General features: G+C 37.5%; 3 protein-coding genes across 24 annotated transcripts; all 3 read right to left on the reverse strand.

The window, feature by feature from the left end:
• Nucleotides 1–598: 598 nt before the first annotated feature.
• Nucleotides 599–3,068, reverse strand: LOC128745675 (uncharacterized). The gene is made up of 6 exons (XM_053842754.1): nt 2,640–3,068; nt 2,412–2,586; nt 2,201–2,359; nt 1,278–1,507; nt 1,045–1,216; nt 599–982 (listed from the first exon to the last, which is right to left on the reverse strand). The coding sequence occupies exons 1-6, from the start codon at nt 2,742–2,744 to the stop codon at nt 867–869; spliced, it is 957 nt and encodes a 318-aa protein (XP_053698729.1). The 5' UTR covers nt 2,745–3,068; the 3' UTR covers nt 599–866.
• Nucleotides 3,069–3,725: 657 nt separating this feature from the next.
• Nucleotides 3,726–4,538, reverse strand: LOC128744393 (uncharacterized). The gene is made up of 3 exons (XM_053841381.1): nt 4,267–4,538; nt 3,937–4,114; nt 3,726–3,879 (listed from the first exon to the last, which is right to left on the reverse strand). Exons 1-3 carry the CDS (start codon nt 4,510–4,512, stop codon nt 3,740–3,742), a joined length of 564 nt encoding a protein of 187 aa, XP_053697356.1. The 5' UTR covers nt 4,513–4,538; the 3' UTR covers nt 3,726–3,739.
• A 322-nt stretch (nt 4,539–4,860) lies between these two features.
• On the reverse strand, nt 4,861–57,650 carry LOC128744302 (modifier of mdg4-like). Of its 22 annotated transcripts, XM_053841181.1 has the most exons (7): nt 57,534–57,650; nt 56,669–56,902; nt 56,427–56,569; nt 55,584–56,367; nt 6,343–6,620; nt 5,089–5,257; nt 4,861–5,024 (listed from the first exon to the last, which is right to left on the reverse strand). In XM_053841181.1, exons 2-7 carry the CDS (start codon nt 56,880–56,882, stop codon nt 4,888–4,890), a joined length of 1,725 nt encoding a protein of 574 aa, XP_053697156.1. In that variant the 5' UTR covers nt 56,883–56,902; nt 57,534–57,650; the 3' UTR covers nt 4,861–4,887. The 22 variants fall into 22 exon arrangements, with proteins under 22 accessions (XP_053697156.1, XP_053697236.1, XP_053697209.1 ...); XM_053841287.1 differs by lacking the exons at nt 4,861–5,024; nt 5,089–5,257; nt 6,343–6,620 and adding exons at nt 11,320–11,664; nt 11,729–11,861; XM_053841361.1 differs by lacking the exons at nt 4,861–5,024; nt 5,089–5,257; nt 6,343–6,620 and adding exons at nt 13,119–13,268; nt 13,328–13,466.
• Nucleotides 57,651–72,089: the final 14,439 nt, after the last annotated feature.

Raw genomic sequence — 72,089 nt, forward strand, 5'->3', positions numbered from 1 at the left:
TTACTGACCAAGCATACAATCCGTGAAAATTACGTAATCTCGCATAGCTTTTTTCTTTTTCGCTCTGTTGGTCATTCCGAAATAATTGTAGTTTTGTAAGGCTTCGTCGGCAAACAGATCGCGGTAGACACTGCACACATCCAAATTTCGAGAACTACGTTCACGTAGAAGTGCTGTCTGTTGAAATATTGTAATTAAAAAGGAGAATCATTTTAAAAATGTTGTGAATTTCAATAAAGTTGTATTGTTTTACTGTCACTGGTACTCACATATTGGCTACGAATATCTGGACTTTGACGAACAGCTTCCTCTAGCGCTTCAACAGCCTGCTCGGTTGCCAACGGAAACCTGAAACCGGTTATTGTCGGAACGATTGTTCCATTGTCACCTTCCAGCAGAATTAAACGCTTGCTTAATTGTGCAAGCTTCCGCCGAGCACTTGCGCGTTCTTGCTTGCCCAATGGTTCACGAGAGGTGCGTTTTACTATGCTCAATTTATTGGATAACTTTTCGATATCTGAAATATGGAGATAGTTGGTTGAGAATTTGAATATATTTCTGAAGAATATAAATATGAAACGTAAATATAATTGTAGTTCTGTAGTTAAATTTCAGTTTGATTATAAGATAAATACTACGCATAGAATTTGGTTGTTCCATAACAATTGTCAACGCACATAACACTGACATCTGCGCCAAGCAGATCATTTGATTTATTTTTGTCTAGTAATTTTCTTATTCGTTTTAATGACAATGAATTGTCGAGAAGTACGACACAGCTTTTTTTCCACAGTGTCATTTTAAGTTGCAATACATTCCGTCAGTGTTTAATTGTTGTCAGAACAACAAGCCTATGTCCCAAGAATCTATTGTTTGCGTTTGCTTCTGAAACGTGCACCGCGTTTCCGATTGTTGACCAAGGTAATTGCGCTGCAAATATGTTGTCGGATATCATCGGCACTTTCAGTGTCACCCCAAGCATCTATGAACCACAAGTCACCATTAGTATATTTGTACTAGATTAATTATAAACTAAAAACTTACCCGATACACACTGGGCAAATATCCAGTAGTCTTTCATGGCTATCTTTTTAGAACCAGCAAAGTTACACCGTCCACTGTAGTTATAATCGTGCAAAGCTTTGTCGGCAAACAATTTAAGAAAAGCAAAAGAAGGTTTTTCTGTCTGTTGACGTTGCTTCCTGAGTAGATTTACCTATAGAAGGCATATGAATACGGTCTGTTACGTATAACATTTGAAAATAAACTGTGCTTACGTATTGTTCTCTCACAGTTGGATCCGATCGCACTGCTTTTTCCAATCGTTCAACCATCTCTCGGGATTTTATGGGGAACGTGATACCAGTTTGTACTTTGTACTGAGGGAAATCCTCTTCATCGTCACTGTCGCTGTCTATATTAGTTACACAATCTGTTCTGTCGTTCAGTGTGTCAATCGTGGAAATTTCCCATTTTTGAAGAATCGTTTTATTTATAAAAATGACATCTGGAAATAAAACAAACACTCGTTAAATATATATCCTAATAATACAATAGCGTACACATATGATTCGATTCAACTGAGTTGTTTGAAATTGTAGCCTTTATTACAATCCTTAACATTCAAAGTTATTTTTCATCATTGCACAAATTCATTTTTTAGTTATTAAATGACGTCTCCAAACATGCTGCTGTATACTTGTTTTATTCCTTCTTCCAAGCGCTGTTCGTCAGGTAAGCGTTCTCGTAATACCAAGTTTAAATAACAGGCCATTCTTCTTTTTATCATTTGTATCTGAATATTATACATAACATACATTATCAATAACAAGTTTAAAATGACCGATATTTTTCTTACATATTGTGTTTAGTGCTACTTCTAATCTTTCCACTTCGTCATCGGTTTTAAGGAGAAAAGTAAACACTAAAAGTTGCTTTCATTTCTGATGTATGAGTCACTGATTTTGGCACGATGCGTCATTTGCATAGTGAAAAATTTATCTAATTCGAATAATTCCGTTTTTAGTTTGTTAAGTTTTACTGTGTGCAGTAATATACCTAGAAGAAGACGTATTCGTAAAAAATCTATATTTCGTACCATTATCAAGTATAAAAAGAGATTTTTTCATAGTGTAATTCGAATTAAACTTCAACCATCTATATTTTGAATTAAAAACAAATTAAACACTAAACGGCTATAAATTCTTCTTTCGTTCATTCATTAACATTAGCTGGATTTGTTCAGATCGTTTTCGACGGTTAAGACTTGATATTTGACGTCGTTTGGAAAGCTGAGCAACTATTGTTTGCAGGTGGTTTATTAGTCTGACCTGAGTAAGTCCATGTGATCTCCATGCATCTAGAAAAATGTAAAATATTTCGTTTGTCCAGATTCAACTTATTTTACTTACCTAGCATGCAACTAATGAAAATGATATATTCTGCAATATTCTTTTTGTTTCGTACAATACTCTCATCGTACAGTCCCGGCATCCAATAATTGTACATTGCAATATCTGTGAATAAGCTACTGAATACATCATCTACGGACAAATGATAAGGCTTCACCAATTGCAAATAAGTGACCTTAAACAGAAAAAAGTTAATGGCGCTGGAAAACTTAATCTAATTGTTCGCACATATTGCCTACGAATTATTGCATTTTCTCGAACTGTTTTTTCGAGCCGTTCTACATCCTCTTCACAAAACAAAGGGAAGCTGAACCCAGATACTTTACAACACATAGTATTTGATACGCTAGAGTTCAGCTTGGTTTCTACTGTACTCAGGATCAAGTTACCTGTCGAATAATAAAAACATTTGTATAAATAATATTAAACCTGTTATCTACAAAAACACATTGTTCACAACAAATAAAACAGCTTCAGATACACCATTATGTAATCTTATTAAATGATGTTAGTCATTTGACGCAACTTTACTAACGCCTGAATGTCTATCGAATATAAATATTTTCTTTTGTTCTCAGTTAGGTTGTTTAACATTCACTTTTCTTCATTCTGCCTAACGCGCTTTCGTTTATTGTAGTTATTTGAACGCCGACGACCGGAAATTTTGGCAACAACACGAGTTAAAACTGTGCATAACTGTTCTACTGACGTTATTCCATGATGCTTCCAACCATCTGTAACAGAAACAAAAATTCAAATTTCTTTTTTTTTTTTTGTTGTGGACTATACCCACCAAGCATACAACTGGTGAAAATTTCCATTGATTTCATAGTCCTCCGGGGAAACCTGGAATTTTTGCAGCCATTCCAAGCATACAGCGCCATCGCATCGTCGGTAAAGAATCTTCCAAAACATTCCACAATATCCATGTGGGGGGGCTTTCGCATCTTCAGATATTTTACGAATTGTTCTCGGATATTCGCGTCCGTTCGAATCACACTTTCTAAACGTTCTATATCGTCGCTGGTCTCAAGTGGAAATGAAAATCCCTCCACTTCCGCCGATAACATGGGTGGCAGGTTTGATTGTATTTTTAATGAAGTATAACACTTCATAAAATTCTGCTTTGAATCGCTTTGTTTCAGTTCCTCGGACATTAACGATGTATCTAAAAACTCTGAAAAAAACAAAACAGAGACTGTATAGGTATTTTCCTAACTAAGATTTCAAAAGCAAGTATGTATCTTAGCAATTTTCTTCACTTTATTTGAAAAAAAAACTTGAAATTCAAGAAAATGTAACAAAATAGTCCGATTTGTAAACGCAAATCACTCCCGAAGTTCTATAAAACGACATTTTTTCTTTAAAGACTGGTTTTTGGTGTACCGTCGTCGACATATGTGGTACACAGTTTTCTTCAGTTGTTCCACCAGCTGAGCCTTGTCAATTCCATGACTTTTCCAAGCTTCTGTAAAAAAAAAATAATTTAAAGAACTGTTCAAGTGCTGTATACTACTTCAAGTACCCATCATACAAGCGTAGAATATATCATATTTTTGCATAGCTTTTTTAGGTGCTCGTGGGAATTCAGCCTTCTCCAAACCGTGCCAGTTGTAGTTCGTCATCGCTTTATCCGTGAAGAATTTATTGAACGCGTGCACAATGGTTAAACGTAACGGTTTCATTATTTGGAGGTATTGAATCTGTCGAAAAAGAATTACATGTCATACTTGATTTGTACAAACGCTGTTTAAATTTTTATCACTTTTTGTTATAAACTACTAAATCAGTTTTTATTGATACGCAAATGAAAAATAAAACAATTGTAATGTACAATGAAATCTGTTTTACTCACATACTGCTTCCGAATAGATGAGTCAGACTTCACTGTCGTTTCCAACCGTTCAATATCTTCTTCGCAAGCGATAGGAAATTCAAAACCTATTACGAGAGGGGTTGCTTCATAAGATGTCGCTTTTGATAATGTGCGAAATTCATCATCCAGTATTCGTAGTTCTTTACGAAGCATTCGCACCTTACACAGTTCTTCATCTTCTGCAGTTTCCGATTTCTCCTGAATTCGCTTTGACAGTTGCCGCATCTCGATCTCCACATTTACCAGCGTTAACTGTCTCTCCTCTCCTGTTTGACACATGATTCAAAATCATCAGAGCACACGTAATCAACAAAATACAAAAAGCAGTAAATAAGTTTACACAATAGCGTTATACATAATTTATTCTCAGCTTCTTCGTCATAAACCCTTATAATTATTACCAGATTCATTTGTATTTGCCTATGAGAATTAAGCTTTTGTTCTTAACCCATTATGACCCGTGGTACATTAAAATTACGTATTAAAATGTATACGCTAGATACGCTAGGACATAATGGGTTAAAATTAAAATATAATATAAAAAAAACTACATTTTAGTTCCGGTTTCGTTGGAAATTTTGAAAGATATTTCTGCAGGATTCACGGGCTTACTATTCGCTTGATCGATTTTTTCGCTCGGAACGCTCGTTGGCGCATTCGATTTCGGCTCTGTTTTATAGCTGTAACCAGCTGATTACCAAGTTCGGTCATATCGAGGCCTTCAGATTCGAATGCTTCTAAAAGACGCAAGACGTGTATTTGAAATAAAATGGATAGATCTACAACAAAAGTCAAAATTACCTATAAAGCATGATGAAAAGATCGAGTATCCTTTCATCGGTAGTTTGTTTTTCCCAGATGCGTACGATCCGTGGTAGTTATATGAAGTTAACGCTTCATCAGAAAACACGATTGGCAGAAATTGGACCAAGGTCATTGATTTAGGTTTTTTGCGCATCAAAAATTCCACCTGTAACACAACGTGTTTTTTGATATGCTTTTCTAATAACAAACATCTTTAATCTAAATATATAGACATAGGTATGTAATATGTAGGGTAAGGTGGGGCAAGACGGGTCACGGGGCAAGATAGGTCAATTGCATTAACATGAAAGTTTCAGCTTAATCCAAGCCAACGATTTTTTCATTTAGTACCTAAAGTAACGCTCTTTCATAATCATCATAATTCGTAACTTATCTTTTACCCGCTTTCGATAGAAAAATTTGAATGTAAAATCGCTGCATTTCTTACGCGATACATGAAACGATACAAAACGAAGCAGATCCAATGATTGCTCTTATCATTTGTAAAATCACATAGGATAACAATATGTGTTATATACTACAAAAGTTTCAAATAAACATGTATATTGTTCTACCAGCTCAAGAGGGGCAAGATGGGTCACATTGAAAAAAACTTGCGTGGCACCCTATGTTTGTCCATATATCTGTATTTTTGAGTTTCTTTATTGTTGTAAATGACGATTTTTAGCTGGCCTGGCGCATATTTTATCCACAAAACAGTTAATCCGGGAAAAGATTGGTTTTTCAACATTTCACTTTTTGTCTGATATAATTTTTATTTTGTTTCGTTTTGTTTACTTTTGTTGCCAATTTTGAAATATATAAGTCGTTTTTCTGCAGCACCAACGAATAATTTTTGTTTCTGTAAAGAATTCATAAAGGTTTTCGATAAAAAAAATTCGCTTTTTGTTATGTGACCTGTTTTGCCCCGCATTTTGACCCATCTTGCCCCGTACTTTTTGAGAGCTTAAAATAACATATCTTTTAAATGTATTCACAAAAAATAAATGATCCTCGAAAAATCGGACTTGTTGATTTTTTCGGAAGAGATTATTAGTGACTCCATCTAAATAAATGATAAGTGGGTTAAAATTGATTACGTAGAAAAACGCATCGGGTACTTTCCTTAGGTGACCCGTCTTGCTCCACCTGACCCTACTGATGTCACTTCAAACTAAAGGGTAATGCACAGCATAATATAATTTATCCTATGAAATAAATATGTAGGTATAAACTCATTTGGTTACTTACATATTGCTCATGAACGTCCGGATTGTTCTGTACCTCTTGCTCCAGTCGTTCTATTTCCTCCTTCTCGTTAAGTGGAAATCGGAATCCTTCGACACTGAATGATTCCTGTTTTGGCGGAGAACTAGCCAGTCTCGACGGCAATGATCCGGTTAGTTCGTTTAAATCACGCTGCAGGTTTTCAATTTTCGGACTTACAGGATTTCCTTCGTGCAGATCAAACGCACCGGAGACCTTTTTTAGGTAGTATATACGCTTTTGCAGCTTCAATATTTTGGTCACTGTAACAAAAATATAATGTTAGATTTCTGCGCTTTATGATCAATTTTTTGTAAGTTTAGAAATGAGACAATTATTGTACGTTGTACATTTTTATTGTGACATATTGCAAAATTTGCCCGCAATGTGAAGATTTTTATCTTTAGAGTTAGATCTAAAGATGTCTTTTTTCAACATTGTGCTGAAATCTTTATCCGTAAAATCAATCAGCATTCCAATTGATTTTTTGTCCCTAGGAGGATGATTATGAAGCGAATTCAAGACTATACACGTCTTATCTTTATTCAACCGAATCCTAGCACGACACTTGAGAGTATTTTTCCTGTCGCATACCCATTTAGTAGATTTGTCAGTTGTATAGGATCGGTTGTAGAAATTTCCATCGTAATACAACTTCAATGAATTGCGATTTCCAATCTTGAAAAGAGCCTTTCCTGCAAAAATATAAAATTATGTTAGTCATATATTTCACGTTTCCGGCAGGCGTGATCCATTTAATGAATCCATTAAACCGTGTTAATTGAAATTCTAATTGCAAACTTTTGCTGATATATTTATTACTCTGATAATAACTTCACTACATTGTGAGATTGATCAAAACAGGTTTCACACGTCCATTGACCGCCAGGACATGCCGAGCAATAGGTGACTATTTTGCTAAGTCGTTTCTTATACTCTATATCCTGAATGGTACGAATACAATTGACACAAAAGCCCTTCACACGGGCCCTTTTCAACACCATTAGTGCGTGCCCGTTGGATAGTTGTTTTACAATTAATTCCACCGATACAGGCGTTTTGTTGTGGGTTATTACTTTCGATGCATCAGATTTGACTACGGTTATATAATTCGGTTTAGTATCCAAATCTTCCGAAAGAAACTGGGACTTGCTATGCCGCTTGAGCTTAATTTTTTTCAAAATAATTGGAACCGGTTCCATATTTTGATAGAAGCCTGAAATGAATAATACATATTATTATTAATTCTACATATATAAGCATCATTAAATAGAAAGTAAACAAAGTTTTAGATTTGTTAGTTGTTTATTACATTGCAAGAAAATATTTGAGGAAGTCCTTGTTATCTCCTCTGTATAAGGTGAACTAAAATCTCCACTTGTGATCCAATTTTTTTTTAAATCTTTTCCAATTTAGCCTACAAATAAAGTAACGGGTAAATATATATGGTCAAATTAATCAGCACATAAGACTATTCATACATCCCAGACCGGTAGTAGCACGGACGAAATAGTATCATTTCTTCCGTTCGGCTCGTGATTGTGCTCCAACGACATTATAAAAAGATCCTTCCGAACAGTTTTTAAAGTGGCTTTGCACTTGTGTTTTCGATATCCGGTGCACCGCCAGTAAACAACGTTATCGACGCCAACAGCGAACGTCTTCGAGAATGCATAGTTATCAAATACTAAATTTCCTCGTCGATTGTAGCAGTAAGGGCGTGTTGTCATGTGCTGCTCCGCTTTTTTATAATTTCGTTTTTGAGATATCACTTTTAGCACCACGGTAGTTTCTGTATAAAAGAAAAAACTAAAATTATAAGTACATTCTTCCAAAGGATCGATCTCCTGATGCAAATTTAACATGATAAAACGCCATATTTTTAAATCTGTTTTTATTTTTTCTAGTTTAAGTCCAAAACTTAATGACTCCTTGCGATTTTTCCCTCTTCCGTTCTTCCATAAGCTGTTTTAAAACCCCTTTTTTGCGACGCTCTCGTATCAGTTCGTGATTGTGATCACCTTCGACTACTTCTATTTGCTCCTGACAAGTTCGCACGCGAGATCGACATCCTAAAGATTTGAATTGTACGCAACGCCAGTAAACCTTATCTGTCTTGCAACTGTGTCTTGTATAAGGAAACCCATTAACAAGCAACTGCAGAGAGCCTTTAGTGCTCACACCGTACTGCGTCGTCGCATAGTTCAAACCTGAAATTTGAAACGGTTTTAAAGGAATATATGGAAGAATTGACTTGGTAAAAATTTTGTGATTCAAAAGAAAAATACTAGTTTGATAGCAAAATATTTATTTGTTTTTTTGCCTGGGGCGACCGATTTGTCGATTTTCAGCCTTACGTTGTTGCAGTAGTGTTCTAAGAACTCCACTTTTACGTCGATCCATATACTTGGGATGGTTATGCTCAACATCAAAAACACGTACTTGAGATTTGTCTTTGTTGGATTTTGCACGAGCTTTGCACCTAGGATAATATATTAATAAAGTAAATAAATCAAGAAAAAGTATAATGCTCACCCTAAAGGCTTGTAATGTACGCAACGATAATCGATCATATCATTCTTGATCCTATCGTTCGTGTATCTGTAACCATCAACGCACAGCTGTAAATTTCCGCGGGCCGTTACGACAAACTCAATTCGATGGTTACCTGTCGGAAAAACAAAGAAAAATTTTATCACGTGTTTGTAGACTGAATTTGAAGCAGAAAAAGTATATTTAACACTAGAATTTAGTTTATTGCTAGTTTATTTCTTCACAATCATCTGGAATTTGCAACAGTATTTCGTCATTTGTGCTCAACGGTGATTCAAAAATCCCCTTCGTAATACGTCGCGTCTTTCGCCTAATCGATGGAACATGATTGTGCTCGGAGCGTACAATTTCATATACTGGTTCACTGTGTAGATGTCGTTCAATCATTCGCGCTTTACACCTGAAAAATAAAAAAAACATGCATTTTAAAACCAACAATATTTTTTTTCTTTTTTTTTTACAATGGTCTTAGCCGTCTCAGTGACAACACAAATAAAAAAACAATATTTTTTATCTCCCACAGGCGGTAAATGATTTTTTATGATAAAATAATATGAAAGTAACAGAATTGAGCTAGGTAGCACAGTTTTTGTACCATAGCTAATTTGAGGCAAACCGAACCGAAAACTAAAAATGTTCAATAACTCTGTAACGAGTGAGATTTGACCATCCGGGGCCGCCCGGATCTAGCACGGTCCTTGGCCGAGCCCGTCTCCCGGTACCGACGGATGGTGTTATATATGAAATTCCGCTTCACCCCGTGGAATTTCAACCGCCGAAATATGTCGCAGGGTCGCTCACCTCTCGCAAACAACTTTACTACGACGTTGCGGTACTCCTTCATCGAGCGCGGTAAACAAATAACAAATGATATCAAGTCGACACCTTGCGCGTCGGTTAGCCTAGATATAAGGCTAAAGCTGACACCAATACAAATACACAAAATGCACATGATGCGCACTTACACAACGATGAAAAGTTGTATTCGAACTTATTGAACACCCTGTATATGCACAAATGTGTTTATGTGTGTACCGACTCTTATTGTTAATTCAATCAAGTTTTGAAGCAGAATTATTTTATAGTAAACATGTGATTCAATGCTCTTTGTAGCTGTGTAAATAAATATCTTAAATGACTCATATAATATTATAACAGAGGTATCTTTCACCATCAGGTGAATTAAATCGGGCTTTTATCTTCTAATTTGAAAATTGAGGTCAGAGGCCAATAGATTTTTGATAGCCAATAGCTTCTAACTTTTGAGTGACTGTTCGTTCTCATTTAGTACTACACTCAACGAGAAAAAATGGGAGAAATTCCATTCAGCAGTCTTAACTTTAGAAATGTATTCACTGCATTCTTCTTGCCAATCTGAACACAGGGAATGTATTTTTATGAACAAAATTTTTATTTCAAACAAAAAAACTGCTTTTGAAATTTGCACAATCGATTAAGACCAATTTCACCTTAAACCGGTCTGAAAAGAATTACATGGAATTTTTTTTCTCGTTGTTTCTTGAGTTCTAGTAAGATGTTCGATAATAATTTATATTTAGTTACTATAGATTGTTCAAACAATTGTTTGATTTGTGCCATACGCCTATTTTATATCAATTAATGCCTAGCATCAAAATCTGTTTAGACCTTTACCTTTAGAATCTATCAGTTATTCGTGTTGCTTGCTGCGAGCCACTCTCATAAAGTTAACAAAAACGTTATATAAGAAATTGAGTAAGTAAAAAAGATTGATGTTTAATAGATGAGAAAATTATTACTCTACACTTACTTGAGCAATTTTGCATGGCAGCAGCGCCAACTGCTAGAGCCTTTTCGCTCTTTCTCCATCTCGAAAGTATAGCCTCCGTAGCAAACCTGCCGCCTTCCTCGCCGACTTATCGAATATGTCACCACACCTGATTGAAGAAACGAAAATGTTGGTTAAGGCTCAGCACGAATTCAAATACAAAATAACGAAAAATAAACTAAAAGGCCTTTTTGTATCTCTCTCTGTTTAGGTACTAGAAGTAGCGCTAAGTTTTATTTAAAGGAGCTTTTCTTTCTACGCTCGGCGATTAGTGGGTGATTATGTGAATATTTTATAACTATCTTCTTTTGGCCGCTGCGATCACGGACGGCGTTAGCACGGGCTTTGCAGCTGCAATGGATAGTAATCTTAGAGTCATTTTAAACTGATTAAATACACGCTTACCTTAGTGCACGATATTGAGAACATTTCCATGAGGTAACACTGTTACGTACTTTATCCCTGGTGAATGTGAACCCGTTCAATAATAGCAATGGGGTTCCTCTGCTGCTGATCGTATACAAAACCTGAGGTTCGTTTCCATTTTCTTTGTATTTGGAATAAAGGTGACAAAAAGATGACACACAGTAACAGTGATTAGTGCCAGCAGTAACTATACAAACACAAAGCGAAGCCTTAAATATGCGAACTGAAAATAAAAACTCTAGTACTACAGTTAGACTATTTGTTGAAGATTGTTTAAAATTATTTATTCTATCCATTATCAGTGGACATCGATCCTTTATTTACGATACTAAATTAGAAGTCAGCGACGATCTATTGCAAGTCGCAGTCTGCGTTCGTTTCGTTCTTTTCTTCGCTGATCAAGTTGCTCTCTAAGGCTAGTGTTTCTACGGCATGTGGTTATTCCTTCGTGAGCATGTTCACCTTGCGCAAAAATTATTTTTCTTAAATTGTATCGTTCAGTTGTAACTCTGGCGTTGCAGCTATCACGAGATGAAAATAAACAATTTATTTAGGCATACCATTAATGTAACAACAGAAGCTTACTCAAGAGTGTCCGAAAGCGAACATATCCAGTCCGTCGTATCGCTTTTCTCTAGCTCCTTGATAAAAACGTACCCATTAAAAGATAGTTTCATCTGCCCCTCGTCTCCGAGCACAAAAAACGACCTGGGAAGATCTGAAATTGTAACATAGCAATAAAACAATGTTAAAACACTTCAATGCATGTAATAATAATTAATCCAGAGTCCACAAACATTATTTTTTCATAATTAAATTTGATTCAACTTCGGGTTTTCAGTAACAAAATTATAATCGATTATACTCATTACTTTACTATGTATAACACAATACAATGTAAAAGAAAACGATAGTTCAGGGGTCTCTTCTTAATCATCGCATTAATTTTTGTTTTCACTTTCATTTTTTCAGGTATTCTACTAAGCCGCTCAGATAAACAATGGTCTTCTAATGTATTTTAAAAGTGTTCCGTTCACCGTTTTCTTCACATTAATCCATTAATCTAATATAGTAGTTGTCATTTTGCGATGCATACGCTCTTGTCGTCGGGTTTCCATCAGAATTTTTCGTTGTCCCAACTTTCTTCTCTCCGTAATAATGGAATGATTATGGAATCCTCTAACGCTTACTTTACTCTCATTGGTATACGTTGTAGCTCCAGCTTTACAACCTAAAGGTTTTGCCTGACAGCATTGCCATATCGTGTACCGATCACGCAATACCTTTCGTGTAAAACTGAATCCACGGATGAAGAGCTTCCTCGATTTACCACGGATAAGGAATTGGATGTCTGATTCTTGATCGATCACTGCGAAAGAAAAAATACATGAAATTAACCTGTTCATTACCTTCCAAGCAGCAACAAGTTCAGTAGAATACAAAACAAATCAAATATTCCAAATATCATTTATTTAGCCGATGAATGATTGTCGAATTATTTTTTGCTGTGCTCTTTCCCTGTCCCGTTCTTCTAGTAATTTTTTTCGCACACCAGCTTTCCGACGTTCCTTGATTATCTCATGGTTGTGTTCGCCACGTAAAGTGAATTTGCCTTGGTTTTCTCCTCGGTAAGTAGTAATTCGAGCTGAACATCTAAAATAACAATCTCACTATATCAGTGCACACATGTTACATTATGTATAACTACTTCAATGGTTTTGCCTGGCAGCAAGCCCAGAAGATCATATGTCTACGGGTGTTCTGCTTAGTGAACGGAAATCCGTTCACCATCAGCTGAATTGTTCCACGGGCCGTCATGAAGTACGATATGTCATCCACAATTTCTATACCTGTAGGGAGCAATTCCAGCATACATTAGATTCTTTCGATCATATAGAAAATATTTCACGAGTAACCAATTTAATGACTTTTTAACAATCAATTTATTTTCAAGACAAATTCGTCTTGTTGCATTATAAAATAGTAGATAAGCATTTTGTGTTATTGTTTACTCAATAATTTGCAAAACTTGCGGCGTTCGGTGACCACATTGTGGTTATGGTTCCCACGGCTTATTACAGGTCCCTCGGTAGGAGGTCGGGGCATTGTTACGCGTACTTTGCAACTGAAAATAAACACAAAATATAGCGTTGGGGTAGGTCAAGATAAAACTAAAATGCTTACCCCAGCGGCTTTTTTTTATTGCAGCACCAAAACAAATATCGTCGCGAAACTTTATTTCTTGTGAAGCAGTGATTCCGTATCAGCATACTTTGTTCACCACTAGAGTTCAATATAAATGATATTTCCTCAGGGCTGACAACTGAAATTGAATTTTCTTATTATTAACGAAATACTTGATAGCGAACCAGTAAAACTAGAAGCTGTTGAACTATTGAAAGCTTTTATTTGCCCTATCCGGGGATTCATTTGATGTTTATTCGATTTACCCAGATATTAATGATTAAAATCAGATTAAAATGTAAGTGTTTCTTGAGACTGCCTGAAAAAATATGATTCTCGTGGGAATGATTGTTAACCAGTTTTTCGATACAAAGCTTTGTTCCATAATGACAGCTAGCTGCAATCAAAAATAAGCACTATTAAATCAATTAAACTTTTGTGTAAACGTAACATTCATTCACCTCACTCAAAACGTTGCGGATTTTGTAAGGCCAACGTGATAGCTTTCCTGGTGGCGCGCTTTTCATAGAAAAATAATCTTTCGCTTTTCGTTCCAGCCTACCATAGTAGCGTATGCAAGGGAAAGTAGGTAGATAATTATGATTTTTGACCAACAATACTATGCTACGTACTAAGCATCTTCAAATAAATAGATATAAAGAAGGTTTAGCATAACGTGCAAAACATTTCCGCAGGTTAGTTGCAACACTTTTGCATTTCAATTTGTTCCTTTTTCAAAATACCCACTGGGTTCGTTAGAATAGAATAAACGAAATTTATGTTAAAACTTTCTGTGCGACGACACAATGTGCTGAATATACAACGCTAGTCAATTACAGAAATTAAATTGAATAATCTTTTCACTGTCTCTTTCATATTACTGAATGATTTAATTACCTTTACCCTTAGGACGAAATCTACTTCATTCTACGCTCTCGTCTAGTCTGCTCCATGAGTATTGCACGAGCCCCTGCTCTTCTACGCTCGGTGATCAATCCGTGGCTATGGTTACCCCGAAGCGTAAGCTTGGCCGGTTGACCTTTTCGCAGTGTAACGGTAATAGCTCGCGCGGAACAACTGGAAACATATACAACCAATCAAAAAAGCTAGCTTTTTGCATTCTACTTTTGGATTACTTACTTCAATACCTTTGACTGGTTACAAGCCCAAAAATTTGAATTTCCTCGTGTCTTATCCTTGGTGTACAGAAACCCATTCACCGAGAGCTGCAAGCTACCACGTTTCGTTAGTACAAAGGAAACGTCCTTCGTGTCTGAAATAGTAATATGATGTTCTTTTAGAAATTTACGCATTCACATTTTGTTTTAAATAGAAAATATCTATTACTAGCTTATTTGAAATGGTAAATCGAATTGAGCACTTAGGTGTATTATTAATCGTAAATTAGACGGAAAACAGTTATTTATCGGACGTGAACATTCATGTTTTCATTATTTTCTGCATGGTTCTACTGCGACGTGAATTCTCCTTCCACGAATGGCCGCCACGAAGAGATCGCTTAGACTTCTAAGGTCCGCTTAATGTGACTGACAGTAAACTTGCGAAACAAATTATAGTTGGTGTATAATTTTAATTTTAATTATATTTATAAAAATTTACTATCACTACATAGCCCTATGATCATTCGTTCCTCAATTTGCGATTTCGTAAACATATGTCCATTCATTTGTGACTGCAGTTGGTCGCAACTTGTTGTAAAACCAATGGTATCAGAAAAGATTTAGTCGATATAGGTAAAAAACAAATTACAATAGATTAACTTTCAAAACAGAAATAAAACCTAAGGAATATCTACGGAATAATAATCTATTAAATATTTCGTTTTCTAGGTCGACCACCTTTTCTTGGTGGTTCTGCTAAGAGTGCAGAGTTCGTAATGCTTTGTTGTTTGAGAACTTTACATTCACCGCGCTGCCTACGATTTATCACTACATCGTGATTGTGGCAACCGCGTATAGAGATCAGCTTTCCGCTGTGACGTTGGCTAGTTGCTCGCACCTTGCATCTGTAAACCACGCACTGTCAGGTAAGTCATACATTTTTTGTCAAAAAAGATAGGTACTTACTTCAAGATCCACGCTTGATTGCAAATCCACCGTATAGTTCTTGGTCTGACTTTTTCCCGGGAAAAGGTGTAGCCGTCAATCATCAGTTGGATTTTACCCCTACTGCTCAATATTGCATGAACCTGCGATTCGCCAAATCGGCAATCTGCAAAGTTTTTTTAATCCGTTATTTTTATACAACTGTATTCGCTTGTTCTATCATTCTAGAGGTACAAATTATGGATGATCGTTTTTATCAATAATTTTATTAGATTTTTGCCATAACGTGATCTTGTGCTAAAACAGCACGCTGCATTCGTTCAGCCTGTCTAATCGCAAGCAACTGGCGCAACTCTCCGTTCTTGCGCCTTTCTTTAATAAGCGGATGATTATGATCACCACTAATTGCAACAACTTTTCCTCCGCAGTGACGATCAGTGGTTGCTCGTGCCATACAGCTGAAAATATTTTTTAACGTCGTGAATTAATACGCCCAAATAAGCTAACGTGCTTACTTCAACGCTTTGGATTGAACACATCGCCAACGAATCGTTCGATGTCGTACTCTCTGTCGACAAAAGCAATTCCCATTAATCATCAGCTGAGGAGTTCCTTTTCTGCTCACAACATAGTGTACATTCAATTGATAAAACTCTAAAAAATATAACGTAAAATATATGAATAATATCGTCAACAATAGGAAATGTTGTATTTTCCGAACAAAGTCTCTCACTAAAATAATGCAAAATATATTTTATTTCATGTTCTTCTTTGTCGAATAAATAGTTTTATCATTGATTCGCTGCAAGTAACCCCTTTTGCGTCGCTCCATCGAAAGTGGATGATTGTGTATGTTGTTATATCTCTTGACTATACCATCTAAACTGCTATTGGTCACTGCACGTGCTTTACAACCCAAGGCCTTATTTTGCAGACACGTCCAATGAACGGTGTTTGGAAGTATTTTCATCCTGGTAAACCGGAATCCGTTCATCTCTAGTTGTAGCGAACCTTTACGGCCTTTATGAAAGCTGATTATGACGGGTTGCTCAGCACCTGAAATAAAAATAACATGTTAGAAATGAGAGATATTTTGTCTTGCCCCCAGAACTAAAAAAGAATTATAAGTTTGCCATTTTCATTGAGACTTTATTAAAAACGTTTATTAAAATGAATTTCACGTGCAGTGTTTCATCAAATCTGCTCTCTGTTGCTTCAATCGTTGCAGGTCTCCTGCTTTCCGACGTGCTATGTATGGTGGATGATTGTGATAATTGTTATAATATTGCACGAATCCTGCAGCATTGTTATCAGTTGTGGCACGTGCCTTGCATAGCAATGCCTTTGTTTGCAAACACTCCCAACGGATTGTTGATTTGCATATCTTCTGTCGTGTAAACTTATAGCCGTCGATCTCAAGCTGTGGTGTACCCTTGCGACTTATGCTGTAGTGAATGGTCGCCGCATGATCTACAAGAGCAAACGAAGAATATCACTAAGTGTCCTGAGAGTAACCTGTCCGAACGACGAAGTACAGTCAACCACGTATGCATTTACATAATTTAGTTTTATTGTTACTCAATGTATTTTGAAAATAGATGATACTCGGTCTCGTAACTTTCCCCTCGGTTGTAAAGTCGTAATGGACGCTTTTGTTGCACGTGACCACTAGCCGAGCTCCTTTGTTCCAGAATTGCTTTCAACGTACCACGTTTTCGTCGTTCTAAGATACCATGGTTATGATTGGCACAGACTACCACCAGCGAGTTTGTGCAACGGCGCTGACGATGTCGGGCTGGGCATCTGTGAATAACGAAGTTAGTTACTCGAGCGAATATAACTCCTGTTAAAATTGTTACCTAAGAGCTCGGAACTGCGTACATCGCCAATAAATGGTATCATCATTCACACAATGCCTTGTGTACGTAAACCCATCTATACACAATTGAGGGGATCCTTTCAGGCTCATGACGTATTGAGCATTCGAGAACTTAGAAGCTGTAGAAGAAATCAAACATTAGCAGCATTCTATTTGGGTTGTCTTATATGAGTATGCAAGTTCAAGATGCGATATGATGTAGTTGAAGGACAATTTATTCGTTGAGCATTGTATTACAACCATTGAAACTGGAATTAGTACTGAACTGTTTTGAATATGTGCACTCCAGAAGTCTAAGTCTTCAGCGTCATTTTTCCCAGCACATTTTCCTCAAACCTAGATAACTCACGGTGCTTGTGCTCATCGGAAACCACATAAACTTTGCGATTATAGGCAACTATTCGAGCTGAACATTGGTGTGATACGTGCCACACACATCGAAACACCTTGTGACTTTTGCGAGCGTAATGAAACTCAAAATGATGACCGCCGTGATTTATCCCAACACATCCTTTAATGGTCGGCACCACCTGCATAGAATGCGGTATCGCATGAATAGTCAGTTTTTCCAGATCCAAAGGTGAACCTCCGACTTTTTTCGCTGCTGTTCGGCGAGAAGCGTGCTTCAATGGCAATAAAGGTTTAAAATTGGTGGACACCTCCGGATTATATGAATCAGCAATTATTTTTGCTACTTTTGATTTTTCTGAAATAAACAATAATACATATTTGTATAATGTCGCTTGAACAAAATATAGGGAAAAGGTACCTTTTTCTTCAGTGAGTTTTGAAACCGGACGCTGGTTGCTCAGCACTGAGACTCCAGGCAGTATTGGATCTGGCAGTTCGAAGTCGGCAGGGTTGTTGCGATAGTCGTTCGTGACGCGCGGAACACCTAAATCATATAATGCAATTAGTTCCTTTCCGATTCCCATAAACGGTTCACTAATTACTAGAATGAAACATTATCCTAATTAAACAAGTGTTTTATTGTTTTATTATGCTATATTCAATGCTCGTGATTTTCGTGTGTATGCACCACATCTATGGGATAAACTTTCGAATTGCTAACTAAAATCTTAGCCGAACATTTGTCTTGATAATATTGTGTACAACGATAAATTTTGTATCCTCTTTTTCCGTAATGAAACATAAATAGGTTACCGCGGTAGTGAGCTTTCATCCCGCCCAGGAGACAAGGAGTAAGGCGCACTGGTTCCGAAGGTCGTCTTAATATATCGGCAATATCCAGTTTGTCTATATGTTTTTTCGCACGCCTACCTTTTTTCTCGGTAACATAGACTGAAAGTAAAGGAAATAATACGCTAAATCATTTAACGACAAGCAAGTATCAACAAAAAAAGTACTAATTTCATATCCAGCAAGTCAGAATTTTATTTGCATTAAGATTTCAGATAAAACACGTTGTGATCATTTTCCGATTGAATTAGCTCTTTTTTGTGTATTTTGGGTGCGTGGTTATGTTTCGCATTACTTAAAACAATTCGAAATGTTCCGTTGGCTTTACGTGTGGTACTGGCCCGAGCCTTGCATTTAATGTGATTAGTGACGACCCGACAGGCCCAGTATGTCGTATCAGCAACAATATTGTTTTTGGAAAACGTAAAACTATCTACTACCAATAGATATTTCCCTCTCTGTGATTCGTATAGGACCAAATGCTGATTATCTAGAACTACAGGTTTAGTTTTATTGATGGATTTTCTATACTTTTTGGGATGAAGCGAAACCAGTGGCGGTATCGGTGATGGTGTTTCCGATAAAGCAAATTCTATCCATGAACCGCAATCTGAAACATAACGTATATTAGTTCCAGCACATATCTGAATACATACTATATAAGTATGAAACCCAATTTCATTAAAAACTATAAAATATAAAATCATATAAAATCTTTTTTAATCGAACGTGAACGAAACTATCTCCTCAACAAGAGGTCTGTGTTTAGTGTGCGGTTTGGTTTTTACTGCGTTAGGAACTTTTCTGCGATTGGGTTCATGAATATGAACAGGATTCGTAATTAAAATTCTGTGTAAACCATTGCTTTTCAAAGTTGTAACAGCTCGGGCATTGCAAGCGCGCTGGTGTACTCTGGTTCGACACACCCAATAAGTTGTATCATGTGTTTTGTTGTTCCTTGCATAACAGTATCCGTTGATTCGGAGCAACTTGGTGTTTCGTTGACCTGGTGCAAAGTCCAATTGTTGATCATCGAGCGTGATAACATCCTTTCTCGCCATAAATGGTTTTAATGAGTCAAAATATGCATCAAAATCTAAAAAGAAATAATTTAGCAATTAATAAAAAGCGACTATTTTTCTAGCTTTGACCAAAATTTAAAGCAGGCAGGGACGGTTCGATCACTTTGACTCAATTTTGATACATTTGACAGTACCGTCTCAGCTGAGCATAATTTGACAAAGTTATATATGGAACATTTGTAGAACTAGTTATTATCTACAATTTTGCTGGATAAAGTTTTGCTGTACCTTCTGTAGTTACGGTGCTCCAACGCTAGTACCTCAATAATAATATTAGCATTATGCACCGTAACTACAAAAGATTCAACAAAACTGCATCCAGCAAAATTGTAAATAATAACTAGTTCTACAAATGTCCCATATACAACTTTGTCAAATTTTGCTCGGCTGAGACGGTACTGTCAAATGAATCAAAATTAAGTCAAAGTCATCGGACCACCCCTGAATGCAGGTTTCTTTGCGATTGCGGATAAAGGACGGCGTTTTCAAATTTTTGTATCATATTCATTTGTACAAGGTATATACAAAATTTAATCTATTATAATCTTAGTGTATAGTATGCACTTAGGGTTTCAGTTCATCTGGCATATGGTTGTGAGTGAGATTTTTAGTAATGAATAGTTTGTCTTCTGAATCTGTAATAATGCGCGCCTTGCAATTTTTACTGCGTTGCTTAGCACAAATCCAGTATTTCCGGTTTTTGATATGTTTTGCACAGACATAAGAAAAGCCACTATATAGAATTTTGGGAGCCCCTCGCTGACCAGTAATATAGGTGAACGGAACGTAGGTATAACTGTTTGGAAAGTTCGTAATCCAGAAATGGGTACCTAAAAAAGTAAAATCCCAATTAGTTCGATGTGCGATAACTTGTTAGCTTGATTTCAACATCGGTGATTCATACATAAAAAATCGAAGCACTTGGTTATTAGTCTTTATTTCCTTTCAAGCATATTGCACATAATCTGCGGCATGGTTATGTCCGGGCTCAGTTATACACACTTGATTATCATCTTTATTAGTCGTAACTTTAACTTTGCAACCAAAGGCGCGATGTTTCGTGCAACGCCAATAGGTAGTCTTAAAATTACCCTTATTCCGTATAAACGAATATCCGTCGACAATCAGTTTTGGAGTTCCACGCTGACCGCTAACAAATACCAATTCTTTGAACTTTTTCTTCAATCCTGAAACAAGTAAACGAAAACATTAATAAAACGATCTGGTAATATAATGGGCATGATTTGCTCAGAAGTAAAACATTATGACCAGTTTTTATCAATTTATTTCAACCTTATTCGCCAAACCCAGGTGCATGATTGTGGTTCTGATTCTTCAAAATAACTTCGCCAGTGTCGTCATGAGTAATAATACGCGCTCGACACTTGAGTGATCGACTTTTTGTACATAACCAATAAGTTTTGTACTGATGAGTATTATTACGACAGAAGGTGTATCCGCGTAATTGCAGGATCGGATGACCCTTAGCTCCCATGATCATTTGCAAACCTAGCTGGAATGTAAAACGTTGTCTGTTGAAACGCAGCATAGCTTGAAGAATTCGTTGCTTTTCCAAAAACGGTAACAAGCCTGAAAGAAAACAAAATATGTTAGCTAATAGATTTTAATTGATTTTTTGCACACTGCAAAACTAAGAGGTTACAATTGGTTGATCATTTAGAGTTTATTTTCAATATGTTATGCTTATGCGGTATACGATATACCAAACTTAGGTTTACGTTAATTTTTTAAATGTCTATTACAAAAAGTACCTAATGCCGCTTTTTTAAGGTATTTTTAAGTACACATCCCATGATTGTATAAGTCAATATAAGCTGTTAGATGCTAGCTAATTAAAAACACACAACGCACAGTCATATGTTGCTTAGAGGAAACACAAAACCATTACTAATAGCAGAACCGTCAATCCATTCCATTCCGAAAGATTGAAACTATATTTTGATTACTGGCTAACTTTCAAATTGATGACAAATGAAGATCTGTTATATCGACTTTAACTTATTAGATCCTGGCCCCCGGGGACATCGCCGATTTTAAAATAATATTATATATGTTTAATTCACTTAAACCATTTTATTGATGCAACCAGGGTTTGAGAAATTTGCTAATTTTGATAAGGGTCGACTTTTGAGCACTATACGTCTTTGTTTAATATTACTGTATTGAACCTTTGAACCTTTACGTAGAGTCATAGCAATCATATTCTACGAGGTTTCTTCGAGTCAATATGCTTACTATCGACCTAAATTCATTAAAAGCATAATGTTCGTTATGTAATATTAATATAATTCATATCTGAAACAGTAGCTTCCATCTGTCCTTATAATCCGGGTAAGACTTTGCAGTGGCACTAAAACGGTTTACTTGTTTAATAATACAATTGAAATGATCTGGATCCTAAATCAATCCATCTACGATAGCAGTCATTATTTAACATAGTTTACAGAAAGTAGCAACAACATACAATACGCCTTTGTTAGAGGTAATAATGAAGGTTTTGAAAAATCGCACTAACAATTTTCACCATTCATGTATACATTGGGCACTATATAATGATGGGAGCTTCCCGAAGTTAACAATTGATTGAAGAGGTATAGCCTATATTTAATCTTAACTGATATATTCCACTGTATATTTTCAAAAATCCTTAAAAAGTGTGGGAAGATTTTGCCTGACTATTGCTGCAACCAAATCAAAGTCTCAGTGCTACATTTCGTTAGTGGAGCGTGACCTTCTGTATTTATTCGTAGCTAGCTGTTAGTGTACAGGACAAACGCGGTGCTAGTGCTAGTGCCAACTTAAAGGCTGCTTAACTATTGAACACCGGAATACAAATAGGCTTTTCCTATTGCACGGTTTCCCCAGTTAATATTATGTGATGATTCAAAAATAGCAATAGTGACCTAAAATAAAGAAAATCTAATCTGTCAACTAATTCAGTCGCAGGCTGTGATGCGTACCTTATTTCAGCGATGGCAAATGATTGTGGGCTTGAGTGCTAACTGTTATGCGTTTGGTTCCCTTATAGGTAATCGCTCTTGAACGGCATTTTAGTCTACGAGCCGAGCAAATCCAATAGGTTTTAGCGGAATTCACACTATTACGAACGTACGTGTATCCGTGAATCATCATTTTCGGATTTCCTCTGCGACTCGGGACAAAATATATATCTCCGCTGTCGTAATGCAACTCTGTTTCCATACATTTCATAGTACCTGCAAGAAAAGTAAATAAGAGCAATAATTGTGTTACAAATAATCAAAAAAAAACTAAATATGTGCGCTACTACTACAGTGTCATCACATAATCGTATTTGAGCTTGTATTGCAGCGTTCTAATGTTCCATTTTAATCAAAATAAAAATTCACAGAATACATTGTCGTACATCGCTAAAAATTCGTAGTATTATTAAGCTTCATAGACGGAGGTACGTAAAAATCATCGATATCGGCCTCAATTCTAACAATTTTAGATTCATCCTTGAATTCATCCGGGTGTGTATGGTACTTGCTGGTATACTTGATAACCATGCTGTCACGATGGGTAACGAGTTTACATTTACATTTTTTAGATTTGTAAGCTGAACATGACCAGTACACCCGTTGTGAATCTCCCTTTGTACGAAAGAAAGAATTGTTTTCTACCACCAATTTCGGTTTGCCACGTTGACCTGCTGCGAAAGTCCACTCGTCAAGAACCAAAATATTAGAGATGCGAGGTTTTTTCTCTGAAATTAAAATACAATGTCATTATTCATACAACTTGTTGATCGTTAGTATTTTGAGATCGGATTCAAACAGTGTTTTTATTTATTGTATCAAATTTATTTCTGTAAATGGAATTGTTTTTGTTGAAACCGGAATCCCGGTTCGTGATTGTGAATTAAATTTTTGAATGTTACGTCACAAAAGTTGTTAACATCAGTTATTAGTCTCGCTCGGCAACGGTAAGGTACTGCTTTGGCGCATCCCCAATATAACTTTTCTTTGCATTTTTTGTTCACTATGAACGTATAGCCTTCAATAAGAAGCTTCGTTTTTCCACGTTGACCCACAACTGTTGAAATCTGTACCTCTTGCTGTAACTTAACAAGATATTGTTCAAACGGCAATTGGCTCTCATCCTTAGTCAACGATAACGATTGGGTCATTATGTTAAGTTCCATATCTGAAAAAATGAATTATGTTATAATCAAGAAACTATACTAAAAACTATAAAAAACATAAACTAGAGAATAAGACACTTCACAATTATGTGAACTATAATTGTAATTCCATTTTATTGATCATATTTACTTTCTGACCGCCCCTTCCAAGGCGCGAGAATCGTATCGAATAAACCACGATAATGTCAGGCATAAGAACGATACTAGCGGGGGGTTTAACTGATGCAGCTTTTGTAGAATTCTGGATTTAGTTTTAGAAAGGTCGCATAATAATCATTTCGGTATGGCTTATGTGACTATTTCAATATTAAACCTAAATCCAAAATTTATGGCGTGTGAAAAGTAAAGTCCCCAGCTTATGCCAAACTATTAATCGTGGTGGTGTGAAATTACCTTTCTCTTTTTTCTAACTTAAATAGCTTCCTTCGTATCGAGTAAATCACACTCCAGAAATAAAAAAATATCGTAAGCCTGCAGCAATACTATAAAAATTAAACCTGAAATAATCGAACATTTTTAACGCACATTAATTAATTCAGTAGCCTTATGAGCATATTATTTCAACGAGAAATCGCCTTTTGACTAGAAATGGAATGTTTAGAAGATACTGCGAAGTTTTTCGCTTAAATATGGAAACAACCGATCGTGAGTGTGTTCCGCTACTACTACACGCAGTTTCGGTAGTCCGTATGTTTCACTGGTAACAACTCGAGCACGACACTTCAGGCGATAGTAAAGAGTACATTTCCATGTTCGTGTACGCTGTCCCGGATATGGTCGTTCGTTGGGAGTATACGTATTGCCGTCGTAGAATAGGTGCTTCGTCCCGCGCTTCGATAGTACGTAAATGATGTTTCCTGTCGCGAAAAAGGGGGTCAAGTATTAGGAGCGAAACACTAGCAGAGCAAAATTATGTGCCGTCTAGTGAAACAAATTGAATCAGGTTTCTACTGGATAGCTTTTTAATTAAGGGTAAAGATGTCATCATAATCATCATTATCATTATCATCAACACGATTATCATCAACGATACCACAATAATTACGACTAGCTGCATAAGTCTTCTTCAGTCTGCGTTTACTACTACCACTACTCCGTTTCGGTTCGTGATTGTGATGTGAATTAGATAATTTAACATACTCCTCTCCATGGTGCTTAACGGTTATGGCTTTCGCTTTGCACTTTTGATTTCGGTAAGCTGAGCAACGCCAATTGATCGTTCCACTGAATTCGCCATTTCGAATATAGGTGTACCTTTTATACAACAGCAACGGTTGTCCTCTCTGTGTTGAGCCAAACTTAGCCAGTTCCAAATCTGTCGGATTTTCTCCTTTGTCTAAAAAACAAAATAAAATTTGTTACCTAAGGTAGGAAATCGAATTCAAATGGCCACTTGGAAATTTTCAAGCCGAATTTGAGGTAATATAATGTTTATTTAGTGATTTGGAACGCTTTAAAGCTTAAATAATTATTACAGTCTACTTTCACGTAATCTTTACGGCATGGTTGTTCTTTGCTTCTGCTCATATGCCATCCTAAATGCATTTTTTTTACGTCTCTTCCGAGCGTCTCGCCCATCAACAGACGGAACATGTGTATGCTGTGGATTACAGACTTTCACGTAGTCATTTCCATTGATAGTTTTAGTGAGAGCGCGTGCCTTGCACTTTAAGCGCTGATAGTATCGGCATTTCCAATTAATCCGAACACCGCCGTCATTCGTCTTGTTCTTACTGAAATGATAACCATCGTAGACCAAGCATTGAGTACCTCTGGATGTGTATTCATAATAGGCTCGCTCACTGAATCCATTTTTGTCGTCTAAAAAAGAAAAGAAACTTGATTAGTTTAAAGAATTTTGACTATTCAGTTAGTAGGTAAAAATATCAAAGTGCATCTCGTATCTAGCAAATTATTTATTTTCTCTAGAATACAACTTTAATCAACATTCGAGAGAAACACATTTTTTTCATCATTTGGTCATCACTGTGATGCTATGGTTACTACGGATCGGTTAACCATATTTGCGGGCTCGATTTCCGATTAGTTCGAACAAAATTCGAGTAGCACAAAACATTTTGGTGCTTGTTTCAAAACATTCAAAACGTGCCAAAGTATTATATAGAGAAGGCTCTAGCTTGAGCGGCACGCATTTCTCGTTACTTATGCGTAGTTTGCACAATGTGCTCGTCAAGCAACACGTTCTGATAGCTAGCAGTCATGAAATATTTCCATCTTTAACCGTTCCACAGGCGGAGGATGCGTGTGCCTATCACACGTGATTCGAACAAAATGATTTTCCTGGATTTTTTTAGTAACAGCTCTGGCCTTGCAGCGAAACTTGGAGTGCTGTGCGCACTTCCAGTTGGTAGTGTTGTGTTTCTGCTTTTCACGGACATAGCCAAACCCGTCATGTAGTAACATCTGGTAGCCTCGGCGAGTCGTTCCAAAAAATGCTGTTGTGTACGATTCTGAAAAAAATAAAATTATCAGAAGAGCGTTAGTTACGCGCGTAATCAAATACAGCGGTGATAGTTTGATTGAAACACATACAACGCTTCTATGCTTAACAGCTTTATTTTCACCAGCGGTTAGCTCTGCCTCTGCAAGCCTTCTAACATGACAGCGATATTCTATTTTTTGTACTTTGCAATGGGGCTTATTCTGGAGGCGTGTGACATGACATCGCAAACTTGATTTCGCTGCCATTCATATTTCGTTCGCTATTAGTCAATTCGGAGCGAATGACGTGAAAGTATCAAGACGAACCCTTCGCGATATGATTCACATAATACCGATATAAACACGAATACTAATGGCGGCGCAATGCAATTTAGTTTGTCAAGTTATCTACCTCGCAGGATAGATCCCAAACTTCCATTCTATATATTAGTCATATAAATTGTGTAATAATTGTTTGTCACCATAATAACTACACTCTTGTCGAACACTCATCAAAAGAAGCATCTGTCAAATATCGACTATATTCGCTTTTATCATGTGTATGAACCGAGTTTGTGATTTTCACCATATTGACCCCTTCGATCGTTCTTGTTATGGCTCGGGCCCGACACTTCAACCGACGGAAGAGTGAACATTTCCAGTTGCAAGACTTAGACGATTGGCGATCTTTGATAAATCCATATCCCTTATACATTAACATCTGGTAGCCTCGCTGTGTGATTCCAAATCTGGCTGTTTGGAATATCTCCTTTCCTGAAGTAAAAACAAGAGGAAATCAACGACAATTAGACAATGCTAACATAAGCGTACGTATTTTAAGCTGTATCACAAGTCTTTTACATAGAAAGGCCCATTGTGGTAAAATAAAATTTTACAAGATCTTCAAGATATTTTTGCACATGCATATATTCTTAGAAGCAGGTCTGCAATCTTCGAGTATTACAACCTGCTCAATTGTTGTTGCACTTTTGACAGCATTCCTTGTTTACACCACTAACATAGGATGAGATTTGCGATATTCTCTCACTTCGTGACAGTGGCTATCATTTGTTAGTCGTACGTAAGTCACTCCGTTGATTTCTTTGGTAATGGCACGAGCCCGGCATTTACGTCGCTTGAACAACGAGCAGCGCCAGTTTGTCGAATCTGTGAAATCTCGGTCCTTCACGTATTCGAAACCATTGTAGATCAACTTCTTAGCTCCGCGTTGTGATCGACCGAACACTGCCACTTTCATATCCACTTGTGGTATCACGAAATGTTCAGTATACTTTTTGTCGAAGGCTGCAGGGGCTAAAACCGAAAAAGAAATTATTAGTTAAAACAATGATACTTACAATAAATGCTGATTAAAAAAGGAAATCAAAATGGTATTTGAATGCTATCTTTATTAACTCGATTTTGTTCAGAAAATCCAGCATTTCAACACCTTTATGAACTTAGCTATCTAACTTGAAATGTTATATTCTGATCACTGTCGCTATAATCTTTCTCATTCTGATAAATGTTTTCTGGGTCATGAGAATGTGCACTACCGGCGACACGTACTGGGTACTCGTTGGGGTTTTTAGATGTTACGCATGTTGCGCGACAACCATACTTAACATATTTTGAACATCTCCAGAAAACGTTTTTGTTACTTTGCCGGTTTTCCACGTATTTGTAACCGCCATAGATAAGCATCGTTCTACCTCTTTGAGTTTTTGCAAATTGTAGCACCGGAGATTCCAACGCTTCAATGGCTCCTATGGTATTTGTTTCTAAAATCACAGAAAACATATATTAGCTGTTACAACATTTAATGTAGTTCTCGTCTTCAGAACGTTCGAAACAACAAAGAAAACGTGTTTAAAGTTTATTTCTTTCTATTTTAATTAATGAATCTATAACTGTCGGGATAGTAGTCAATGATTTCTGTTCATCTGGATGGATCAGTATTTCTGACAACCGATTGTAGTCGGCACGCTTGAATAGACCGGGTCGATGGTTGTGTGGCGTATTATGCAAAATTTCTCCATTGATCGTGTGGAGCCTTCCGTGGCATTTGATCTTCGTTGTATAATAGATGCACCGCCAGTATTCTTTAGCTTTAACGGTTTTTTCCTTGACATAGTAAAAACCATCGCAAGACAGCTGCAGTCGACCTTTCTGACTGTTTCGATAATTCAATACCTTGCCGCTACTGTTTGTTATTTTATATTCTGAAAATAAGCAATGAGTTAGTAAATTCAAAATCATCGACATTATTTTATGTCAATAAAATTATTCAATTAAAACGAAAAAAATACTGGAATTGCTGTATTTTATTCATCAATCTATGTTTTATTAATGGTATTAATCCGGCAGAATTGTAAGCAAATCTTGGCTGATGAATGCCACCTTGTGTCTTTTGAGCGGAGCATGTACGTGTTTCTCTCGGTGGATAACAAAACGTTCCGGATTTTTATACTGCAATATCCGGGCGGGACACTTAAGTTTGCTAGTGGCCATCGATGAACAGCGCCAAACTACACGTTTATGATTTTCCGACATAAACAGATACTTGATTCCATCGATAATAATTGCCGGTCGTCCACGACTTGATTTTGTGAAATAAATTTCTGAAACAACGTTTGAAATGAAGATTAGTCATTTTGAAGCAGCTCAATCTCCGGTATTTAAGGTATAGATAAACTACATTATTAGAGGATAAATTCGTTTATTTCGAATATACGTCATACTGCAGTGCTGCATCACCTGAGGCAGATAAGCCTGCGGACGCTGTAACAGTTTCATGATTGTGATCATACAGTATCGTGATATGAGAGCTATGTTCATAGAAAACTACCGTGCACGGGCACTTGCATTTATAATACTGATTGCATTTCCAATATTGCTTGTGACTTCGGTGTCTGTTTCTGAAAAACGTGACTCCATTTACTACCAGTAGATGGCTACCTTTGCGTCGAGAAGAACGGAAAGCGAATTCCGGGACCGGCCGCTGAAAAGATTCTATATTCACAGCTGCAAAAGAGAAACATTGTGTTATTTTAGTGTAATAAGGTGATTTTCAAAAAAACTATCTATTAGTAAAATCGTTTGCTTAGGAAGGAGACACAGAGTGATTGTTTAGGTTTGCGGTATATGATTACCTTTATTGCTACAAATATGTTTTTATTGAGATTGCCCTATGCATTGTTTCGATTTAGCTAACCGTTGTTTAAGGCGTTTGAGTGCGCCATACGACCGAGGGCCTTCGACGATGTCATGATTGTGTTCACCGTTGCAAATTGCAAATTCTCGACCGCTGGTTTTAATACGTGCCTTGCATTTGTATACCTGATGTTGCGAGCACCGCCAATACATCTTGAGCCCACGGGCCACATGCTTGTTGAATAAGTGTCCACCGTAGCGTAATTGCACTGAGCCACATTTATTTACTGCGAATTCTAGTAGTCCTGTTGTTCTCGAACCAGCTACAAGTAGGAAGACGTATTAGAAAAGTTATTTTTATGTTACTTATCACCTAATACTATAGAATAGTATTAAAAATAGAAATAGAGTATTTTATTTTCTTTCTAGAATAAAAATATTGTCAATAATATTGAAGGACTCTGTGTTTCTAACAAGAGCGATTATCAGGAGCTTCAACGCCGTAAATCAATTTTATTTTTACCCGTTGTCACCATACTCATAAAAATGATCCATTTAGAGTTTCTTCTAAACGCGTCAGTTCTTGCACACTAAGTTGATGCATAAACTCAGCCGGTCGATTCCTGTAATAATCGGAGGTACAATCGCTGGCGTGCTCTGCAGTTATTCGTATTTGTCCACCTTTCAGCTCGCGGAATATCAATTGCCCCGGACAACTAAATTCGATGCACTCAAAGTAGCTCCGGTAGGCTCGTCCAATTGTCTTACGATAGATTTTGTCTCGCAGTTTCAAAAGTTGTTGTTTGGTGCTTACTGCTATGAAGATGGCTGCAAACAAAGTAATAGGAAGCATAAATACTATTATTTAATAACAAGATTAGAAGAACAAGAATACAAGCCTCCCAGTTGGCCTCAAGGTACGACACTGGTCTAACAAGCCAGTCGTCATATATTCAATTGTCGGCTGGGGACCTGCTAGAGTCAATAGGACTAGCACTAGCCCTGCAATTGCCTTGCACTCTTACAACTGACTTTGAAGCTTGTTTTGCTTTACTGGAAGTCTTTCAATTCAAATTTATTTAAATCTTTTAAAGAGAATAATTTAATTTATAAGCATTGTCGTACCACTTATATCAAATGGAAACCCCGGTACATGATTTTTTTAGCACAGTTTTATTTTTATTCATTTTCTAAAGCAGTCGAAAAATTTTTCATTCTTGAGCTTCCGCTTCGCATTAACACCCATGCCATATACAAGTCGTTTCATTGGGACGTGATTGTGCTTGTGATTTTTTACACGCAACTGAAGAGCATCAGTTACTATAGTCGCTTTACATTTAAGCCGTCCAGCATATGCGCACCGCCAGTATGAAAGTTTGCCGTAGCTATTATTTTTGTGGTACGTGTAATCCTCGTATACCAACTGACGAGCTCCTGTCGACGAACTAATATAGTAGTAGTTTCCAGAATTAACGGCTGCAACAAAAAAAAATAGTAATGTAAAAGACTTCGGTTCAAGATTTTTGAACACAGCAAACAACTAGAGAATTCTTTAATCATATTTTATTGATGACTTCTATTCTGAAACCACTTTATCTTACGTAAAACCGATTGCTTAAGAAGTCTATTATTACCAAAAGTTGTCTTACTAAGTCATAATTTTCGTGCTGAAATTACGGATTCGTACCAAGTACTTTGTGATGAGCTCTAAGCCGGTCCTGACCGCTAATGGAGCATAACTTGTTAAGTATGTTTAGTGCTCTGCAGATGGCATAACTTATTTCGAATATAGCCTAGTACTAGCGATTCGGAAGTATCCATTTTTTGTTTTTTGAATACATTTACGACATGAACTGAAATGAAAAAGAAAATGAAGAAGCTGAAACTTTTTTGTACCGGCTTGTTGCATCGCAGGAAACCAAACTAAATAAAAAATTGAAACTATTTCTGTCTAGTTTATTTCAAACATTCAGTATTTCATTATTACTACCCTAAAGGAGCATTAATTCAAAACATAAACATTTTACAATGTTTTACATTTTACAATTTTTTCTCAGGTTTGTGTTTTGTTTATAAAGCTCATAAATTATAAAATTATTTTCCAAACGTTTACAAAGAAAACAAAAAAAGCTTGTTTCAACTGTTGGTACCATTGAAAAAAAATTCGACATAAGTGCCCAACATCACATTTGGCGGTCTTGTGAAACAAATCATATTTTTAAAAACTGGAATATTTCAAAATTATTTATGTACGGCATCAAACTTTAAACAGAAAGTGGGGTGCGCGGTACCAACTGGGTGAAATTACATTTCATTGAACGGTGGATTTGCTTCCCGAGAGACGTTCGAATATACTAGTTTGGTTTGCCACGATGCTAACAGAAATGCAATTACTTTCAAATATTCTCTAATTTAGTGTACGGCCTCATAACTATAGCTTACCAATCACAGATCGCAAAGTTTTCTCTTCTAAAGGCTTCAAATAACCGGTGCTTGCTGTTCGCGTGACACATGCCTTTAAAAGAACTTCCCTTCCGAATATAAGTTCCACTAATCGCGATGTATACAATGCTGGTTTAGGAGTATAAATTCGAATCAAATCTTTGGTGGAGATATAGACGTCACTGCCGCTGTGTAACGGAACCCGGTCCGATTGTTGTTTCGGAACTGGTACTTCTTGGTCCTCAGTTTTCACTTGTTTCGGTAACCTTCGGCTGTCATAATCTGTGTTTGTTGAAATCCTTGAATGTAGAGTTTTCTGAATTGACTGACGCTTTTCGCTCTGACGCGAGTATCCTACAATAAACAAAGATTGCTTCCGTTAGTAAAAATATTGAGTAAAATAATTTTAACAACAAATAAATGCACGAAGATAGTACAAAAATTCGATTAAAATTATTTATTTTTGATAATACAATAAACTGATTCAGAAATCGGACATCTTAAGCTTCTTTTTTTCATTGATGCTTGCACCCTCCGGAACGCATTCAACCACGTACTCAGCAACCTCATCGTCAATGCTTTTACTGCTTGCATCAGTACTACCGGTCAATACGACCGGTACCGGTTTTTTCTTCGTTACGCGCCGTTTCCGTTTCACGATATCCGAATGTGTGTGGTAGCGATTTAGAGGTGTTATAACATTTCCTATAGTAAACACGCGAGCGCGACACTTTTGATTCCACCATTGATTACAGCGCCAAATTCTTTTCGATTGCCTAGACGTTGTGACAACCAGTTTTTCGAAAACAAAAGGCTGCCCTAAATAGAGCAACTGATCCTTGCCGCGCATTGTGGTTGTAAAAACTGCAATACACTCCTCCCCGCCTTCCGCGTCTGTATTTAAACCGATGCAGTACCGAAAAGAGAAAGAAACATATTAGTTTTTGCTGCTGAAATAAGAACTTAAAGTCGTTATAAAGAATATACAACACATTCTAGATAATAGAAATTTTGTTTATTGGTATATCATCACTCGTAGGATGGATTATGGTTGTGAGCATGTTTGCCAAGCTTCAACTCATGAGTATCGATTTTCTGGATCAATCGAGCTTTACAGTGGCAGCGGCTTTCACTGCATATCCAATTGACAGTGGATTTGAAACTCGCTTCTTTTCGATAAATGAAATCAAAAAACATCAAATGATTTCCACCTTTTCGATTTGGAACTAATGAAAATGGTCTCTTCAACCAAATTCCTGTGGGAATATTATCGATTGTTTCTGAAAAGAAAAGTTGTTGTTGTTAGTATATTGAGAGTTAGAACAAATGAAGCAAGGACATCCTAGTCGTGCCATATTGTATGTAGACAGAAATTCTTTTCTAGTTAATTATTTATTTCATCTTTTCGACTTTTGCAATAAACTATCTATCACAAGGCATGTTAATAATGCAATTCGTAGGTTTCACTTTTAAGCATGTAGTCTTTAATATTTCTGTCGTCTGCAATCCGCAACATTGGTGGATGATTATGATTTTTTTTACTGAGCTTTATGCCACCCGTCTTGTTTGTAATACAGCGCGCTGCACACATTCCAGTATACCCATGTGTATCGTGATCCCCTATGAAACGGTTATAGTTCGGATTTGCACATACCCAGTTTACCGTATTAGCAAAATCTGCCTTTCGTCGATACATATAGCCTTGATAGCACAAATTCAAACCACCTTTGCGATTGCTTACTAGTGTATACTTGTCGTTGTACAAGAATCGACTGGATACTGGAAAGAGAGAAAAATAAATTAAATTACATTGTCTGTAAAGGGATTTTTTTGGTACTTCTATTTAAAAAAAACAACCTGACAATTGTTACATTTATTGATTGACAATTATCTTCTCGTTTGGGAACATACAATGAAACAGTGCAATCGAAGTTAATCATTGACCTAACCATCCGTTGATTATTTCATAATGAACGCCGAAAAAGTCACTCACTTTGGGCAGCATTCTTCTAACTTGATTCAATGATTTTAACTGAAAAACAAATATGATACGATAATGGTAATTGATAATAGAAATCAATAGAAAAGGAACAATTGCACTTGTTGCCACAAACCTTCGCCTAATTATATCCTTCGCCAGCATCATAAACCATGTCGTGATTATGACGACGTTTGCTGAACTTTATCAGTCGATTACCTTGGGTAACGCACCGGGCTGGACATCGCAACCCGGGATTGCTACTTTTGTTACACACCCAATTGACGGTGCTGTTATAACGCCGCTCGGTGATAAAAAGGTAGCCCTTATATTTGAGACTGAATCCACCGCGTCGGTTTTCGATAAACTGTAGTGACGTTTCGTACCACATGCCAGCAAATGCCTCCCTTGCCAGCAAATAATTTGCTGGAAAACAGAAGAAATACCCAATTAATATGTACTCTTTGCAAGCGAGTATTCTATAATATTTGCAATACATTCTGAGAACAGAAAAAAACGTATTAGTCTAGATCAATGATCAGAATTTATTTTATAGAAAACCCCTTATATCAACGGCGCCATGATTGTGCCAATTGACTCCGAACCGAATTTTGTTGTTGCCTTCGGTTGACACTCGCGCTTTACAACCGGTTTGTGTAGTGTTACTCTTGTTGCATATCCAATTCATGGTGCGATTATGTCGTTTCTTCTGGATGTATATGTACCCGCGAAAGTGAAGATTCATCGTACCACGTCGGTTCATGACGTAGCATAACGGCACCGAGTACCATACCTTGGGAACTGGGTTGCGATCTCCAAGAGGCGGCGGACAGAAAGGAATGGCTGTAACTGAAATGAAACACATTTTTATTATGACAATCTCAAAACTTTCCACCAGTTGCAATCGTTATAGTAAAACAAGTCAGCACTACTAGACCATGGAAGATGCTTTATTACTTCAATTTTTGTTGGATTCTATCACATAATCGACCTTGCAGTGAGGTTGACGCATTAGAAATACCATACTATTTGACGCTCTGCTCTGATTTTTTACGTTTTCTAAAACTGTTCGACCCCAACCGATTTTCTCCGTTTCTGGACCGTGTGAGTGATCTTCAATACGAAGAGGTGCTACACCAGGTTTTACTATAAGCCTACTACGGCACTTGAATTTTGTACACCTGCAAAAGAGCCCATCATTATTGATTGCAAGAGATGCTTGACTAATTAAAATAAGAGCATGCTTACCGAATACATCGCCAATAGTTTCCACGATTTTTGCGATACAAAAAATTATCTACTACCAGCAGTGGGTGACCGCGTTGGCTGAAGATAAAGTCCAGTCCCGGCACTGTAAGAGAAAGCAAAAAATATTTAAACGATGCTGTCGTTGCACATGAATTGGGAAAGTTCATATTAAAACACTGTTTGTGCTTGCTTCTTTGTATTTTTCTTAATTCTTCTATGAGACATTGTTTCAATGGAATGCAAATGTTGACTCATACTCTATATCTATTCTTCAGAGAAAATATTCCTACAAATTGTAAGCATCTATATAACAAACAACGCCAGTACAGTACATTCGATAACGGAAATCTTGCAAAAAAAAACAACGTTTTCCTTGTTGGTTTACAGCGTAAGTAATTTCTGTGATTAGCTGATCTCCATAATATCATTTTCCGCATGTATTTGTTTTTGGTGATGAAATCCTTTGTATAATGAAGAATCAATCTGTAATTAAACTGGAGCATCTGAAACATATGAACAAAATTTTTTCAACAAGTCTATTCTTCCTGAAAACTGCGTAAATTGACATTCACAAGCGAAAAACAGAATGTCATCGATAATTATAATACCGTTTCCATCCGGTGGCAATTCTTAGCAATTTCAGTCCCTTTAATATATTGCAAATCTAGTATTTCTTCATTACATTGCTTGTCTAAAAAGTTCACACAACCTCTACCTCTGTCCGTTTTGTGTAAGGAGGGTCGTGGTTGTGAACATGATACTTAACTATAACTCCTTCAATAGTGGTTACACGACCAGGACACTTAGCACACGAAGCACATCGCCAATAACCTTTGTCTTTACATCCACCATTTCGTCGGAATTTATAGCCACGAAAGATTAGTAATGGGTGACCTCTGCGGCTGCGAATATACTGGACTGCTTCGGGGTATAGTTGATCTCGTAGATCGTTTCGGTAGTATACACTCTGGTTTTCCAGGGGAATCCGGACCATCGGTGTATAACACTCTGGGAAATAAAAAATAGTTTTCAATCGTTTTTTGTTCGTTAATCAACAAAGAAGGAATTTCACAGGAGAAATGTGCGTCAGCCGTATTAATGCTATGTATTTTTTGTATTTATTTTCTCTTAACAAGTTGTCCCTGTTTATTGTGAACCATTGTTTGTTTGCACCAATTGTCTAGATCAACATTGGCTAAATCTGTGATTTCCAAAATCGAAGAGCTTATTCTTCGCTGATCGTTAGGGTGACAATGCGACGTTCGTTTGATCACATCGTTTCCATGGCATATGATCCGCCCGTTGCATTTGGAGCTTTTGTATCTAATGCAGAGCCAATAAGATCGAATTTTACGTACTCGTTCACATCTGTAGATGAAATTGTCCAATGTCAACAGGGGTGCTCCTCTTTGACTGCGAATGAAAAGCCGATGAGAGCTGCCCACGATTGCTAAAAAACAAAATGAAATTCTGTGTTACTGGCTATTTCGCAACTCATGATATTATATATCGTAGCATTAAAACACACAACGTTACATTTATATATAACGAGCATTTACATTTATTACGATTGGTTCAGAGGTAAAACAATTATCTTGCACCTTTTAAAGCTCTACAGAAAGCCCGTAGTCCTCCAGCTTCGGCAAAACATCGATCTTAATCAAACTTAAATCGGGGGAACCGGAGCCCACTATTGTTGCAGATGATGACAACAGAGAGGTTGTGCAAAACCTAGCTGCAGCTGTATTCATTGTAGATTCTGAGGGTACCGGGGTTTCTATCATTTCTTCTGTTACGTTATTTCTTCGATTGATTTTGGCTATTTTTTCCGTATGCGGTCCATGGTTATGCTGAGATCCAGTTAGAGCACTCAAGCGTCCATTTACTATTACACATCGAGCTCGACAACGATCTTCTTTAATCTTACGAGAATAATTGTGACATCGCCAGTATACTTTATTGCCTCTCGTACTATGACAGTTATATAGATAATCATTAATTACTAAGCATGGCGTTGACCATGGACTTTTGATGAAGGTCAGTTCCTGCGTAAATAAATCTGGAGAAAAAAAAATGGAATAAACTCCGTCAGTTATAAATTCTACACTACTGAGTACAAATTGGTATAAAATACTGCAATGAAACAAGGTTGGTAAAGAGCAGACTTATTTATTTTTTGCAGTTGCATATGGTCATTATGGATCATAAACGCTGTAATGTTCATCGATGAACTGTCCAGCTAGTCTCGTCTTCTCTTCGGGATGATTGTGAACTCCATGAAAATTAACAAGTTCATTGTTTCTGGTTATACAACGCACTTTACACCGATTAGGACCTTTTCTGCCACTCGAAAATGTACACCGCCAGTAGGTAGTATTGGTATCCTCGACGCGTTTGTTTGAGAAGAATACATAACCCTGATATACTAGACACTTCCGTCCCCAACGACTGCGCACAAATAACAACTTATTCGATTTCAATTCGCCAAGCGTTTCCTTTAGTCGACAGATCAGTGCTAAAGAAAAATAAGAGAAAACAATAACTGATCAATCATGCGCTGTCGGACAACGGCCTAATTTTAGAAAACACATCCAATAAGGAAACTTCCATATTTTTCTACTGTCGACAGCTTTATTCAAGAGGATCGTGCTTTAAACCACGAATGCATTTGGATGTTGCTAGTAAAAAAGCGTCACATTCCTCTAGATAGTTTGCTGAATCATGTATTGGGTGATCATGTTCCCCTTTAACACGCTTGATGTGTGTATCTTCTGTAATAATTCTACATGGGCAACTTTTCTGTTTTGATCTCCGAAAAACACACTCCCAATATCCCAGCTGTCGACGTTGACGGTTCAAAGTAAATTGATGACCCTGGTACAATAACAACGGTTTTCCCTTCCGACTACGGACAAACTGGATACTGAGATCACGTTCCTTGATGTCTACAACGAAAAAAAGGGTTGCATCTTTAAATACTTTTCTTAATGCTGTTATAATTAAAACTAATGACGTTATTTGTTCACATTAAAACCAGTCTGAAGTCCTAATATGCAACGATTTAGTGCTACGATATATTCTGGTACTGAAGTGAAAACTATTTGTTGTGGTATAGCTTCTATTACACCAGATCAATAATCTCAGTTGTTCCAGAATTTAGATTGAATAGTTAACTAAGGAGTAACTAAACCATCAATTTATTAGTTATAATTATGACTAGTTTTTATTTCAAAATATTATTGAAATTAAACATATAATACAATATCTAGACATCTACCATATATCATGTGTCTATTAACATGGCGTAGGTGCAATCACTTTTACTTGGTACGGTAAATAAATTATTTACTGCAGCTTTGAGGAACGGTTTCTACTATTCCATCGATATGGCAGGATGACGTTATTTGTGCATCTTTTTCGCACATTGAACTTGCGGCAATTGAGCTCGTATCTCCCCGCACAACCAATTTGTGACCAGTTCCATCATCAATTACATCGATTTCATGCGATGCTGATATCGGATCCTTCGAATAAATATCCAAATATTCCTCTAGATCTTCCGGATAGTCATAGAGTGGCTTATTTCTGATTTTATTTTCATGATTTTCATGTACATGTTGCCGTTTGGCGCGAATGAGTCGATTGAATTTGGTTACACAGATCGCTTTACAACGTAGTTTAGCCACTTCGATACAGCGCCACGTGGTATTTCCGTTTTGCTGTGTAAGTTTTCGGTTATACAAAAATCCTCGATACACCAGTTGTGCGTTCTTTTTCTGACTGCGAATAAATTTTATGTTTTCACTGCTACTAGATGAAACAGCATTTGGGATTTGGCATCGCAATTCCATATCTTCTGAAGGAATATTTGATAACGATTGAATACGCAGAATTTCGTCACTGCCTGTAAGGGGAAGGGAAATTAAAATCAGATCTTAAATGGAAAAAATCAAAATGATTTTAAAGATAATACCAAAGACGTCAAAAAAGTGATCAAAATGTGTAAGCCTCATTGATCAAATATATTTAAAATGATTATAGGTAGTGATGTAAATAAGTATATTTTGATACTGTTTCCTCGGTTTTTTATTTCTTACTATTCATTTCAGCTACGCATGCACCATGCCATCGTAATCTAGTTAATAGTTATTGGTATATGAAAAAATTTAAGCAAAATAATCATTATTTACAACAGGTTTATACTTTCTGATTCGACTTCGGGATCAATTTACAACTGCAATGATAAAATTATTAATAATGAATCAATTATTTTCTTTTTCTCCTTCTAGAGCCTAAAACGGCAACCATAAGATGGTTACATATATTTCTTAATAAAACAGTTATAAGATGAGCATTTATTTGACATATAGGACGGTAGGACGGGGCAAAGTGTGTCAATGAAGCTTTCTAAGTCCTATGACATTATTCCAAGTTTGAAATATTTTTCTTTCAAACATCTTATCCGTTCCATAATCTACCAGGGATAAATAATAACCAGCAAGTTATGAGTTTCTATTTAAAAATCATTGAAATTTTTGGCACCGTCGCTTATTCGATATGTACTTCAAAATGGAAAACTAGTTATTTTAAAATTCAATGTTTTTACCCCATATTATAAATAAATTATTTTTTTAGGCTTAACGACTGCAGAGAAGAGTGATTTACAGGCTATATATTTGCAAGCAAGCGTTAATTTTCATGTTTGTTCAAATAACATGCTTCGGGGCGAAGTGTGTCACAGTGGTCTGGGGCGAGGGGTGTAAATGTAAAGTTGGAAAAATATTGCTTTGAATACGGCTTAAACATTTAACAAACAACGTGTCGAAGATATTGATTATACGTTGCGGGAAACTGCAAAACTCGCACTGAATGACTTGAACATGCAAACTACAATTGTATTTTACTATTGTTAACTTTACTGGATCCTACAAATTTAAACCATCCTATTTAAGAACGTGACACTCTTTGCTCCATTGATTGACACACTTTGTCCCGAGGTTTTTCCACTACCAGAAAAAAGGGTCTTTTTCGAAGCTCTTGGAAAAATAGAAAAAACATTTTCTAAAGCTCAATATTTCCAGGATTGTTTAAAAAGTATCCTAAAATGTTATGTACATAGCGCATTGCATTGTGGTAGAAATCTAGAAATACTGATATTTTTTATCTAGCACAGTTTGAGCTTAAGTGACACTCTTTGCCCCGTCTTACCCTATTAAATATTCTGAGATGAACACAACGACACGACAAAAGTTCCTCGACATGATCGTAAATAGAAACCGATGTAACTACGGTGGGCTAGCCGACAGCGCTATTTGTTTTGTAAATTATCATTCAGAAATATCTTACAAGAAAATGCTGAGTTCCATCTCCCTTTTGAGAGAAACGCACCCTATCGTTGAATAGTATGCGAAACGTTTATACAGGGCATACTACAGGTAAAATCGTTCTACGCGTATGATCGAATCTCAATCGTTACAGAGTTATTACATTTCTAGTTTTCGGTTGTTTACCTTAAATTAGCTCTAGTACAAAAAATACGCTAGCTAGCTAAATCCTGTTACTTTCATTCGAAAACTGAGAAAATTTTGTATAGAAAATTGTTCTTAAACCTCCTGCTACTTGCAATTTAGTAACTTTTTTGAAGCAAAAAAAATTCAAATAAGTATTTCTTAAGGCGTTTTTGTTACTGCTGATTGCCTTTATTTACCAATTCGAAGCTCTAGAACTGTGCTACAATTAGTTCTTTGACGTGGAACATCAATTTATTTTAGTATCGTGGTAATTTCATTTCAAACATATACGTTTGGGTTTTAATATTGTCTGAAAACTGCATGAACTGATACATCATGTATAGCCCACTAGATCACCTCTTGCGACGGACACGGTCTGACGCATATAGAAAACAATAACGAAACAGACTTTCCGGGTATCTCTGAGACGTTTCTGAAAACGATCGTAGTATCAAAATGTATTCTTCGCTAATTATGCAGCAACGACAGTCCAGCAGGAGATGGTTGAAGGTTTTCTGATCGTCGGCTCCCTAATGCAAGTAATTGAACACAAATCCAGAAGCGTTCGTTTTGTTACGTAATGATTTTAATTCAGGGACGTTTGCGACAACGCGCCGCTTCCGAGAATAACGTTGTTTTCAACGAGGCTTCGAGGGGACCATGATCCGCAAGTGGCGTCAGCGATTGACCATAAAATTTTGCGGATCGTGGGAAATGATCTAAAGACAAGCACAAGCAAAATTGCGACACAGCTTCATGGCACCCTGGAGGTTTCGAACGTGCTGAACCGGGTAAAAATGCCTTTTTTACATTTTATACATTTAAATAAAAAATCTTTGCTCCATTTTTTTTTTATATTATTGAAAATTACTAAATACATACAAAATATTGATAATATCGGTACAAACGAGAACATAATAACATCTGCATACTGTAACTACAAGCCAGACAAAAACCGGCAAGGGATTTCCGGTTTTTTTTTTTTGTAGATTAGTGCTAGCTCAAGTGGAGAAGAGAGAACTATGGCGAGGACAGGAAGGATGAGAGGACTACAAAACGGGAAATTACTTAACGGGTTGTAGGTAAAACTCAAACATGAAGGTATGACATAGAACTTTTACCAGAATATTATTATAACCTTACTATATATCATATTATAATTGCTATGATTGTTATCATTGTCATGAACAGCATAATTGTGGAAGGCTGGATGATGGAGTGGATTGCCAACCGGAGTCCTTAAGGTCTGAAACAGTTATGCCAAGTTCTTCTTCTCACAAACAAGCCATCACGTGGGTTAAAGCTGGTGCAGCGAAATTTATTATTACATGGAAGGATCCTAATGTTGGAAGGAAAATCTTAAAACCCCGGAATGCGCACAAGTGTCTCTGCTTGTGGGTCCGCCAAACCCCTTTTGGTCCTTCTATAACAGCGTTAGTGTGGATATTCATTTGATAATCAAATTTGGATCTACTGTAAGTCTACCCACATACACTGGCAAGTCCTTGAAATGATGGTGGATTTCCCTCTTACTACTACTACTACTTAAATAAAAAATCTTTGCTCCACTTTGCCTTGGTCCTTGACGTATGCATTTTTGATGTTTGTAAATGCTTAGTAACATCATTTTCCTGTGATGACTCAAACACAACAAAAAAATATTATTTTTTTCTAAAAGATTAAGAATCAATAAACAAGAAAGTACCGTGCAAGCACCATATTCAAAACAGTGCCTAATTCTGAACAGTTGCAAATTTTTCATAAATATTGACAAAATTCCAGCTATTTAAACAATTTATTCACTACATCTGATTATTTCCAGTTATTTAAATGGTTTAAATAGCTAGAGTTTTGTCAATATTTAAGAAAAATTTGCAACTGTTCAGAATTGGGCACTGTTTTGAATATGGTGCTTGCACGGTATTTTCATTTTTTTCCGACTTTTCCTTGGCGTTTTTTTCCACCACTAAAAAAAATTAGGAGGAATTTTTTTTTTTTGCAAATATTTGGATAAACTACTAGAAAAGTTAGATTGCATTTTGATCCATTTTTTTTTATTATTCTACGATACTTGATTCAAGAGTTCCAAAGATATCCCCTCCCCTATCCCACCCACAAGTCCACTGCACTGTGCCACTGCACAAAACATCAAGGTACGAAATTCGAGCAGAAAAGCAGTTAATTTCGACAAATCTAAATTAGGCCAAAAAACGGAACAAAATCGGGTTACCACTGCATATGGCAATGTCGCTGTAGTGCGTATGGAAAACATTAGTCATTTGCCGATGATGTATTTAGATTATATGCGCATAAGTGATAAGTAGGGGAGAGTAGTCAACAGTGAGAAACCGGGAACAGTGAGACAATGGGAATAACTTCGACATAAAGCATTCATCCATGATATTTTCCTGGAAAGTGGTTTGTAAACCTATATCACATGAGGCAGTTTGAAAAAAATCTATGAATTTTTCAATATATTTTTCAACGAAAGTCGTTTTAGGGGAGGTCAAAGTAAATTTTATTGGAATCATTTTAGGTGATTTTCAACAGCAAACCGCATATATAATCCAAATTAAATTTAGTATAGTAAATAGTATAGCATCACATAGTAATGATAAAAATAAAAAAAATGACAATCGAATTGTTTGCAAACACCGCTATTTCACTATTTTTTATAAAACATTCCTACTGGGAACAGAGACACACAGACAATGTTCTCGCTATGCGATTTAAAAAAAATTGTGTTAAATTGGAAATTAATTTGTAGTGAATTTGTGAACTGAATTCTGTAGTGTAATAGCGAATTTGTTTATTCAATCCGGGTTATATATATATATATATATATATATATATATATATATATATATATATATATATATATATATATATATATATATATATATATATATATATATATATATATATATATATATATATATATATATAACTACTGAACCGATCGGCGTGAAAATTTCCATGTAGGGGTTTTTTGGGGCTACGGAAGGTTCTCTCGATGGCAAAAGAACCCTCCCCCCACTAAGAGGGGGGGCTCCCATATAAATCTATACCTATAAAAATGAATTTCTGTCTGTCTGCCCCAATGTTCCTTATAGAATCGAAAACTACTGAACCGATCGGCGTGAAAATTTGCAAATAGGGGTTTTTGGGGGCCAGGGAAGGTTCTTATGATGGTTTGAAACCCCTCACCACTGTGGTAGGGGGACTATCATACAAATAAAACAGAAATTTTTGCTTAACTCAAAAACTGATCGAACTGGAGAAATTTTACTCTTTCATAAAACATTAATCAATGACAAGACCACCAAAAACTATCAATAGTAACATTAAATAATTCAGCGCGAGACGGCCATAGGCCGCAAGTGTTGCCGGCAACCTGCCGTCGGAAGCGCCGGCCACTGCGGGGGGCAGCCCCCGTAGAGATCACCTCTATCTAGGTTTATTTATTTTTCTAGATCTACTGACCTCTATTACTTTCCTTCAGTTGGGTCACCACCCCTGCGAAATGGTACTTTCTACGAAAAGATTTTCCGTGAAATGTTACATCCCGCGTAAGGTTTTTCGCGAAACTCTATATCCCGCGTTATGGTCAACCGAGAATTGGTGTTCCGCATAATGGTATTCGGCGAAATGGTTTGTAATGATGGCGAATATTTAAATGCTATCTGCTTTATTTTATCAAGCTAAGTAATAGGGGGAGTTGTTGTCTACTGTACTGTGAGGAAAATTTGTATATTAAAACACCCATGAACTCCTCAGAAACTCGTAAAACTCGAGATTGTGACAAAGGTCATCCGAGATTCACGATTTATGTACAACACAGTTTAATTTGTGGCAATACGAAGTTTGTCGGGTCAGCTAGTATATATATAAATACTAATCTTTCGAAACGGGAGCTTGACTAGCGAATTGCAGACAAATTTTACAGTGATGTTCCCGTATCCAAGACACAGCAACTTTTTTGCCAAAAAAAAATCTATGAAACACTCACGACACTGGCATATATATTGATTCAACTGTATTACCCAACAGTACAAAATCAATGAAAATCTTTGGTTAGTGTTAAGTCAGACCGAACCAAGTGACAAAAATGCGATTCCGTGATAAACGAAGTCAAAGTTTGTTATTCTACCATTTACAGCTATCGACCTTCGAACTCATTCTCGTCTTGCCCCGATATTTGCAATGTTTATAAAAAATTTGCAACTGTTCGGAATTAGGCATTGTTTTGAATATGGTGCTTGCACGCTACAAGAATCATGATAACTTTGAATAGCTTTTTCATGGTACCTTAAAAAAGTAAGCGTTTTCAAGAAAAATAGCACGTGATATCATGGTTCACGTTTCAGTGTAGGTTTTTCAGATAAACCTCAATAAATATCGGCTTTATTACTTCTAAAAAGCAAAGCAAAGCCGAATACAGGACAATTGCAGGACCAGTTGCTACGATCCTATTGATTCCAACAGCCTGTCCCAGCCGAGATTCAATCATACGACGACTGGCTTATTAGGACAGCATCTTACCTCGAGGCCAACTGAGAGGTCTTTATTACATCTATTCTCTCTTTAATGTGCAGACAAACGAAAGTGGCAGAAAAAATGTAAAGCAACAAAATTTGTACTGTAACAGTAATTTTAAAAACTGATAGTATTTGCAAATCTGCTCAAATCGAGAACTGGGTATGAAATGGGGAAGGCAAACGAGAAAGCGACCAACATAGCTTTTGCCAGCCCCAGCTCCCACTTAGCGCCTCCACGCGGCCGTACCCGGTAATATTCTATTGAGTAGCAAAGCTAGGAGGTGCAAAGCCGCGTGGTTCCCAGATGCCTGATCTCAAAACTGAGATATTGGGCAGACGGGTGAACCACAAGGACTTGGTAGCAGGTAAGCCTAATATGTTATTTTAATTATTTGTTTCGTTTTAGCTCATCAAGTACCTCTTACTGTACAATGAAAACTTTGGGCGTAACAAGTTCAAATAAAGACATGGATATCAGAACGAAAAATTTAATTAATGGAATTGATGGAAACTCAAATGACGCAATATTATTTCACTCGATAGATTGCTGGTAAGATTGTTCTATTTTTGCGCATATTTAAATACTTTATTATTGAACCCTCATGATCCTCATTGTTTACCTTGCCATACTAACATGATATCCTCTGTTTTCCTTTAACACCTATGAAAGTAGTATAGGTTCCCTGCACTTTCAAAAGTAGATGCTATTACTAACATTCCTACCCTTTCTCCCCTGCAGTTGTTCGGACGTAGCCAGGTATAAAATGCGATTATATGGCCATCTACGATGTGTGCAACCTCATATGCTAAATTTGCTCTAATCAAGAACTGTCCCATACGCTCGGACATAATAATTTGATCTATTAAGGGGTTATATAGTCAGAATTTTCGAAATAATTGATTTTCTTTTTATTTGTTGATCGTATTGTACATATATTTAAGTATACACACAGACAATTTCATGCCAATTCGTCAAATATTTATGGAGTTACACGCACATTTGTAAAAACGTGTCCGAGCGGTTGGAGAAGGAACGTGAAAATTTGAACGCCTTTTTTAAACGGTGTTTTCAAAGTCGGTGAGCAAGATTTCTCGAAAATCGAAATCAATTGAAGGTTGTTCCTCACCAATCAATATTTTTATATCAACATTTTAGGGATAATTCAAGAGCAATATTTATGTCAAAATGTCGGTTTTTTGTGTTTGAGAAGCCGCCGTTTTGTCAAAAATTAATTTCGTTAATTCCTTCGATCAACCTATAGACAATGTATCTTTATGATTCAGTCCATACATATCGTGCTCATAGCAAGACTCCGTTATCTTAGAAGTGTTCCAGGAGATTAACTATAGCAGCTATTTCGAACACTATTTTTACATATAAAATAGGTTAAAATAAGGTCGAAAGTTACCGTAACAAATGTACAAATTTTTGCTTTAATTAGTTGAAAAGTTTTCCATAGAAAAATCGACTTTTCTAGGTCCTCCAATTGTATATAATCCCTGAAAACTTGTATCAATGGAAGAAAAAGATCCTAGAACAGATTAGATGTAAGAATCAAAGATTCCTTGTAAATTATAGACTAAATAGCAATTTTAGACTAAATAAATATATTTCGCTGAATACTTTACTGTCCGGTCATATGGGGTCAGTCCTGGCGTAGTGGTTAGCATTCACGCCTCTCACGCCGAGGACCCGGGTTCAAATCCCAACCCCGCAGAAGTCACGAATGACCCAAGCTGGTTGAAGTGACTATAATCAAAACAAAAACAAAAAAAGACTGCCCGATAATAGGGGATAAGTGCATCCGGTCATAAAAGACTACAGTTTCAAAAAAACATTTCTTTAAAATCTTGTATTTTCATGTCGAATTTAAACTGTTTCGGAAAACAACTTTATCAAGCCAAAGTTCAGAAATATTGCATCTTTTATTTATTACGTTTGTAACTACTCTTTTATGAAATTTACTCAATTACTGATCCTGTCTGATTCATAAAACACGAAAAAACCCATGACGTTTACAACTAAAGCTGATGATTTTTTAAGTAAAAATACGACGTCAAAAATCAAGGATTAAGTGAGATGAATCAATAAAAATAAGCAAACGCCAAGAAACATGGCAGAAAAAAAATTAATTCGATTATCTGGAGTAAAAAAAACCAAATATCCACGTTCGGTTGCGCTGCAACCAGTAATTATGAAAGACTTGCTGTAAGCGCAGTGAGTGCCCAAATGCATAATCGACATCGACTCTCGCGCTTATTACGCAACAATAATCCTTCGATAAATACAACCGACAAAGGTATATTGTCTTGCAAGGTTATAAAAATCCGTGTCACCAATGGTTAAGACAGTCGGCATGGAAGCCTTTAACCATCCTTAGCACTTTATGTAAATTATGGTGTGCATATTAGTCTGTAATTGTATTATAAATTAAATGTAATTACTTAGTTTAAACGTTCGTGTTAATTCGCTATTACAATACCGAAATGGATCATTCCGCGTCCGGAAAACAGTGTGTATAGTGCACGGGATACATCCCAAGGATGATAGCAAACTCCGCAGGCCTTAATTGCCTGCATCTACCCAATCTAGCCATCCAACAAGCATCAAGCGATCCTCTCGACCAACGTGGTAAGACAATTCGCTTCGGTCATCATACAGTCCACACTCGCCCTCCGCTTAGCTATCGAACAATCCAGATAATCGAGTTATTTGTAAAATGATCGAATATGCGACAGGCATCTGTTGCCACAATTGACTCATCTTTTTTGATACGACAAATAAAACTGATTGACAATGCGCCAAAAATTCATTAATTATCATTGTTCAACGGTTTTTCCTCAATTACAACCACTTTATATTTAAAAAGTCCGTTAAGAACTGCGGCAAGTCATAGTATTACGGCAATAAAAATTATTACCTTTCGAAACATTCTACAACTATAAACCTTTTTTCGTGCACACACTGAGGGCATCACTTGTTCATCATTTACATCAATGAGAAATCCAATTGATTTTAACACTAGATTTAGCAGTTATCATCGTTTTGACTGGTACTGGTATAAATATATTTGTTACTAATAGGGTAGACTGCTGCAGGTTGAGGAAATTCAATTATTTTTAAATGAATGTAAATAGCGTCAGATCTTAGTCTAAAAAACAAACCTAAACCTTTTCAGCTATTTAAGTTGGTTTGGAAGAAACTAGATGAATATTTTCCTTGTGAGCCGAGTGGGTTATAAAAAAATGGCAAAAAAAAATGTATTGGAAACTTTTTCGAGCCAATATTTTCTTGGTTTCCTTCAAGAATTGGTTAAGGCTTTTTTATGTATTTGATACGTATTGAAATGCTCTTCAACATCAAACACTATTTACTTATATATGTATTGTGATGACATAAAAATGGTTATATGTATATATATTTATGGTTGACAAAATGGGAAAACTGACAAAATCGGGAAATTTATCGACATTTTTTCAAAATTCAAGACTTAAGACCTTGCAATATCGAAGAATACTACTAAAAATTATATTTTAACTCTCAATTGGTCAACCGAAAGCTGAATGAATCGGACACAGCAAACTGGTCTAGAACCATTTTTGGTGTGCATTAGCTTTGAGCGGGAAAACTTGGTTTTAGGTTTATGGAACCTTTGGAAGAGTTTCTTAAAATTAAAAGTTCTATCGTCCAGCGGAATTCAAATTTTGATTATTCGCCCTTAAAGTGCAATAAAAAAAATTATTTTCTTCAATTTCAATATAACAATATGCAAAGTTTTACAGCATATTATTACAAGAAATTTTGCTGAAGACAGTAACCTTTTATCTCTTCAGCAAAAATAGAAAAATCCTATTTTTCATAAATGAAAAATCGTTAAAATCAGTTTTTCTATTTTAGCTCTTTTTGTAGTTGTATAACTTTTTCTTGTTTTACAAAGTTGTACAAATAGTAAAAATACACAACATTGTTAAATATAGTATATGTACCTCTATCTTTGCTTGTTTAGCAACTATAGAACTTTTACTATAAAAATACCTTAATTTTGACCCCGAATTACTGGTAAAAAGGCATTCGTGGTCTCACCCAAAATATTTGAGTGAGGTGAGACCAGAGGTTGGAGAATTCGCAAATTGAATATATATACCAAGCATCGGCAAGCAATTTTATCACGAGTATTGACCAAAATGAATGATCCAATTCGCCACATCGAATGAGCCGCATACATTCACGCTTCATAGCATCGCTGAATATGCGATTATCGTATACAATGCAAAAGTGCGAAATCAAACGTTTTGTTGCTTCAAAAGCCACTAACACTACTATTATCTATTCACGGTAATACATTTTAGGACACTTTCTGGCTTTCTCGGGTATATTATATCCATTAAATCGGCCGCGTTCGAAGTTCAATATTCAATTTTTGAACGAACTTGCGATGTTCATGATGGGCTATACTCGTGATAAAGTCAAATGCCAATAAATGCATCATCGGCAGCAGAAGCGAATAGTGTATGTTCATGAGAGACGTTCATCGATTCAAATGTTCATTTTTTCGTGAATTCTCCAACCACTGGGTGAGACTGAATAGGACCTATACTTTCGAGGCTTTCTGTGGAAGTGTATTTAAAAAAAAAGTTTTTGGAGGATAGTTTTCTAGGGTAATCATTCTTCAGGGTGTCGACTCAAATCCAAAAATAAAATTCCCTGACTTTCCCTGATTTTCCCTGATGCTTCAAATATTTTTCCCTGACCTTCAAAACTCGAATGTCAAGCTTATTTGGGCGATTTCTGGCTTAAGTTTTTAACCCTTTAGCATGGCTTATGCGAGCTGCTGAAAACTAAAGCTAGATTTCTTCATGATTTAAGAACACATATCAAAGATTCTTAACCTATTTCTTACCAGCGTTTCGAAAACGCCCTCTTCTATCGAGTCTAGGGACAGTTATGTTTGAGGTATCAACTTGAATCCAAAGAAACAAAGATTGAGAAATAATCTAATCGACCTGTTTTTGCACAAAGCTTAGATGTTACATACAACAAAATTACAGCCGTGTAAACATAACAAATCTTGCTAATTTTCAGTCAGCTCAAACTAGTAACTTTGCCGCTGGAAGGTGGACACATGTCTGCGGGTTTTCAGTTAAACTAAAACAAAACTTTCCTGGAAGTTTTAGCTTTGCTGCAAAAAATACGGGGTTAAGGAGATGATTCCTCAAAGATTTTTGGTACAAAAATGTGTGTTTTGCTGGCTTCGAGGTACGGCAAAACTTTAGCTAGATATATTGTTAGAAAATGTCCAAATGGCAAATATTTTAACCCTCAATGGTGGACAGTATGCGAAGTTAAGACTATAAGACTAAAGCTGTGTGTCATGATTTCGGATCGCAACTATCGAGGCTTGAGAGCAACAATGACTCGAAGGTAGTTCGGTGGTCGGCCGTTCGGTCCGATCACCGTATATGGGTGTTGAGAATTAAGGCCTATTCTTCAACTACAGCTTAATCAACGTATAGTCATAATCATAAATTCGATGATACTAGAAACGAATTGAATCGCCCAGTTAGCTTCGAGGTACGATGCTGATCTAGCAAGCCAGTTGTGTTCGAATCTCGGCTAGCCGGTTTTTGTTAGATAGAATCAGTAGGATGGTTGCACTGACCCCGTAATTTTCCTGTACTCTAGCAGCCGGCAGCGAAGTCTGTCGATAAAGAAGGACAATGTCTAGTGACGGTTAGGGTAACCAACCTATTTTGGACCCCATCAGCAGCTGTACATAATTTGGACACTTGCATTTGATTTTGCTGTAAGTGTCCAAATTATGTACAGCTGCTGAGGGAGTCCAAAATACGTTGGTTACCCTTATGCTCAAGACTTTGCTTTGCTTTGCTAGGGACGAATTCTATGACAGGTTCGAAAGGATTTATGGGGTGCGCACGACTTGAAAATTCAAGACTCTAGCTCCCAGATCGATCCTGTTTAACGGTCAATACTTTTTGGAAGTCACAATATACAGTCTTTTCTTAGCGACTTTGACCAATATCTCGTCGTAAGATCCACGCAGATCCACTCCACGTTGCAGTGGAGTACACCAGAAAGCTTGATCAACGAATCGCAGAACAGCATGACGAAAAGGAATAAGACGTAAGTAGGCTGTGGAGGATCCGCCATGGCGCCAACAACTTCGTGGGAAGTGATGGGCACGACGTGGGGAAGACAATCACCCTCATTCTGCGAGTCACGTGACTCAATACGACAATTGTCACTCGCCGTGACCGTGTCAACCGTGTCACCTAGGTAACAACCCCGTGCCACCTAAGTGACAAACCGTGTAACCTAGGTGACAAAGCGAGTCACCTAGGTGACAAAGTGAGTCACCTAGGTGACAAAGTGAGTCACCTAGGTGACAATTGTCATCTCATTTACGGCAAACTGAAAGATAATCGAATCGCCACTAGACATCTTACACGAAAATTGATTTGATTCCAAAGTTGATCAACAATATTGCCGGGTAAACAAAATTTCCCTGATTGAATTTCGAAATTCCCTGATATTCCCTGATTTCCCTGATCCAAAAATGAATTCCCTGATATTCCCTGATTTTCCAGGTTTTTCCAGGAAATCGACACCCTGTTCTTATGCTTGTTTACGGCGGTATCCTGCATTCGTACAAATAGTTGATTTCGAACGAATCTAGAAGGGGCGCTCGATGTTTTTTTAGCAAGTTGAAGAACTGTGGTAGCATATAGTTAATAGGGTCTTGATCCGGCTCGCAAGCGAACTGAGTAATTATTGGGTAGTCGAACTAACGCACTTCGGTCAATCGAACGCCTTTCCTCAGACCGAAAGGCCCAACTCAACATCACCCGAAATAGTTCTGAGAAACCAGTCATTTTCTTATGCCGTCTTGGTAAATTTTATTCTATTTTTATCTGTAAAAAGTCGTCAGCACTATATTTCGTTTTCAGTATTGTTCCCTCATGATCTATTTAAAAAACCTAAGTCTAGAGGTATGCGCCATATTGCCAATGGAATCTCGTTCCAACTGACGAGCCGGTCAAATGATCGACCACATGAATGTCACGCTTCGGACCACGAGGATAAGTTGCTCAGGTTTTATTCGTATTCATGGTCGCCACCTATTTTAGCTTGTTCATTACATGCTGTTCGAGCCATAGATTGATCGATTGATCATTACTAGTCTCGTCGTGTTACTACAATTGTCCTTGTCGAGTATTGAGGTCACATGCATGTTTAATTATCTAACCTATCTATCTATCCAATCTTGTAGTCCGAAATATATTTTTACAAATATTCTCCATATATAGCATTTTTACCTCACGTAATGTAAACTAGTCTATAAAAGAACAAGTGACCACAGGCACCTTCTATGCTTCTCTTGTAAACTATTGTACCTACACAAATCCTTAATAACTAAAATGCTATTCTAGTTCGATATATACTACCCAAGGATGTAAAAAGTAAACAAAAGTTCAATTCAATCGACAAACAAATGTATAGTTGTCACAAAAAAATGTAGGAAGCGGTCGTCTGCTCAGCGTACGTATGAGGCTGCATACTACAATCCTAATAATCTCCAATTTTAAACAAAACGAACATCCGGTAAGAAATGTCAGTCACACATCGTCCGATACAAACAAGTTTCGACTGCGTCCGCGTCCCGGTCGACGTGTGTTTAGTTATAGCATACGTTGTATTCTGATCGAAGCGAAATTTCTGATCGGATCCGTGAGGCGTTTCGCCTTATCAAGCAGTGTGAATTCTTATAACATAAGGGATTGCCAAAGGCAGAAGCCGAAAAAAATTCTGCCTCTTTTGGTATCCCATTTCTGTCCGCCAAGTCCAGCGAAAATAAAAAATACAAACTGGATTTACAAGAATAAGGGTGAATGGTATTCACCCTTATTCTTGTTTTCGTTCGAATAATATTCGTTCGAAAGTTAAGCCGATCCGTATTCTTGTTTTCGTTCGAATCAGTTCGAACGCCCCTTCCTTTTGTTCCTTCGAATGAGAATAGTGCTCCCCGATTCGTTCGAAACGTTCGTACGAATGCAGGATACGGCCGTAAACAAGAATAAAGGTGATATTTTCATATGTTATCGGTAAAAACTAATTTGTCAAACAAGTCATTATGGATATTTATATGTAAGTGATGTCCAGCATCACTGCTCGACTGGTCAAATTCAGCCATACCACTAATCCTGATATTTGGGACCCTGTCTAATATTTTGTGTAACAAAAATAGTTAGCAGAAATAATTTATCTAGTTGCCATATAAGAACGATAGTTGATCAAAATTTTAACCCACTCTGTCGTATTAGGGGCTAAATTGACCATCTACAAAAGTTATTAATAAGCAATTCGTCAATTCACAACTAGCTGCTACGTTGTGAAATGAAAATGTCCAGATTTGAACGGCTTAAAAATTTTATCTGCCGGTTTTAGTGTTGGAAGTCAAGGAGCACCTGTGTTGCCGTGAGAGAGATGATTATTTATTGATAATTGTTAATCACATTTGCAGTATAAGATAAAAAAATACTAAAAACTGATCTTGACATGTTAGCAATCATTGGTACGATTCCAGTGAATTCCGTTTTCTGTTCAAGCCTACTACAAGTCGGAGTTGATTATCCAGGTGAGTTTCAAGTTTTTTAATCCTCCGTTACTCGCGCTGTTGTATTTTGTACGACTGTGAACCGTTAACTCTATCTCGGTATATTTCGAGATTCCAGCAATAAAGAAAATAGCTGTTTTAAGCATAATTGATCAGCAGACCAAGATCCTTCAAACGGTGGAAAAAGTTTCATAAGTTTTTCACCAAGTGGCATTACTCACTCACTAGTCGAGTAAATTCTATTAGGTTTTAGCATGTCTATAAATCTAAGTTGGTGCGATTAACGAAAGGTTAACGCAGGTTTTTATAATTTTCATGCTATTTTTGTTTTACTGAGTTGTGCTAATTATATCAAACTAAGTTTTCGCGGTTTTAAAAAAATGTAATTTACAGTTTTCGCGATTTTTAACAAAGCTGAAATAAATGTTAGAAATTGTGACTATCCATCCTTATGAATATTCACGCGAATCATTTTAACCAGTTAAAAGGCTGAACATGATACCGATCCGTTTTGCTACTCTACAATAAAAAGGCAGCTTTACGAGACCACTATATTTACTTACGTGCTTTCCAACGTTAGGCATCAGATCTCATTGTACCTAAATCAACTATAATCACACTAAAAATAGACAAGCGCAATGACGCTACCGTCAATTTTATTATGATTATTAGCAGTTTTACTTTACATTCAAATCAAAGTGGATTTTCGAGGTGGACACTCTTTTCGATTACTCAGGTGAAAATAAATATTATATAAAATAAAACGAAAGTTTATACCCACCTGATGTTAGAGTTGCGACCCCATATGAAATCGATTAAGGAACGATCCTTTTTTTATCGGAATGCCGTGGACCATCATCGCTTCATCTCTTTTTTATCTTTGAAAAACATCGCTCTCTGAAAATAATTACTGTAACTATTTAATTCTTACCTGGTTTTCTCCTGATTTTGTCTTATAACTTATAACGAATAAAACTCACATTCAAAAGAAGAAACAGCTTCTATTGAATGCTTAAATATAATTAATGACAATTTGTATTAGATAGTGATATACAAAGTGTCCACTATGACAAGACAAACGATACCGTGAAGAAGTTTTGAGCCGAAAGTTATGAACTACAGCGCGCATGACATTGACTCCCATAGAGTTGTTCAAACAGAGATTTGTTCAAATCCTCAATATCGCTTGAATAACTCTGCTTCGTATTTAGTAATTAAAAATGTTAGTATCGATTGAAGGGACGTGTGATCACTTAAAGCCTATTTTAAATAATTCGTAAAGGTGCAACCCGCATTCATTCCATTACGCATATACAAATTGATTTTAAAAACTATACGCGTAATAAAACTTGCAGGTCACTGGGGCAAAAAGTATTGGCAATGGTCGTCTGCACATAGCTTTCCCTACCGATAATTTAATCATTCATTTAAATATTCGAATCGCGGCTTTCAACCTAATCCATCTGATCTTTGCTGAGGGTGATTTCGATTTTAAAAATTGCATACCTTGTAATCTTCCAGTGTCACCAGCAAGTTGTTCCTTGTTAAAACTTCAAAGCACTTCACAAATACGTATTACCAAATTCAACATCAATACTGCTAATTTTAAGTTGCACTTTTTATGATACGAAATTTAATAACACCACTTTCACTTTTTTGTATCCCCTTGATAATCTCGCATATAGTATACGTTTATAATCACCCTCATATCCTCTCCTAGACGAATATATTTAGTAAGTGTAAAATGGGGAAGGGTCCCTATCAGTAAGTAGTACGAGTGGAAGCAAAGATCAGATTTCACCTATGCAAAACAAAACCATATCTAAGCTCTAGTACGACAACGACCACCGCTGAATCGCCACTGATTCCCCCAATTATATCAACAGTTTGTACACCTACCTTGTGCTGCTTGGTCGGCTGCTGCGCCACCTTCTACATAGGACTCGCTGCCATATCCTGAAGCGCCGGCTTTAGCATCGTCTCCTTCCGTGAAATAAGTTTCATCATACTTGCTCATATCACCATAGGTTTCATCTTCAACGTAATGAGCCGAATCATCAGCTTCCTGGTCCTGTTCTGCTGTTTCATGTTCCGCTAGAGTCTGTTCCTGTTCATTGTCCGCTTCTATCGCTTCTACCTCCGAGGGATCATCAGCGTATTCCGGTTCGGCTTTAGGATTGATTGTTTCGATAGGCATTTCTACATATTCCGGATCCGACGAGGGTTGCTGTGTTTGGGGGGTGATTTGCTTAACAATTTGAACGGTTTGGATTTGGGGTGCCGACTCAACGACAGCTTCCAGCGGATCAGACAATTTAGCACGTTTCATGATCTGAGCCGTTTGCGGTGTGATCGAGGTTCTTTGCTGAAGCGTTCGTTTCTGTGACGATTGTGTTTGCAAAATTTGCACTTGCTGTGGCGCTGCACTTACTTGTGTGGCAACGAGAGTAGCACTCGGTCCACTACTACTGCTAGCAGTGGCTGGGGTGGAGGTGGCGGTAATTTGTACTACTTTTTCGTGGTCGCTTCCATCATCTGAATCGAGCTTGTACGAATGAATCCGACTCCGCTGCAGTGGTTTTAATCTTGGAGATGACGCATTCGAGGGTACAGTCGTCATCCCACTAGAGGGCAGGTGAGAGGTTTCTTTGGCGGGCGACGCATTCGCAGGCGCGCTTTCTCCCTGTTTCGATAGAATGTAATATTTAAAAGATGCCAGTCATAATTTTCAACTATTCTTACCGTTTCAGTCAGTCCTTTAATTTGCAGCGCCTCCGCCGTACTAATAAACGCAGGAAGAGCATCTTGCTTTACATTCACCTCTCCGCAGTACATGAACTGGATGAGATCCTTCAGTGCTGAATGACTAACGTCCTTTAGGAAAACTAGAAAAATAAAGAAATGTTACATCTCTTGTTGCGCAGGCGCAGCAATTGCAAGAATATAAAATATTCGACCTAGTTTGGATCGAATTTCATACTTACTGAATGCGTGCTGGTTGGCCGGCATTTGGGTGAACATCTTCCGAAAGTAAGGTGAGCATACTGACAGAATGAGTCGATGTGCCTTGACAAGTTGACCTTCGGCTGCCAGCGTGACGTCTACTAAATCACCCCGTATTAAGGATTCATGGAATCCAGCAGAAAGGTTCGTGTTGAAATTATTCCAACACAGCGAGAATTGTTCGTCGTCCGCCATCTTGTGGCGTGATTTGATCGCTGTAAATGAGAAGACAAAAAAGCATGAATGAAAATCTTCCTAAAAATATGAGTATATTTATGCGAAGCTATGTATTTCTTAGCGACTCTGTTCGTTTTTAGATTTTGAAGTTTTCCTTTACGAAACGAATTATACACAATTATTTCTAGCATTAAGAATTTTCAACATAGATTTTTCTAGAAAATTTAAAAAGTACCACTAATATGCTGTTACTGTTACGCAAGGCACAGACGCCGTACGAAAATTCTAGAAAAAAAAACATTCTTCGACAAAAGTTGTTTATCAACAGGTAGCATAAAAGCGAGACGCCATTTTTTGTAAAACAATTTTCAGCACTCAGCAAATCGAGCACAAATTAAGTTGCCATCAATTTTTATACAAGCATCATCTAGAAAAACAGCCGCCATTTTATTTTTCACCACACAACTCGACATCGATTTTTCGCGCTATGCGCCGCTGTATGTGGGGCTTGCACTCGAATCGAAGCCAGCTCTTGTCGAGTGGTGAAAAAGTATCATGGCGGCGGCTGAACTCAATGTCCGGGTGGCGCAGCCCTAGCGCTACCGAGCATCGATCGACAATATTTCGGAAATTTGACTATAAATTGGTCAAGTTACCAAAAAAACTTACCTCTAATTCAATTTGCACTTATTTTAGTGCAACTAAGCTAAAAATTCACAGCTGACCAACTATTTTTTCTGGCGTCTACGACTTCAGTCGCACGAGCAAAAACACGTCTGCACACAAGCACGCTCACTTTTTGAATGAGTTAACGAACGCTTTTCGCCAGACACGCTACGCACGCTTCCCATTGCCACACCACAAGCCACAACACAGCCACAATTCCGAGAGCTTTCGCCTGCAGCGAGAGAAAGCTTTCGAGCAGATGGCTGAGAAATGACGCTGCTGCCACCTCCAAAAGTTTACTGTAGGGGTGAAGCGGAATAGGGATTTCTTAAAGAGCGCAAGAGATCGAAACATTTTGGCAGATTTTCACCCACACGTACATACGGGCATTTCTATGAGTGTGCAAGAGATCGTTTAATGCCGTCAACGCGAATAGGCGAATAAACGCAAAAATAATGGAGCCCATGCGACTCCTACATTTGGCTGTCCGAACTAGGAAAATGATGATCAGTTACAATTTTTCGCTGGACGGATATAGGGTAAAGAACCGATTTTAAGCAATCTAAGCGGGTCACTGATTGTTTTACCTTATTACAAGCGATGGCTTCGATATCAGCATACCAATCTTCTTGCTATCTTTAGTTTTTCAAGCTGTTACCATTGGAAGACACTATTGTTGTGCTAAACTTTTGATTTTCCGCTTTAAAAGTTCGATTAGTTCCGCGGTGGAACTAATTTTGATTAGACCGAACATATTTTCACCCTCAAGGTGCTTTTTTAAGCAATCCTGAAATCTGAATTTTTTACGTCCCCGTAAAAAATCCCTCGAACTTTTCCCCCTATTTAGTAAGTTCGCGTTCCTATATCCGCGACCTACTAATCGGCATCTGATGCGTAATCGGCATATCATATCGGCATAGATGCGTGAAATGCCATCTGTCTAAATTGTTTATCGGGGCATACACTCACCCTACACTACACGGTAAACGGTAATCGTCGTCTCTTTTATTCTCTAGTGTTCTTATGGGAAACGGACGCTATGAATTGTGTTCGTAATATTCGAACAATCTTTTTGACAACTTTGCATCACACAGAAAAATTTCATGGTAAATTCTACCATTTTAGGGGTAAGCTTGACCAGAAAAGTATGGTGGTTTTCAACCGACTGGGAAAACTGGTCTAGACAACATTTTCATGGTTATTTCGACTATAAGCTTGAACAATGGACGCATGGTACGGTTGACCACAGAGAACAGATTAACAGGCTCGAAGGAAGTAATCGATTTTTTGTGTGTAAAAGCTGTTGGCAGCGCCCTCCAGAAATAGTTTGCCAAACGCATCAAAAAATATCCATGTACCTTTATCAATATTTCTTTGTGCTGGAGTTACATAGCAGCGATGGCAGCGACATCAAGATTTAGTTTGCCACTTACTGCTCGAGGGGTGCTCTATTGAAGGATTACTCGTAGATTACATAAAAACCTTTTACACACTTTTTGTCAATTACCTGGTAGTCTGTTCTCTGTGGGTTGACCACGCATAGTAGGCATAACTATAATCTGTATACCATAAAATTGTCATCATTACAATGCTTTAGTTATCTTAACCACTTTTTGTATAGTTTTACTGACAAGAAAATAGTCATCTTGGACAAAAAAATAAACGGAACTAGCTGGTTGCAGTGACAATTTTATGGTAAAAATGACCATGTATGGTTGGGACAACTATAATTTAAAACTATACAATTGTCATCATGACAATGGTTTTGTTATCATAACCAGGTTTTGTATGATATTGCTGACAAGAAAATAGTCATCTTAAATCTTGTCGTGACAATTTCGTGGTAAAAATGACGTTATTAACTATTGTTGAAATAACCATGAACGTAGTCATCTCAACTATAAATTTTATAGTTTTTATGATCATTCACGTTATACTTACTCCGATGAATCAAACGAATCTTTTGCAATAAATGAATGTGGTGCACCTGCAGGTATACTTGCAGAGAAACTTTCAAGTATACTTGCAGATGCACCACATTCAATTATTGCAAAAGATTCATATGATTCTTTCGAAGTAAGCATAATGTGAACGGTAATATATAAATAAATTAGACGGATTTCTCATTATTTCACAATCCAAATAACAAACAATCGGTTATGTCTATACATATATATCGTAGATTACTATAATTTTAACAGGAATTTTACGTACGTTTTTGGTGTGGCTCTGCAGTGTAGGTTTGCTGACTGTGGTTACCTGCATTCCGAGTATAGATTCATCCGCGGCTAAAACCACAATTTGCGATGTTCAGCCTGCAGCAGAGCCGATCAGATCTGGCATATTTAGCTGGAATATACTGAAGTGAAACCACTATTAGTTTGAACTGCCTGAACATTAATCGAATGTGGCATAGACTTCACGTTATCCTATTTGGGATGAGAAGCGGTTTTAGACGTGTGCTAAACTAACACATACCAATATTTACCTCAAAGTTGTCGAGCCCGTGTAGCTACTACTCTAAAAATCCTTATCATGATGGCACATCCAATGACGATCATCGGTTATTGGGACTTCGAATAAATTGGAAACATCTCCCGGGGGCATTATGCAGCAGAATCCTGTACGGATGGGAAAATCGATAATCCTGGAAATAGTTTTCTGGACATATGCCGTATTCTTGACTGCAGACAACACGTCTAACTTAAGCCTATCCATGATACCAATTAACTACAGGATAAGATTCTCCACCGTGCACCATGCATTGAAAATATTGTTATTTCAACTGTTATAAACGGCAAGCAAAGGTGATCTCCGTCAAATGATTTAACAATTGGTTTCTGATCAATTTCATCAGAACAGGTTGGTACAACCGACATAATTAGCATTTTATATATGTTCGGTTCTAAGGGAAAGTCTGTCATACGGCAATCTAATCATGCCGGCTGTCTTTCGTTGTCTAATGCAGATAAAGAGTGCAATAGGTCTGAAGCAGGCAACAGTAATTCAACTAGCGGAGCATCCATAAAATCAAACTGCAGGAAATCGTTAATTCCCAGCTGAAATATCATTGTGGTCAAATCGGTACGCTAAATTTTTGGAACCAGCATCGGAAGCGTTTTACGTTCCATTCTAGTTTTTGAGATGAAGACTTTTTGCTCAACAAATCCTGGATTAACCACATAATAAATATCATCGACTGTGAGCGATGTTTTCGTTATGTCCGTTCGTAGTGTGTCAGCAACTTGAATAACAGACGACTGAAATGAACAAAATTGAATAAACATTGAAATACGACAAAAATTAAATACTCACTTCGTTCGTTCGTTGGATATGCCGTAGTTTCGGGGTAGTTTAAAGGCCGGCCGAAATCTTCCGATCAAGTAGGACGTCATAACTGCTGGTAGAAGTAGATTTTACGATTGAAATATTTCAAAGTCTCGGAGTTGCTAATTGTGACTCTGATCGGTTTTAGAAGTCTATTGTGCTCCAGTGTCTGCTGACGGAAATAGTTTGACGATGGTCTAGCTCAGTGGTGGCCACGGTACAAGCATATTGCGGGCTAAATCAGATCTCCCCAATAGATCCGCGGCCCTAAATGACTTCTGACATTAATAAATTCAACCTATAGTGTCCGTCCGCCATCTATCAAACCAGTTCGCGGGCCGCAAAGGCCAAATTCAAGAGCCGCAGTTTGGCCATCACTGGTCTAGCTGGTGTTACATAGGATGTCATTTTGAATTATTCGACTGAAGGTACCGAAAGTGTAATCCTCAATTCCCGACACGAATCAGCCATCGTTGGCAGTTCCAGAACCTGATTTTTGTTTGTACGTGTGGCAGGATGTTCGAACTGGTTTGTCTGATCATCTGGATGCTACGCTTGTTCCGCACCTGCCACTCTACCGGTCAGGAAAAATATGTACTAACTTTTGATTCCTGTCGGTCTACTATATTGCCGCTTTCCTCTGTCGAAACGTATTTACTTCTGTTTTTTTTGCTGAAATATCCAGTAAAACACTGTACCTGGAAAACAACATATTAGCCTCAACCGTTTGAAACAGTCCTAATCGAGTTCATTGCTGGTCCTAAAAAGAGTTATTATGGTGTATTTGAAGATAATAAAAGATGATTTTTCTATTTCTTTACCTAAAGCACAAATGGTGCTTCCTGTAGTCCGTACGGTATGGAGTTATGATGACGGCGATTAAAACTTTGGATTGATTCTTTTTTTTTTCACTGGCCTAATAAAATAAAAAGTTTCACTGGCCTGTGGATTCCGATATAAAACATCTGTTGGTGAGCAAACCGTGATCATTGTATTGTATTTACGACGAATCAAGAAGATCTATGACGTGGATCTTGGACCCGGCAACAATACCGTTCGCACAATAGAGGCTAAATGTTGTGATTGCTGGATGGTGTTGGCTCATTCCTAGTTTTTGTAAAGAGCTGCAATCCGGTTATGTTCGATATTTCGGAAGCAAGTAACAGATGCAAATTTTCTTAAAAATATGTTGCGGAAAATATAAAGAAAAAGAAAATATTGTACCCAACAAATATTTTTGTTATATAACAACTTATCAGGCGTTTGCTACTCGGTATTAGCTATACAATGGTTTTAATAAGGTATACTATTAAACAAAAATGTTTGTTGGGTATACAGAAAAATGAATTTTGTCTGTTCTGCATGTGCCTTATAGAATAAGAAACTACTAAACCGATCGGAGTGAAAATTTGTATGCGGTTTTTAGGGCCAGGGAAGGTTCTTATTGTACTAGCTAGTGCTGCTAATGAAAATACGTCTGTGCCGCCCAGTTGTAAAGTTTGTACTTCCCAGTATGTATATTAAATAGCATATCTAAGAATCTATGTTTACTAGATCAACGGATAATAGAGTTTATAAATATTTTACTATACTACACAGGGTGGCTCCCATACAAATAAAACCCAAATTTTACATATCTCGAGAACCAATCAAGCAAATTGAACCAAATTTTGGATGAGGTGGGGTTTTCCCTTCTCTGGAAGGGGTTGTACTCACACAAATAAAGCGGATATTTTTGCAAAACTCAAAAACTAATTGAACTCGAGAAAAATTCTTCCATAAACATTAGTCAATATCAAGATCACTAAAAACTGCTTATATACACTAGATGATTCAGGGCGAGACGGCCGCAGGTCGCGAGTACTGCCGGCGGAAGCGCTGACCACTACGAGGGGGGGCAGTCCACAGAGAAAACACCTCTGTCTAGGTTTATTTGTTTTCCTAGGTCTACTGCCCTCTATTACTTTCCTTCAGTTGGGTCCGAACGAGCGACGGCGGGTAAGTGAGGATCGCACCTGCGAAATAGTACTTTTCGCTAAAAGGGTTTTCGCGAAATGGTATTCCGCTAACACTATATTCCGCATTATGGTCAACTGAGAATTGGTTTTCCGCGAAAATTCGGCGAAATGTTATATAATCACGGTGAATATTTAAATACTATTAGCTTTATTTTATCTGCCGTAATAATAATGGTGGGAGCAGCCACGTAGCCAGGGGGGCCTGGCGGCCTTGGCCCATCCCCCGAAATATTTTGGCTCACATTTTTATCGCGGCACTGCAAGAGATCTGTCGCAAAGGCGAGAAGGTGTGGAGGATCCGTGGCGGTAAAGCCAAATTTTTCCAGAGCGGTGGAGCGATCGACGAGCTGGGAACGGGCTTCGTAGTATTGGGAAAAATGCAGGATCACGTAATGGACTGGAAAGCGATCAACGAGAGGATGTGTGTGTTGAGGATAAAAGGCCGTTTCTTCAACTACACCATCATAAACGAGCATTGTCCATACGAAGGTAGACCCGACGACGAGAAGGAAGCGTTCTATGTGCAGCTGCAGGCAACGTACGACAGCTGCACACGACAGGACATCAAGATCGTCATCGGCGATATGAACGCCCAGGTCGGCAGGGAAGCAATGTATAGACCGGTAATCGGGTCCCATAGCCTGCACACCGATACGAACGACAACGGCCAGCGATGCATGATCACCAGCGATGGTGATCAGAAGCACTTTCTTTTCCCACAAAGATATCCAAAAAGCCACCTGGAGATCACCTGACCAATGAACTTCGAACCAAATCGACCATATTCACATCGAGGGCCGGTTTTTCTCGAATATCACCAACGTACACTCCCTACGGGGTATGGATACCGACTCGGACAATTACCTAATAGCAGTACACGTGCGCTTAAAGCTAGATGCTTCGACCCTCGAAAACGGGTGGAGTATGATACGCTCGGCCGTCAACGGGGTCGCAACCTCGGCGCTAGGAGTGGAAACCTCGAGCGGAACCAAAAAAGTGGTCTCTAGGAAACTCCGGTAATATACGTGGGAAAGGCGAGACCACACGAAGCCAGCTCCCCCTCGATCCAAAGTGTGTTCGGCTACTGGTAGTAAGAAAACTACGGCCTCCATGAGGCCAAACCTCCGGTAATTCCGTCTCTCCTAAATGCCAGTGAGCGGAAAAATCACAAAAATACAGTGCAGATAAACCTTCCACTTGCGAAAGCTGTTCCGGGCGTAATTTTCAGGAGGTTTATCGAACACGGTGTGGACCTGGCCCTGGGGTGACATTGCGATTCTCGTTTCGAGTGATTTTGGTTCGTTTCGACCACGTTAAATGAATGGGCGAAACGAACTAAAATCACAGAGAACAGATTAACAGGCTCGAAGGAAATAATCGATTTTTTGTGTGTAAAATCTGTCGGTAGCGCCCTCCAGAAATAGTTTGCCAAACGCATCAAAAAATATCCATGTACCTTTATCAATATTTCTTTGTGCTGGAGTTAGATAGCAGCGATGGCAGCGACATCAAGATATAGTTTGCCACTTACTGCTCGAGGGGTCCTCTATTGAAGGATTACACGCAGATTACATAAAAACCTTTTACACACTTTTTGGCGATTACCTGGTAGTCTGTTCTCTGTGCTAAAATCACTCGAAACGAAAATCGCAATACCACCCCTGATTCAAGAGCCCTGGGTCTACAAAGGATGAATACAAGGTATTCAAACAAGAACATGTAAGTTCTTCTATGATGACAAATATGATCCTCCGAGAGCTGCTGTCTTGGCCAACGCAAATATTAATTGTTTGCCCATTACAGAGTTCATCAAACGAGACATAGTGGCGATCAGAGTTGAGGTATCAATCGCCAAGGGAAATCCGATATTATCGTAGCATCGCCCCATTTTCCTGGAGACGTTCCTAAGGTTGCAACTCAAGAGGTTGCGGCGTTCGTCAAATTCTGCATAGAAGTCAACAAAGACTGTATTATCGGCTGCGATGCCAACGCTATCGCATTTTGTGGGGAAGCACCGACCAGGGGTGTGAAATTGTCAAAATTTTGCGGACTAAACATCCATGAATGGCGACAATTTGGAACCAGCCAGCGTATCGAAAATAACAGCTAATAATAGTTAAATTATAACTAAAAGGCTACGTTTAACTGCTTTCTAATTAATTTCAGTTGTTTTAAAACGAATCAACCTTTAAGTATGTCCCAGCACCAAAGGTATTAAAACCAATGAGTGGGACATGGACAATGTATGTGATTTGACAGCCACACCACCTCGCTGGCACCGACATCAACAATCGAGATGAGTGCCTTTTAGAATTTCTCTCGTTAAACAATATCGACATTGCTAATAAAGACAATGAACCTACATTCATGAATGCTATGAGGCAGGAAGTCTTGGACCTGATCTTGTGAGAAGCTAAGAGGCAAAAGGTTTCGAATTTGTGGGTTTTGCTGATGATTTGGTCATCATGGTTCTTTGAAAATTCGACGACGTGATATCGGATAGAATGCAGAGGGCCTTGGTGTAGTAAAGAAGGCCTGGGCATCAATCCCTCTATAACAACAATTGTTTGTGTTGTTTCACTAGGAAGAAGAAACTGAAATTACAATCTCTACAGCTTAAGGAAGAAATTAAATGTAGAGTCTCGGCTCAGGAGTAATCCTATACGCTAAACTATCTTGGCACGCACACTTAGATTTAATAATTAGCAAGGCAGACTGCCTTATGGGTATGTTCTAGACTGGTAGGAAAAAATGGGTCCTCAAACCAAAAATGGTGATGTGGGTCTATACCGCCGTTGTGAGACCTAAGATAGCTTATGCCTCGTAGGTATGGTGGCCAAAAACTAATAAAAGCCACAGCTATTGAAAATTTGAACAAACTTCAACGATTATCATGCATGGCCGTAACTGGAGCAATGAAAAGCACACTTTCAAAGGTTCTAGAAGCTATCCTCCACTTACTACCCCTGAACCAACATGTTCAGTTAGAGGCTAAGAAAAGTGTCCTAACACTTAAACGATTGAAGACAATACTCGACGGAGATAAAACCGGTCACTTGAGTATCCTGAATCTTCTACCTGTTTGTCGGTCCAGCTGCGGAAATGAATAGTGATTGGATGGAAGCTAGAACCAACTATGACATCCCATACACATTAAACGAACCCTCACGTTCGGTATGAGTTGGGGAGGGACCTAGCCTCCACAGTGGTTCAATCAAGTTCTATACCGACAGGTCAAAAATGGAAGTCAAAATGGGTGCTGGAGTGTACGGTCCCAGAACAAGAATATCTGTAGCTATGGGAGACTGGCCCACAGTCGTCCAGGCAGCGATAACAGCTATAATAGAATATAGGGTCAGGTGGAGCAACACGGGTCACCTAAGGAAAGTACCCGATGCGTATTTCTACGAATTCAATTTTAAGCAGCTTATCATTTATTTAGATAAATCACTAATAATATAAATCCAAAAATAACCAAAATAAATAAAACGAAACAAAATAAAAGTTATATCAGACAAAAAGTGAAATGTCGGAAAACTACCCTTTTGCCGCATTAACTGTTTTGTGGATAAAATATATGCCGGGCCAGCTAAAAACTTATTTAATAACAACAATAAATAAACTCAAAAATATAGATATATGGACAAACATAGAGTGCCATACAAGTCTTTTTCAGTCTAACCCATCTTGCCCCTATTGAGCTGGTAGAACAAAATACATGTTTATTTAAAACTTTGTAGTATATAACAAACTAGCTGACCCGACAAACTTCCCCCATTGCTTAGCCTGATAAAATAAAGCGGATAGCATTTAGATATTCGCCATCATTGCAAACCATTTAGCCGAATACCATTTTGCGGAACACCAATTCTCGGTTAACTATAACGCGGAATATAGAGTTTCGCAAAATACTATTTCGCGAAAAACCTTACGCGGGATGTACCATTTCACGGAAAATCTTTTCGTAGAAAGTACCATTTCGCAGGGGTGACCCAACTGAAGGAAAGTAATAGAGGTCAGTAGATCTAGGAAAATAAATAAACCTAGATAGAGGTAATCTCTACGGGGGGCTGCCCCTCACAGTGGCCGGCGCTTCCGACTGCAGGTCGCCGGCAACACTCGCGGCGTGTGGCCGTCGCACGCTGAATTATCTAATGTTACTATTGATAGTTTTTGGTGGTTAATCAATAACAAGATTAATGTTTTATGAAAGAATCTAAAATTGCTCGAATTCGATTAGTTTTTGAGTTACGCAAAAATTTCTGTTTTATTTGTATGAGAGTCCTTATCCCCCTACCACAGGGGTGAGGGGTCTCAAACCATCATTAAAAGAATGCTGGCTCCAAAACCCCCCCACATGCCAAATTTTGTTCCATTTGCTTGATTACTTCTCGAGTTATAAGGAAATTTGTATTTCATTTGCATGGGAGCCCCCCCCCCTCCTAAAAACCGAGAGGGGTCCAATTTCATCATAGAAAAAATTCATGCCTCCAAAAACACCCACATGCCAAATATGGTTCCATTTGATTAACTAGTTCTCGAGTTATAAGGAAATTTGTATTTCATTTGTATAGGAGCCCCCTCTCCTGAAGCGGGGAAAGGTTTCAATTCATCATAGAAAACATTCTTGTCTCCAAAAACACCCATATGTCATATTTTGTTACACTTGCTTGATTAGTTCACGAGTTACGAGGAAATTTGTGTTTCATTGGTATGGGAGCGGCACTAAAAGCCTTTAAAGTTTCTAAGTGCTCCTCAAAAATTGTCTGGGATTGCAATTGCTTCTTACGGCAACTAAGCCAAGTGAACTCGGTAAAATTGTACTAGGTTCCTGGTCATTGCGCTATAGAGTGGAATGAACTTGCAGACGAACCAGCCAGATGTGGATCTAACCCTCCATTCACGGTTCCAAATCCATTTCGCTGCATCCCTGACTGTGTGCTGAAAAGTGAGCTGACACAACGGGAGAGCCGAACAGGCATGGCCAATTGGATGGCCGTACAATCCCTCAAACAATCAAAAAAATTATAACGCCGTGTTTTAGGGTTACTCAAAAGTTGACATCAAGAAATCTCAGCACGCTTACCGGTCTTGTGACAGGACATTGTGCGAGTAAATACCATCTTCGGAATCTCGGTTTCGTACAAGATAACATTTGTCGCTTGTGTAATGCCGAGCGTGATACCTCGGAACACTTGCTCTGCAATTGTGGAGCACTAATAGGACGTAGAGTGCAGTATCCCAAAAATGGTCTACCAGAGCCAAGGGAGATCTGCTTTGCGTCGCCGATCAAGGTAACAACGTTCAAAAACCAAGTCATCCCTGATTGGTACCTGTCTCGCTCCAGCTACGAGCCTATTACTTACTTAACAAGTGATAGGTAAGCTTGAAGCGTACAGTAAAAGAAATAAATGGGGCATAGCACAATAGTTCAAAATAATGGACGCAGTGGTAAGAGTACTCAACAGAAGAGGGAGTTTCATAACGCAATTCTTGACAGTTATTCAAGATCAGTGTTATCGCTCAGAAGTACGAAAAATCGAGCAGATATAGTATAATGGGGACATGGTAATCGTTCGCATTATTCCAATTTTTCTCGGTGACGGTAATTGCGGCTTTTAAAAGTAGAGAGTGTTGGTTATTGGGTTATTAGGTTAGGTTACATGCTATACATGAAACTAAAACTGGCGGTTGCTGAAGGACTCAACAAACCACCTACTCATGGAAGAGAAATTAATGTATCTAAAGTAATTGCTCAGATTGAGTAATTTTTATAAAAGAGAATTTGAAATCAAAGCATATTAATAGCTAATACAATAAAAACATTAAATGCATACCTGTCTGCAAGATTCTTGTGTTTCGCAACTTTTGATGCAATTTGCAATCTTTGTTCAGTAATGATTCTCTGCTCAATCGCTTGCGATAGTGCTTTTCCACTCGCGCCTCCACATATTGCGATCTCTCTAAGGCCTAACTCAAGAGCATGTTTGTCGCTTAAGGATTACTCGATCTGTATAAAACATTTCAATTAAATTATGACTATTAAATTTTCAACCGTTACTCACCAGGTCATTGACTAATTCACAAGGGTATATTTTACGCTCAAGGATTGCAATTGGCAATCGTAAAGCCATAGCTTAGCCAGTACATTTCCTAAAAAAGTTATTTATCACAATTTGCTCCTAGTAGTTTGCGTCTCATGTGTAGTAATCCAAATATACCTGACGAATATTAAAGAAAAGATAATACCAATAATTCATACAATCAAAAAATATCGAATACTACCTATAGATGATGGTCTGCATGCAGATAGGATATATAAATTGCCTTTATTACAGTTCCAAATATACGTTTCCAACAGTCTATCCCGCAGCTCCCTCGCCGCAGTCAAGTTAAATGGAAATATTTGGACATCATTTCGCGTTTTATCCAAAAACACTTCACGGACACGTCTAAACCACCGATTGAACTGTTTAGAGCGGAAGTCCAGCACCATCCGCAATTAAAAAAATAAAACAGACAAGCTATAAATAACACCGATTACACCATAACAGTTTAGCAGTTTGTTTTTGTTAGTACACTACACAGTAAAATAATTCAACCTGTTTTCACGTACACAGAAAATAATTTAATACAATTTGTCACTTAAAGATTAGATTTTTTTTATTATTTGTTTTGCACTAACAAACTGTTCATAATATCAAAAAAAATTTAATAAAAACAAAAAAACTCACAACTAAGCACATCACTCGTGACTCACATTTTTCGTAATGGCGGTGCGGTTTCAAATGACAGAAAGAAAAAGGGCAAAATAAACATAAAATTGTCATCAAGAAACGCGTTTCCATAGTCGGTTGAAAAGCACTAAACTTATACTGTTACGATAACCCATAAAAATGTTAAAACTACCATGATATTCTTACAGTTAGTAAGTTACCAATTTTATGGTCCTGTTGACAATTCAATATTGTTATATCAAGCTGCAAAAATATTGTCATTAGAAGTATGAGAGAAAAGTCAATTTAACCACGGAAATAGTCAGCGATTTGCTTGTTGTCATAGTAGTTTTAACCACGAAACTTCTCAAGTTGACAATAATCATGGTAAGCGCTACAATATTGCAATATAGTTAAGATGACCATGCATACATGTTTCGCATTACCATGGTTTTTTTTCTCAGTGATGGATATACAGTTCGAAAGTGCAAATCTTAGGCGATTTTAGTACAACATTGTTTGTGTCAGATAAAGCTTTTCGCGTACGATTTCTGGTTGTACCTGGCAATACAATGCAAATAGATATCATATTGGGAAGAAGTTTTTTTATAGAAAATAGTATTTATCGACTTTGTTTCGCGTTACCCGCTACAGATTTTTCTTCAAACTATGAGTGGTTCATGCTTGGTAACATTGACGAAACGTGTACACACTTAAACAGTTCGGTAAATTTTACCGAAATCTAAACAGCTGAACGTTCGGTAGAAATTTCGATCGTGCATTTCGACATTTACTGATCTTTAGTAACGTTTGGTAACATAAAAAATTTTACCGATCGTTCAGCTGTTTAGATTTCGGTAAAATTTTACCGAATTCGGTGCTTTTTTCTAAGTGTGTATGTTAGATGCTGATCCTCTTGGGGGTTTAGATATAGATGTGGGAGACGATAGACCTTGGCTTCTCGATTACGTTTGTTGAATTTACTGCAACAAAGCCATTTGGAACGAATTAGACCAGATAGACCACTAGTAAAGTTTGAAGCGGAGATTCGTTTGAAGGAAAATAAAGTATTTTCAACTTCACCGCAGCGCCTCAGCGTATTTGAGCGAAAAGAGCTGGACAAAATTGTAGCCGACTTACTTCAACAAGGAGTTATCAGAGAAAGCGATTCACCTTCACGGGTAGTGCTGACACGGCAAAGAAATAACACATTTCGGATGTGCGCAAACTATAAGTCGTTGAATAAAATAGTTGAGAGGAGCCATTTTCCTATGCCGGTAATTGAACACCAGGTGGCAAAGCTTCAAGGAGAAAGGTACTTTACTTCGCCAGACCTCAAAAACGGGTTCTACCATGTTAGTCTAGCAGAGCAGCCGAAGAAGTACACTTCTTTTGTATCAGTCACAAAAGAAGGGCAATATGAATTCAACCGTTTGCCTTTCGGCCACAGAGAACAGACTACCAGGTAATTAACAAAAAGTGTGTAAAAGGTTTTTATGTAATCTACGAGTAATCCTTCAATAAAGCACCCCTCGAGCAGTAAGTGGCAAACTAAATCTTGATGTCGCTGCCATCGCTGCTATATAACTCCAGCACAAAGAAATATTGATAAAGGTACATGGATATTTTTGATGCGTTTGGCAAACTATTTCTGGAGGGCGCTACCGACAGATTTTACACACAAAAAATCGATTACTTCCTTCGAGCCTGTTAATCTGTTCTCTGTGTTTCGGCTACGCTAATTCACCAGCTGTGTTTGTCAAGTTCATTACAAAAATATTGGAATCCTTCATTAAAGATGGGTGGGTTATAGTATTCATCGATGATATGCTCATCGCTTCCGATACCTTGCATGAACACTTCGAAACATTAAGAAAGGTGTTAGAGACTCTGGCGGATAACCATTTGGAGCTACACTACGCGAAATGCCAGTTTGTTAAAACTCATATAACCATAAGCATTAATCTAAAACCGTATATTGGAAATAATTCTGCATCCCAAGTGCCACCCTTTTGTATATTAGCAATCTTAATGCTTATAAAACGTATATTAACATTGTTGATGCATAGAAGCATTAACGTAAATCAGCATCAAAGAAAGCAATATATGCGCATATAAAGTAACAATATAATGCATTTAGTCAATTGCATTAAAATGAGCCGTAAGTGTTGATAAACGGCTTGTACTTGACTTCTTATTTTGCTATTCTGCGGCCACTATTTGTGTTCTCTTCCATCTGACGATTGCCGTCTTTTTCTAGCCTATTGGTAATGCAGAACAAGTAGCTATGATATGAGAGGGAATATCACCAAGATTTAAATACGATTAATTTTACCTCACTCAATCACATCCGCTATGGTTTAGATAGCAAAGGTGCAAGGAAACGAATGAGGTTGCATAACTAACTCCCGGTTCGAGCCCTGTCTTTAGGTGGTAAGATTATTCAGCATTTCCAAAAATGGTTCTGTTTATCCTGCTCCCCTTGAGATGCAGCAAAA

Source organism: Sabethes cyaneus, chromosome 1 (assembly GCF_943734655.1).
Source record: "Sabethes cyaneus chromosome 1, idSabCyanKW18_F2, whole genome shotgun sequence".
In the NCBI taxonomy this organism is placed as follows: Eukaryota; Metazoa; Arthropoda; class Insecta; order Diptera; family Culicidae; genus Sabethes; species Sabethes cyaneus.

Excerpts from the sequence above, each read along its gene's own strand:
- LOC128745675 (XM_053842754.1), bottom strand. The coding sequence starts at position 2,744 with ATGTGTTGTAAAGTATCTGGGTTCAGCTTCCCTTTGTTTTGTGAAGAG. Across the intron at positions 2,587-2,639 it reads CAATAATTCGTAGGCAATAT|GTCACTTATTTGCAATTGGT; the intron begins GTGCGAACAATT and ends TTTCTGTTTAAG. Across the intron at positions 1,508-2,200 it reads GAATGAACGAAAGAAGAATT|ATGTCATTTTTATAAATAAA; the intron begins TATAGCCGTTTA and ends TTTTATTTCCAG.
- LOC128744393 (XM_053841381.1), bottom strand. The coding sequence starts at position 4,512 with ATGCGGCAACTGTCAAAGCGAATTCAGGAGAAATCGGAAACTGCAGAA. Across the intron at positions 4,115-4,266 it reads CATCTATTCGGAAGCAGTAT|ATTCAATACCTCCAAATAAT; the intron begins GTGAGTAAAACA and ends CTTTTTCGACAG. Across the intron at positions 3,880-3,936 it reads ATTCTACGCTTGTATGATGG|AAGCTTGGAAAAGTCATGGA; the intron begins GTACTTGAAGTA and ends TTTTTTTTACAG.
- LOC128744302 (XM_053841181.1), bottom strand. The coding sequence starts at position 56,882 with ATGGCGGACGACGAACAATTCTCGCTGTGTTGGAATAATTTCAACACG. Across the intron at positions 6,621-55,583 it reads AGCCGACCAAGCAGCACAAG|TGACCAAAATATTGAAGCTG; the intron begins GTAGGTGTACAA and ends TTTTTGTTACAG. Across the intron at positions 5,025-5,088 it reads CTTTTCATCATGCTTTATAG|AAGCATTCGAATCTGAAGGC; the intron begins GTAATTTTGACT and ends TGCGTCTTTTAG.